General features: G+C 41.7%; 1 protein-coding gene across 1 annotated transcript; it reads left to right on the top strand.

Moving 5' to 3' along the window:
- The first annotated feature begins 29,884 nt into the window (after nucleotides 1-29,884).
- On the top strand, nucleotides 29,885-57,828 carry SNAP25 (synaptosome associated protein 25). Its single transcript, XM_046680078.1, has 7 exons — nucleotides 29,885-29,956; nucleotides 31,863-31,904; nucleotides 38,737-38,785; nucleotides 45,683-45,800; nucleotides 49,693-49,818; nucleotides 52,249-52,393; nucleotides 57,760-57,828. The coding sequence occupies exons 1-7, from the start codon at nucleotides 29,885-29,887 to the stop codon at nucleotides 57,826-57,828; spliced, it is 621 nt and encodes a 206-aa protein (XP_046536034.1).
- The last annotated feature ends 14,261 nt before the right edge of the window (nucleotides 57,829-72,089 follow it).

Genomic DNA, 72,089 nt, shown 5'->3' with positions numbered 1-72,089 from the left:
AGTCCGGGCCTCAGAACTGGTGAGGAGTCTGGCTTTTGCTGGACGAGTGCTGGGACGCCCCTGGAGTTTTAAGAAGGGGAGTGACCTGATCTGCTTTATCCTTGAACCAGATAACTCTGGATTGTGGTGAAGCACGAGCAGAAACTGGAAGCCCAGTAGGAGGCATTTGCGCCACCGGAGTGCGGCTGTGGATGAAGAAATTTAGACCCAGTGAGACGATGTGACTTACGAGGGGCTCCCAGCTAGACAGGGATGGCCAGCGGGCGAGCATCATCAGGCAGGGCCACCAGGGAACCGTAAGTGTTGTCCCCTCAGTCACCACCTGGGGCGGAATGCAAATTAATGTAAGTTGAGTTTCCTGGTTGCAGTGGAATTCATGTGCAAGTGATTTGGTGAGGAAGGATTTTCAGGTCAGCCTTTAAGAACATAAAGGAAGCAGGTTGGGGCAGGGAAAAGAGCCCAGCAAGGATGTGGTCTCCTGTACTGACTTACCTCAGCCTGGTCCAGGTTCTGGAGTGTGAATTGCATCACAGCTCATCCTGCCTTGAGATGAGGAGGTAGTACCATGTCCGTCAGTTACTGGCCAGCCTAGAATGCAGGGGCGGGTAAACTCCTAGACATCTCAGGGAAGCTGGCCCCTGTCAGCCAAGGGCAGGGCTCAGGAGAAGTCACAGGGGTAAATTGTGAGCTATGGCAAGCTCAGCATCTGGGGAACTGGTGCATCTGCCAGTAAAGAGTATCAGGGATCTAGGCAGGGCACCTCCAGCATCCATTATAGTAGCCATGACTTTCCTGAGTGAAGGAAGGGAGATGACTAGACTATGAACAGCCATACTGCAAGAAAACTTTGGGCCCAAATTTTTAAAAATAAATTAGAGGCCAGCCCAATGGCGTAGTGGTTAAGTTTGCATTCTCTGCTTTGGCGGCTCAGAGTTCACAGGTTCGGATCCTGGGCATGGACCTAGGCACCACTCATCAAGCCATGCTGAGATGGCATCCTACATACAAAATAGAGGAAGGTTGGCACAGATGTTAGCTCAGCAACAATCTTCCTCAAGCAAAAAGAGAAAGATTGGTAACAGATGTTAGCTCAGGGCCAATCTTCCTCAACAAAATAATTAATTAATTAATTAATTAAATGAGCTAAAATGGGAGGTCTGTTGCAGGAGGAACCTCTGATTGCCCACAGATTCTCTTCCAAAAACCTTTAAATAGTCAGCTCCCATTATGCACTTAAAATAGGAATTGATTTACGGGTGTTCCATTCACCAAGCTTCTGAGGAATAAATTCATTGCATGCTGAAAGGTGTCAAAACCCACATTCTGCATACGGCACAAAACAAAGCAGAAGGATGAGTTTATTGCAAGGCTTTTGACCTGAGATCCAGGAAACTCAAGGCTGGGGAACAGTGAGTTCCGAGTTGCCCACAGATTAAGGGATTTTTCTGGGACAAACACAGAAGTTATTTGGCTTTTTCAGTGGATTGGTTGCCTAGTGGTGTTCCTTTTCATTTGGATCAGGGTGACTGAGTCAGGGGAACAAGGAAGTCCAGAGATGGTGTGAATGGACTTGGAGTTTGGGGGTTGCCTGGGGTCCTCTGCTGATATCTGAGAAGAGCTGTAAATTCCTAGAAGTTTAAGTTTCTTTTAAGCACCCGTATTGACCATCTGCATCTTGTCCCTGACATAAGTGACTCCATTTTAGTTTGGTTCTACAAAGGTTACTTCTGAATATCCATTTAGCCAGCGTAAAAGGAGACGAGGGTTAGGTACACCTAGCCAGTACACTGGAGTCTCCCACCGAAGAGATCTGATTTTGATTCTGAGAGTAAATATGAGAGTAAATGTGGCCTAGTCACAAGGACTGCTGTTCTAGAAAGAACAACTGCATTGCGATCCCGGAGAAGGAACCAGTAGCTCAGGAATAGGACCATCTTAAGGCAACTGCTGTTTGGGACTTTACTTGGAAGAAACTGGCTTTACCACTCAACTGTATAGCTTTTGAGAATGTGGATCAGAGGTTTCCAAAGTTTGTCTGCACGTCAGAATATCCTGTGATCTTACAAAAATTCTAAAGCCCAGGTCATTTCCTAAACCAATCAAATCACAATTTCTGGGGACGTTTTTTAATAAACTTTTTATTTTGGAATAATTTTAGAATTGCAGAAAACTTGCAAAGATAGTATACCTCTCACCCAAAGACAGCATATCTCTCATCCAATTTCCCCCATTGTTAACACCTTACATTATCATGGTACCTTTGTCACAATTAGGAAGTCAACATCAGTTCATTTCTATTAATCAAACTCCAGATTTTATTTGGATTCCACCAGCTTTTCTGTTAATGTTCTCTTTCTGTTCCAGGATCCAGGCCAGGTACCACATCGCATTTAGTTATGTCTCCCCTGTCTCCTTTGGTCTGTGATAGTTTCTCCATCTTTCTTTGTTTTTCATGACTTTGATGGTCTTGAGGAACATTGGCCAGGCATCCTGTAGAATGTCCCCTGATCTGGGTTTGTCTGCTTTTCACTGACTGGGGTTGTTGTTATCATTAGACTGGGGTTATGGGTTTTTGGGAAGAATATCGCGGAAGTGAATTGCACTACTCGTCATCTCGTGTTGGGGTACAGCAATTCCACATGACATCACTGGTAATGTTGTACGTCACTACCTGCCCAAGGTAGTGTTTTCCAGGTCTCTCCACTGTAAAGTTACTATTTTTCCCTTTGCATACTCTAATCTTTGAAACCTGTCACTCAGTCTAGCCCACCCTCAAGATGAGTGTGTGTGTGTTTGCGTGTGTGGAAGGAGGTGGTAATCAAACCCTACCTACAGGTAAAAATCTGAGGGGCACATTTTCATGGCCACCATACTGTTCGGATCTCTTTGCCTCAGTTCCCAGTCACTACTGTGCAAACTTTCTCGAATAATCCAGGACTTGGCATACTCCTCAGATCCCCTAGGATTGAACCAGCATTCCTGGCTGTGTCACCTTGGGCAAGTTATTTAGTCCCTTCTGAGCCTTAGGTTCCTCATCTAAGAAATGGGTATCAATTTCTAAGAGTTATTGTACAGATTAAATTAGATAATGCCTACAAGGTTTTGACTACAGTGCCGGGCACAGAGCAAACATCCCGTAAAAGTAATAATGGTAGTAGTAGTGATGCCTTCCTTACTCCAACCTGTGTATCAGATACCCAGGGCCACAATAATGCACCTCGATAACTAAAACCATATGTTGGAACTTACATTTGAGAAAGACATATTTAAAAACTCCTTCCACAACATTTTTTTATGAAATGCACACTTCATTAGCACTAATTATATGCCAGGCACTGTTCTAATCGCTTTCATAAATATTAACTCATTTGGTCTTCATAAACAGCCTGTGAGGTAGGAACTATTATTATCCCCATTGTACTGATAGGGAAACTGAGGCCCAGTGAGGTTAAGCAGCTTGCCTTAAGGCACACAGCCGTCCTGAATGGCAGAACCAAGATTTGAACTGAGGCAGTCTCACTCTCAAGTCCTGGCTCATAACCACTACACTACACCAAATGGTACAAATAAGAGGTGTCAAGTGTTGTGAGGCTGTTTAGAAGGGGGGCTAGGCCTGGTCAGGGGAGAGGAGCCCCGCCAGGGAAACTATCTGGGCATTCTTAGGTAAGGATATAGCAGGTTAATGAGGGGTGCAGTAGCGGAAGGGGAGCAGCGTGTTTGGTAAGATTAAGGGACCTCCGGGTTCCCCTCAAAAACAGGCTGACATTGTTTCCTCTCCACGAGAAGACTCCTTCTCTCTCACTTTCTCAATTTCTGTGTGTGCACTTGGGAAAATTCAGCAGGTTTTTGATTTTAGAGAGATCGGAGGGGTAAGACACCTCTTTCAATAACTGGGACTGATGGTTGGCATAAAAGAATCTGGACTCTTCAAAACATATCCTCATGCTTTGTCTTCCACACTTAAGAAAATCAACCCACTCTCCTCCATTTTTATGTCAGGAGTTGGTAATCAAAGAAAGTTTCCGATTGTGAGAATTTAGCTATCAAATTATGTTTTGGGAGAATGAATGTTCATTTGAATCTGGGAGTCTAAAAATAGTTTGGTTTCCCAGAGAATGTGGGTTTCAAAGTATTGCATTTAGGTCCTCACCCTGGATGTGTCCCCAGATCCGTATTCTTGAGCCTGAACTCAGCTATAAACTTCTTGGTGACAGAATGCTAGCTTACCCATCTTTTGCACCTATGCACACTGAAAATTCCCATACAGTAGGTGTTCCATATGTGTTTTTAAATGAATCTACAATTAGGCTCATGATAAAGTGCTGTGACTTTCTCACTTATTCCACATTTGAAACTGTCTCCATATTTGAAACCTCAAGAGCACATGTGAATCATAAGCTCTGTCCTTTCCTTTGTCCCCTCTTGTCCCCACATAAAATCATCTTTCTGCTTCCAAACTTGGCAGGGAATAAAAGTATGTTAATTCACATCGTGATAGAAATTTTAAACATATCTTTGCTGACATCTGAGACTTCAAAGCTGCATGCCCTTCAAGCCCAGGTAGAGAGTGTCCTCGAGCGTGGGCGTTAATGGAGCTCATTGGAATTCATCTTATGCTTGAATACGTTGACTCCACTTCTGTTTGAAGCCTGCTGTGAAAACTCAGAATTCCAGGAGTTTCACTGGGGACATATTGATCCTGAGCTGATTCTGAGCCCTTATATTTCAAAGACAGAGTCTCATATGAACTTTCCTGGTTCAGAGCAAAAGAAAGGATGGGGGATGAATGTGGTCTGTGCATGTCTGTAGCGTATGTGGGATGAGGATAGAAGATGGAAGGAAAGATATAAAAGAGGCTGACCTATTTATTGAGGTGGAGCGCTAATTGCACTTGCAAGATTCTCCTTATCAATGACCACTGAATGATCAGCTGAGCCCAGGAAGTTCTGATGTTTGGTTGAAAGATCTTACAGAGAAGGAAGAAAAGAGGCAAGCCACCTTGACAATGGCAGGTGGGAGGGGGGTGCTTTTGCTAGCCACTGCGCCCAGAATCTCCATCCCCAGCTGTCATTCACACACAGAACCTGTGCGTGCTTGCTGGGAAAACTCACTTTCCAGACAAGTCTCCTAAACTTCCTACCAAATTGCCACATTTTAAGCTGTAAAGAGTTTCATGGTCCCTTTGAAACCAGAAAAAATAGATGTGCTAAGAGAGGCCCTTTAAGTGGAAAGATAAGGATAAGAGGAGAATAAATCAATACCCATCACTAATATTCATTCTCCAGGAGTGCTCACTAGGCCCTGGGTGCAACATCCCTCTTAGGGCTCATACAGATAGTCAGACACGGTATTTATTGGACGTCTGCTGTGTCCCCCGCACTGACTGGGCATCTGGTCATGATCTAGCATAAAGGTTAATGGCGGGTGCTCTGTCCTCAGACCTAGGGGGAAGCTATTTAATCTTCTTCAGTTTCTTCATGTGTAAACAAAGGTGATGATAATAGGGTTTTGTGAGGATTATCACACAGAAAGAGGTTAGACACTGCCTGGTGTGCAGGGAGTCAACTATGTGTCAACTATGGTGTTTCTAGGAACTCAAGATGGACTAATTCATCTAATAAAACCTGTATCACCCAAAAGTTAGAGAAGGACAGGCAATTTCTCAACAGCTAAGGCAAGGATCTTTCTTACTTCCTAAAGCTACAGAGAACACCCCAGTTCTGCCTAGAACACTCCACCTGACGTCTCACTAATTGACGGCCATCAGCAGAGCATTAAAGAGATGTCACCAATAATCTCTCGGGCAGATCGTTGGTGACATCTGGGTCCAGCCCTACATTGATTTTTTTCAGGCTCCTGAAATGAAATGGGATGACAACACTTTATTTTACCAACTGCATTCTTCTTGTCCTGGCCCACAACTTCAGTATTCCCTTTCAGACCAAGCTAGACATTAAACTGGAAATCAGTTTCAGCTTCAATAGAGGAAAAGGCTAAGAATAGAATCACTGGTTATTCCTGAAGTGCCATATGAAAATTTTATATTGTCAGGCTTCTTTTTTTTCCTCTTGGCCTATTTTCTTTTATTAAAGGATGTGAAGACAGCACCTTCCATTACTGACGTGCCTTCCAAGCATGCTTTATTTCTGCTCTACTTGCTGCTCCTGCTTACTCATACTGGTAGTTCAACTGTCTGTAAAACTCCTAACATAAAAGAGTGAAAAGAAATTTGACTGCTGGTTATAATGGGCAGAACAGGATGACGACACTAGAGCAGACTCTTGAGGTATACCCAATACAACGGTTAGTTTTGCTGGGTAATAAAGGTATCCTTGGCTTTACAGATATGGGCATGGGTACAGGGAGACCCACGAGGACCCATAAAATATTTCATAGCCAACCCTAACACCTCATCTAACCCAGTTAACATTTTCCCTCCTTCAATACGAACTATTTTTATAGTGTTTCTTCCAGTTATTAAAGCAATTCATGTTAATTGCAAGAAAAGCATGTAAAGAAGAGTATAACAAAGAAAAAAATTATCCACCATGATCTCATGGTCCACAGGCAATAATAATAAATAGTTATTATATTATGTATATGGCATAACATTGGCCTTGTTTCTATCTATATTTAAATATCCAATAATACCATTTGTTGAGCCCTACGTGTCAGGCCTTCTGCTAACTGCTTTACATGTATTAACTCATTTAATCCTTACAATAAGAATTATTTTTGAGAAGAGGAAACTAAGGCACAGAGAAGCCAAACATCTTGGCTGAGATCACACAGCAAGTAAGTGGTGGAGCCAGCATTTGAAACACTGCAGCTTTGCTCCTTAAACCATTCTTGACCTTTAGAATCTACCATCGATCCTCAGATTCAGTGTTACAAAATTTTAGCATGCATCAGAATCCCCTGGAGGCCTTGTTCAGACACAGATCGCTGAGCTCCACCCCCAGACATTGTTCTCACTTGGTCTGGGGTGGGGCCAAAGAATCTGCATTTCTAACAGACTCCCAGGTGATGCTGATCTGCTGTTCCCTGAACCACACTGAGTAGCTCTGTTCACAGCCGCATTTACATCTGTACTGTTAATTCTGCTTCACAGGTGGAAGGACAGAAGTTCAGAGAGGTCCAGTAAATAGGCCATGGACACACAGCTGGTCAACTCTATGTTATACCCTTTTCCAGCTTACTCTCATGGAAGACAACAAACAGGGGCAATTTCCACCTCATTCTATAGCCCATTCTTTTCTTCTGGTGAGGCTAGAGTCCTCAAGGAGACAGTTCAGAACTTAGACGCAGCCTCTTTGAGAGCCAGGCATTACTGTGAGATGTGGAAATTGCAATCATTCATTCTTCACTTGTTCATTCATTCAGTCAGTCAGTCATTTCCTTGGTGAGGGTCTCTAGCTGGGAAGGCCTGGGATGGGGAGTGTCAGGAGCTCTGCCCTCAGCAGCCTCCACATACTGATATTTGAATAACTGTCTTCATCAAAAAAGTTCTGAAAGAGAAGAAAACGCACAAAGGTGTTGCCTTTCGAAGCTACAGAAAGGAACCTGCTCCGAAGGCCCGTATGTTCTTTTACACAGCAAAGAGCCTGGTAATATTTCACCAGGTTTCTTACAAGGAAAAAGAATCCTCCTTGTGATGGCCAAGCCTTCATGATGTTCCGACTACAGGGAGTGTAGCCTTTGTAGCCGGGTAGGATTAGCTCAGAGCTTCCCGGGAGTCTGTCCTTGCTACTCGAAGTGTGGTCCAGGGGCCAGCAGAATCACTGTGCAGCTTGATGGAAACGCAAATTCATAAGCCCCACTCCAAACCTACTGCAGTGGAATCGCTGGTGTGGGAGCCCAGGAATCTGCGTTTTAAGAAGCTCTCCTGGGGGTTTTTATGGAGCTAAATTTTTAGAAGCCCTGCTCTGTGGAGAACCCTGGAGAACTAACTCTTCCGCTTCCCCAAAAGGGCAGCTGATGTTCTGGAAAGTTTTAAGTCTGCACATGTCAAACCAGTGGCCGTCAGGATCATGTGGAGAGCTTGTTAAAGCATAAATTCCTGAGCTGTGCCCTCAGAGACTCCGATTCACCAGATCTAGGGTGGGGTCATGAATTTGTATTTCTAACGAGTCCCCTGGGAATGCCGAAGGATGCTGCCAGTCCTGGACCAGACTCCAACTAGCACTCCTTCAGCCAACATCCTTCTTACAGAAAAAAACCTGACTTCAACTTTGAAGCCTTTTCAAGATCTCTGATTCTGTAGTTACATTTGAAAATGATATTTTTTAAATTAGGGAACTCATTTTCTTCAGAAAACGACCAACTTTTAAAACTCCCCTTCTATGATACTGAAGCTAGTAAGTAAATATGTGTGTGCATGTGTGACTTCTTAAGTGCTTTTGGGGATCTCCAATATATATTAATATGTTCAAATTAATTGAGAACGTATTGCCTTAAATGGTCAAAGGAAGATTGGTGCCAAAAAGCTGCAGGAAACAATTAAGCAACACATATGTGAGTGCCCACTCAAGTCTGAGAGTCCAGCATCATGTCAAATAAAAAAAAAGGATAAAGAAGTATGAGCTATGAGCCTCATCCTCAAAAATCTTGACACGATGTTTTCTGTGTGCCAGCCACTGGGACTAAAAGCGTGCCCTTTGCGGAGCTGTTGCAGGGTAGTGGGAGATGTAGCTGACGTAAGGAGGCCAATGTAGCCTGAGAAAAATGAAGACAGGACACCTGAGAACACCCAGGAGGCCAGAAGGAGCCTCGGCCCAGGTCACCAGCCTCCTCCAGGAGATGCCATTTGTGCTGACTTTGAAGGCTGGGTGGAAGCTGGCCGGGTAAGGAAGGCAGGGCAGGGGAGAGGGGTGAGATTATGGCAAATGAAATAACAGGGATTTGGAGGATGACAGTAAAAGTAGCTAGGCATTTCCATCAGGTTTGCTCCTGAGGGAGCCGTGATTAATAAGAATGAGCTCTGATTCCTTGGAAAATGTTAAGCAAACCAGCCACTACCTCCAGGAAGGAACACATGGATCCATTTGAAGGGAGCCCTGTTTGCACTTGTGATTAAAGCTGGCTGACCTTTGCTGGTGGCTTCCGTCTTTCCATTTTGTTAGTCATGAGATCTTTCATTTTCATCACACCCCCTCGAGGTTCTAGCTAAGTGAACTGCAGGCCCACAAAAGTCTGTTTGCCTATAACACCTGCCTCCTAGAAAGTGAATTTATGGAAATTTTAGATATTTGTGTAGCTACAGAAAAAGAAATCTCAAATCTGGAGGAATGGAAAGAACAGGAATCTGGAGAGGTGCAAATTCTCTGTACACTTGTGTTTGCCAGGTCACTCCGCCAGTATGCCAAATAAGGATGAGTGAGAATCGCAAGCTTGCTTTCTACCATGGCTGCCGTGAGCTTCTAGAACCATCTAGAGTTCTACCAAATTTAGGTGGATAAGACAATATGTGACCTGATTTTCTCTCCAGAAGAGCCTGGGGACACAGGGATATGTCAATGCATTTTTCACACACACACACACACACACACACACAAACTTGGTAGAGGCAAAGTGTAATTTCCAAAGAGTTAAAACAGAACTCTCCTAGCAACGTATAGTGAAGATTTGTCAAAGGTTCATTTACGTCATTAGTGAGAGAACCAGTAGGCTGGTAAAGCTCATTCACAGAACATTTGAGGAATAAAGATTTATACAGAGAGTCAAGAAAAGAATGTTCAAATAAATTTGTTCAGTTAAGTATGAAACTGATTAACATCCTATAGGGCAAGAAAATGATAACACTTGGGATTATCTTTTCTACCAAAGAGAAATCATTTGCATCTCTACTGGACAAAAGTCATTTGCTCAATATCTATAAAGTAACATCTAACCTGACAGTCTGGTCTCTAATTAAGAGTAAATAGTAAAACCTTTTGGAGGTGATGGATATATTTATTACCTTGATTGTGGTGATGGTTTCATGGCGACGTAATATGACAAAATGTATCAGATTGTACACTTTAACTATGTGCATTTGTTGCACGCCAATTATGCCCCAAGAAAGCTGTTAAAAGAGAGAGAAAAAAATAGTAAGCCAAACTAAGGCATATTTTCCTAGAAAATTGGATAATCCTTGGGTGAGCCTATTCGACAATGCTCCAGTATGATATAAAAGGATGCTATCATCCTTTTGCTTTATTTCCAAGTTTTGGATAATTTTTCTTGACACTAATTAAAGCAATTGATTCTAAAATCAGAGATTTAGATATTGACCACTTGCTAATTATATAACCTTGGGCAAAATACTTAAACTTCCATAAGGCTCAGGTTCTCTATCTGAAAAAAAAATGAAGATAATAATAGACTCCGATGTCACAGGCATATAACTAAGATTAAATAAAATAGCGCACCCTGCGACTGGAGAAAAGGTGTTGACACCTGCAAAGGGGCTGGCCAGGCAGATTTCAGGGTGACGTGGCCAGGCCTTCCACCCTGCTGACTGGCAGGGTTCCCTAAGCAGGATGTGCCCTCATGTTCCCACAGAGCCCACAGATGGCTTACCACCTGCTTTTGGCAAAACGGCTTCTCTCTAGTTCTGGGGTTCTGCTCAGCCCAGAGCTGCAGGAAGATTTATCCCCAGAGGGTACCTTTCACAGGCACCGTGGGTCCCCCACGATATCCCCTTGAACCCCTTTTACTAGCCCACTCCACGGTTTCTCTGCAGGTTTGGTTGCTAAAGGCAAGCTATGACTCTACCCATTCAAAGGGTTGCCTGTGTGTAACAACCCTGTTGAGGATTGCCTCGCCCGGGCCGGAAATGCCTGGGAGGTTTGTGCGCCTGCCCCAGTCAGTAGCTTTCACCAATACCTGACTGGCGCGGGAGTCTAACAGCCCAGCTGCCTGGCCTTCAGGTGGAGCATACTCTAAGCTGCATCTAACACTCCAGAGCTCCCTGCAGGATGAGGCTGAGCCTGGGGTGCCCCTTTGCTTGGCTTCTTCCCCTTTCTCAAATTACTTCCTCCACTCCCTCCCTGGTCTCCCTTGTGAGTGTTCCCCTAATAAACACATTGATTCTTGGCTCAGCCTTGGCTCCTGGGAGAGGCCTACCTAGCACCACCAGTCCTGGTTTGAAGTTCCTACAAAACCAAGGCTCAGTTTGAACAATTGGCCCCATCCTGAGCTATTTGCTTTCTAAATACTTTGGGGGCAGGAGGAGAAGCAGAATAGGAAGGTTGGGGGCTTCCACTGGATGGAGAAAGCAGCGATTCAGAATCCTCCAAGGAAAAAAATCGTGTCTGCAAGGCGAGGTACGGTTTAGTCAGGCCTGCCTTGAGTCTGGAGCCTTTTCTCCTGCACTGGGCAGTCCCAGAGCCTCAGGAACCTCTCCCAAAACACATAGAGCCTGCTCTGTGCCTCATTGACCTCTAGAAAGTTCTGCTAGCTTCTGCCTTGGGCTCAGCCATAGCAGGGGGTCTGAGGCTACCAATTCTTTCTTCCTTTGAAGTAAAAAGTTTGCTGAGACACAATGGGACTCCTCAGCCCAGCCATCTGCTAGCTAAGGGCACTTGAAACAACACTGAGGGATCCTTTCTCTAGAAGGTGTCAGGGCAGCCCATAATTTAGCCTTTGGTAAGAGAAAGACTTGAAAGTTTGCCTGTTTGAGTTTGTCAGATTACAAAGTCGAGGTAGGCTCTTGGGCAAAGTGTAATGACCATGACTGCCACCCTGCCAGGTTTCCAAAAATTGGGATGGTGTCACGCGGATTCTTTGGTGCTGAAAAGCACTTCAAAGTTTGATCGCTCAAAGGATCGTCAAGGGATGCCTGCTCCCCTGGCCACACACAACACCCTTCATTCTTGTCCACCATCTTGCATGTATCCTTCAAATGAGCAACTAATTCCTTGATCAAGACAGAGGCTGGGTGGGAGAGGGTGAATGGGTCAGGGTAAGTCCTCTTAGTTTCTGGAACAGCAGCACACACACACACACACACACACGCACGCACACATCTTCCTCTGCCTTCTCAGGTTGTCAGTGGAAATTCACTGAGGTCAGCTGTTCCTCTTTGTAACACACAAGCACTAGGGGTCTGTACAATGCCTGGCAACAGGAGATGCACAATAAAGGTTTCTCAGATTCAACAAAGCTAATAAGGACTAATAATGCTAATGAAGTACAACTCTTTAAAAAGCTTGCCAGGCAAGTCTGCCTTTCCTGAGATTTAACAGAGGAACCTTGTGGGTTAGGAGGGAGAAGATTCACATCCTGTATTCATTGAAAATGTTTCTGTTTCTTGAGCATAATTAAAAGTTCTGGCCTCCTTTTCCTTTGTGTAATGTGACTTTGATAACTTGGAGCTTCTTATTGGTTTTAAATAGGGCTATTAAGCCCAGAACAATGAGACTATAATGATTATAGAAATAATATAATAAATAACTAAATATATAAACACAAATGTATTAAAATGGATCCCACTAAATTCAGAATTTGTAATAAGTCACTCTGGGACATTATGTAGAAAAATCTTTCTTCGTGGACAATGCAAGTGTCTATCCAGTATCACAGAGAGAGAATATTTAAAGTATAGCAGATGGATTTAGGTGAGCCTGTTATTGGCAAAGCTACAAGCTGCTTGCAGACAGATTAAAGCCATCTTAGAGAGGAAAAGCTTTGAGCTGTTTTTCAACACCTGAGGGTTCCCTGAGAGTTAAAACCAGAACTAGATATCTCTAAGGAATAGTAATGGTTAAAACTGATACAAGAATACACTCAGAATAGTTCGTTAGTTTAAACCCTCTTCGTGTGCATCTGCGAGTCTATCCACTATTATGAAGTGTAGGTAACTAACAAACATATTTTATCTTAAGCTTCTTTGAATCATAAACTAGTGGAGAAAGAACAAATTATTCCACAAATGAGGTTGAGAAAAGGGGCTGTTTGGAAAAATATCAGATTAGAGCTTTAATTCTTTCCATATACACACTAAAATAAATTTTAGCTGGATTAAAAAGTTAAATTAAAAATGACCCTTAAGAAAGACTAAAATATAATGAATTTTTAACTATTCTTGGAATTTGCCAATATTTTATAAATAAAAATTGAGGAAATCATCAGTTAAAAAGCATACATTGATAAACCTTTATAGAGTGCATTTTGGTGATGTGTCTCAGATTTCTTTAAAACACTTGTTTTCTTTGACCTATAAATCCACTCCCAGAAATCTATTGTAAGGAAATAATCCAAGGCGTAGGAAAAGTTTTTATATAAATATATTCTTGGCAGTCCAACTTACAATGGCAAAAAAAGAAAAGAGATAGAAAGAGAAAAAGAAAACAGCACTAAACATCCAGGAATAGGAGATTAGCTAAATAAATCAAATCATTTACATGATGAAACACAATACAGTCTTTAAAAATGGCATTTGAGCAATGTTTAGTGATTAATGAAAAATTTCAAAATTCAATTAATAACAAAAGAAAAACAATACAAACATATATATCAGTATGATCCTAATTTAAAAATAAATTTATGTATATACATACACATATATTATTGATTCTAGATTGGTTCAAGATTGGTTCAAGATTCAAGGTTGGTTCTCAATCTTGATGCATATTAGAACCACCAGAACAGCTTTAAAATATACTGCGGCCTATGGCACCTTCTCAGAGATTCTCATTGAATTGGTCTGGCATGTTGCCTGGGCATCTGGGTTTTTTTAAAGCTTCCCAAGAGATTTTAATGTGCCCCGCCTCCCCACCAGATTTGAGAACCATGAGCATAAGACTTTTTTTTTTAACTCCTCTTCACTAAGTGCATGAAGAGAAGCATGAAGCTCCACTCAGCCCTCCAAAGCAAAAGAAGTTCACCTGGTGGCTGCTACCAAATTTCACGGCATGGTACCCTGGGAAGAACTCACCTATTTCAGTTATTAAGAAAAATTATCCAAAACTTGGCAATAAGAGAAAAGAATGAATGCATGTCGGAGGGGCGCATCTAAGGATTATCAGATTCCCTTCGTTTGACTTACTGTTAACTTCTGATCAGGCTTCAGACTCTGTGAAGTTACATGTTTGTTAACTTGGAGATCTTTGTGTGCTAAAAATTTAAATGATTTTTGTCCAGTAGAAAAGATAACTGTAAAAGTTACAGGTTTTTGGCCCTGGCAGACATTAAACAGCTTTGTATCTAATATAGCAATCTCATTCCAGCATTATTATATATGAATTTTCTTTGAACCAGCTTTACCATCTTGTTGGTTCCCTCATTAATGAGTGAAATAAAACTTTGACATGTACTCACTCTATATTTTTAAGAGAGTCATGTTTTTAACTTTTTGAAATTGTATCTTGAAACGGTCCATGATCAAACACACATTCAGTGACAGAAGTGAACATGGGAAACACACTGAGTGGAGCTTTATCCAGTGTGAACAGCCCACTGTCTGGCCGCAGAAGGCTTCCTTCCCTCTGATGTTCTCAGTACGTGCTCTCTGTGTGGTCTGTAAAAGTCCCCAGGCCCTCTGTGCACAAGGTCCAGTCCAAAGCGCTTTTTAAATCCACTCCATATTAATGACAGTGAACGCCAAATCAAGTCACAAAGAAGCCAAATTTAGACCCTGGGGTAGTTATAGTCACCCTAGTTACTTACCTAACCCATCCGGAGATTTGGGTCAATCTAATTTTACAAATCAGTCCTCTGTACCCATTGACTTACACAATCACTTCAGAGACATTTCATCAGCATTTGGAGCTCTTCTGCCATCAGCTGGGACTCCTGACACTTTGGCCAGACTTTTAAATTTTTTTGTTCCCACTCTCTCTGTCAAGTACTTAATGATCTGAAAAATGCTAGAATATAAGCTAGGAGCATTGCTATTTAAAGAAGCCTTGCAGTGAATTCATTTTTAAAGCCAGTAATTTTCCATGAGTTTCTTAGCTTAACTGCTTAGGAGGTTGGTGCATGATAAGCGTGTGTGGAGTGGGATTGTGTTTGTAGGTCCTGGTTGCTTCAAGGAGAGACAGCAGAACTGTTAGCTGAGGCAAAAAATATTATCTCCATCAAAGGTGAAAATTGTAAAGCCCAGGGCAAATGCCTGTTTTGTTTGATATGAGATTGTCAGATTAGTCTGAGAAATAAACATTAGGTTGGCATTTGTGGTTCTCTCACCTCCATGAAATGAGTCAGCTCCTTCCTGGGTGCTTGTCCACTTAGGAAATGTCTTCCTTATTCCGACCACAATGGATCCTTTAATACCGTGAAGCTGATGGTGTTGCTTCCTGCATGGCAAACCTTTTCCAAAAGGTAAAATTAGGTCAGTCAGAGTTCTCATCTCTATGACTGCCTGTGGAAGAAGTGGATACTGAGGAGTCATGTGAAAGGATTTGCTCCAGCTAGTCAGCAAATTTCAATTGCCATGGCTACAAAGAGCCCACCGTTATGCGGGGACCTGGGCTTGTGGCCTCAGCATCATAAGTACACCTTGACTTCCTTCACAGAGCCAGAGACCTCAGATTTGGAAAGGAGTTTACACATCGCCTGATCCCGTGTCTCTTCTCTTAACTGACTCTTGTCCACCATAGGCAACCAGCCTTTCCTTGAATATTTCCAAAAACAGGAACTTACTTCATTACTTCTCATTTCACCAATGAAAAATCATTCCTAACATCCAATATGTTAATTAGCAAACCTCCCAACAGATCATAGCTAAAGAGAGTTGAAACACTTGCAGTAGCTGCCTCAGGAATGTGGGCTTCTGATAAGAATGTTTCAGATGCTAACTGCCCAGCCCAGAAGTGTATATTCCTGATTCGTGCATCTACAGTATTTACCAACCGCCTCTAGCATACAGATTCCAACTAACACGAATCCATGCTAAAGAATTTCAAGTTAAATCACAAATAATTTAAAGTTCACACAGAGCAAGTCTAATATCTCTTCCTTGTGGTGACTATTGAGTCTTAATCTGCCTTCGTTTCTCCCAGCTAAACACCCTCATGCCTTTATTCATCCTTAATACAATGTGATTTCAAAGCTCTTGACCATCTTGTTCTCCTCCCAGCTCCAAGTTAACCACAAATTAATGAGTACGAACATTTGATGGAAATCACTTGTTCGTTCTGCGGTTTCCCTGATTCTAGGAAAAAGGTACTTACACTGACACAGACACAACCTCCCCCCCAACATGTGCTACTTCTGTACCCTGGGCTGCCACATCCTAGATTTTGCTCAAACTTTTTCAGCCCCTTTTTGCCAAACTTGTCTCGCCTATCTTTGTCCTCTCTCCGTGGGTCAGATGTGGAAATGTAGACAAGAATGTGGGTGGGTGACCCTACCCCATATCTGTAAGCAGTAAATACCCAAGTATAACACATACACATGCACACACCATTGATGGCTCACCCAATGAGTTTAGAGAGGATGATAGATAAAGTTTGTTTTTTAAAATTTTAATAGTTGTGTCTATTTTAATGTATATTAAGAAAACATAATTAACACATAAAACTTCTGATTTTATAGATATTATTACTTAGGATGAGGTTAAGTTTGAAGCATGAGTCCATAAAAATCAGTCTTTAAAAAAGATTAAGTAAGTTAATAATCGGGTGTGCATCTGTGCTTAAATTGTGAAGAAGGCACAAGAAACCTAGGGTTTTTGATAAACTATTCATAAGGATAACAGGTCCAGGATATGGGAGACCTGGCCGTGGGTGTGTTCACCATGAGGACCTTCCCTAGGAAAACAAAGATCATGGTGATCAGCATCATTTACCTGTCAAGCTGTTACAGAAAATGCCGAAACTCAATTAGTTTAGCAACACACACCACTGATTCCTTAATAAACCCTTATAGCTCATATGTCTCCTTTTAATTCGCAGAGAAAACATTCTATACCAAGACCAGTACTCACCAGAAAAGATCTAAGCCAGAAGAAACTAGAGTTTGGGTTTTGTGAGTGGAGGGATGACATCATGGCAGATAAAAGGAGCTATTGCCTCAAATTAACAGGAGGAAAAAAGCACAGGCCACATCAGCCTTGTCATGTTCTTTTTATACATCCTGAAAACACTCAGTGAGCAAAGACAAGCCAAGTCCGTTCCTCCCAAGTGTTCCCAATGTTTGATGTTTCCAAGATACCTTAAGATGAGCCCTCGATTGGAACTTAAAGGATTTGGGTTCCAGATGATGATATGGCCTCCAACAAACGACTCCATCTCCCTGAGCATCCCTTCCTCCTGTGAGGATGATGCTCCAGCAATCCTCAAGTTCTCTCCACTCTGTCATATTGTGGATATGGAGTCTTCAAACCCAAGTAAGCCCAGCGAGGACTTACCATATTCTTCTGCATGGCTGGGCATAGAGGGAATTTTTGGTCTCCCTCCTGCCCTTTCCTGATGCAAGGATTAGTTCATTCCTTGCAATATCTGCTTTACAGTCCTCCACACTTGATAAAATATAGCTCACAAGCCAATGGAAGTTGTCTTGGGTTGGGTTCCTAAGCAGACTTTAAGACAAGGATTTGTATGCAAATGATTTATTGAGGAAGTGCTGCCGGGAGAAACAAGGAGGGGAGAGGGAGAAAGAGGACAGAGAGATGGAGAGGAAGTGGGCAGTGGAGGATTGCAGGCGAAGTCCTAGCTTTGGCACGACCCCCAGGGAATCTTTGGAGTGTCCATTACACCTTATGATGTGTCTTACTTTAAGGGAAAAAAAAATGCTGGGCTTCTGTACTCCTATGCCAGTTGGTTGCTGGCTACAGGTCTCCCCTGCGGAGACCCAGGCACTTGCAGCTCTCAGTGGATCAAGTGAAGCAGCCCTAGGGTGGTTTTACAGAGGATCACAGGAATGAGTCAGGAGTGAAATAGGCAGAAACTGGGGGATGGCCACCCAGAACTAGTGAGGAGATCCAGGGGTCTGAGCAGAGGACCAACAACATCCACTACTGAAGGCAAGACTGTCAGTGAGCTGGAACACGCGGCAGCTTCCTTTTAACTCTTGACTTGGTCATGTGGGCACAGAAAGAGTTTGTTGTGATGAGAATGAGGGTCTTTTGGCTTGGTCTTGGCTTCTGTCTCTTCATGGTCCCCCGAGTGGAATCATTTGATGTAGAGTGTAATGAGACTTGTTTTTCATGTGGCCAAGTGTTTGTCCTACACGGATGTCACCCTGCTCCCAAGAACCAACCTAGGTACTTTAGAAAACAAACATTTCCATCAGCTCTTTCCTAGGCAGGTTGGAGGAGAAGAACTGAAAGCAAACGGCTTCTAACTAGAACTCCTAGAACCATCCCTTAGAGGCAGACCTCCCACTCCAGCTGCGAGCTAGGTATGTCTGCACTAGCAGTAGCACTCAGTAAATATTGGTTAAATGGATGAACCAGTTACTGTGATTTGCTTTGAGATCAAGGTACGTGAGATGAGGTTCGGTTCTGCCCTTCCTTCTCTCCTGGTCAGTGAGTCCTCCGTGCTTGGGCTCCCAAGTAAACAATCAGGATCTGTTGCACAACACAAACCTCAGTGCTAAATACCCATTTAGTGGCATTTGCAAAACAGACAAAGGAAAGATTGACATTTTTGAAAAGAGGAGATTTGGGCATAATCAGTGTTGGTTGCGGCTGGCTGCCCTGTTGCAATTAAGAGATGCCAAACCTGGCTGCGTTAAAATGCCAGGCCACCCCAGACCAGGACCTAAAAAACAAAAACCAAACCAAAGCTGCCTGTCAGCTATGCTGTCATTAGTCCTGGAACAGGCTAGAGAAGGAGCTCATCAGGGAAGTCAGACTTCCCCTCTCAAAAGAAACCAGATCAGGACTGTGTCTTTTTATATATCCAGATGTGCAGACATAGAGTCCCATTTAGGAATGGGGTGGGGTGCAGTGGTTTGAAAAATAAATAAGCCAAGCTTGAAAGGAATTGGGCTCTAATGGTGGTCAGTGCCTCCCCTCAGAGACACTGAGGGAGCCGGTGACACTTCTGTGAGCTGGCTGAAATATCTATCACTTGAGATGAGTCTGAAGCTGTCCTCCTATAGGGAGGAATGCATTCGTGGTGTTTAACCCAGTACATACTATGTCATTAAATATTGAGAAGAACACGGTGGGGAGAAAAGGAGGGTACCACCTCACATCAAGATGGCCTCCTGAAGGCTGGGAACCATGTGCTTGCATTTCCAGATGGTTTTTCGTAGGGTTATCAGAGTTTCCCATTTGGTACTTGCAAAGCCCTTCAGCCCTATGTGATGCTACACGCGAATCCTGCCATTCTAGGGACATAAGAAGGATCTGTGGTTGTTGCTGAAAATGGAAATTCCATCCCCACCTTCATAGATCTCTTTCCATAAGTGGTGTGACTGGGACTCTGCATTTTATTAAGCAACTAAAAAGGTTTGGATGCAAGGAGACCTTAGACCATGCTACCTACAAGCCCTATTGTGAGTACTTGTGACTTACCTGTGAATCAGATAATAGACATAAAATGGATGTAAGATGGTAAGTCAATTCATTCATGAGCCTTTTATTCTTCATATTTAAAAGATAATTTTTTGCTTCAACTAAGAAATTTATTAAAACCAGTAGTGCCCACTATGAAAAGAGAAGGAGATTGAATTTCATGCGCAAGAATATTCAAAATAGTGGCCGGCTCAGTGGCACAGCTGTTAAGTTTGCACATTCTGATTCAGTGGCCCAGGGTTCGCTGGTTCGGATCCCAGGCACAGACCTCCACACTGCTCATCAAGCCACACTGTGGTGGCATCCCACATAAAATAGAGGAAGATTGGCACAGATGTTAGTTCAGTGACAATCTTCCTCAAGCAAAAAGAGGAATATTGGCAACAGATGTTAGCTCAGGGCCAATCTTCCTCACCAAAAAAAAAAAAAAAAAGGAGGGGGGAAGAAATGGCCATTTTTAACGATAGAAGTATAAATAGAATTTTGCTACCTGTTATCTGCTAAAATTCTTCTTTGCTCTGGTCCTTAGTTTAGCGTTAACACCTGTACCTATCATCATTTTCAGAAGAAGAATAATTTATCAGAATACCCATAGAGTCTTCAATATTAAAAATCTTGAGTGTTTTCCCCCTTTTGAGCTCTAATGATTTTAAACAAGTCTCAGCCTTCACAGACAGTTATTTGGGGGAAGATGAGAAGTCTCCAGTGTGCTTCTTCTGATAAGCATCTTCCCTTTTTTTCTGAATGAAAGACTTTATCTGGTGGGAATCAGCCAGTGTGTCCACCCCTGAGTACAGGACACTATTGTGAGACATTTAGAACCCATGGCCCCATGGAGCTTTCAGTCTGCTTGGGAAGTGAATGCTGCTGTAAGTCTGTGGGTGGTGGGGAATGGGCAATGTGAAATTATGGCGTGCAGTGCAGCGGTAGAAGCACAGGCGCAGAGTCTGGTCCTCAAGGTGGCTGCTCCACCTCTTCCACTGACCAGCTCCGTGATCTTGGTTGTTATTGAGCCAACTTGTACTTCATTCTTTTCATGCTTAATATGGAGATAATGTGATTTAGGGTAGCACTTCTCAAACTTCTGATGTTTGGCAATCTTGTTCATTAGGTGATCTGAGCCAGTAGGTCTGGGCGGAGCCTAAGATTCTGCATTTCTAACAAGCTCCCAGGTGAGGCTGATGCTGCTGGTCTGGGGGCCACACTTGGAGTCGCGATGGTTTGGGGTGTTCTAGATAAACCCCTTAGTTTTATATAAAGTTCCGGGCTTGATTCCTATCACATAGCAAATTCTCAACAAATGCCTGCTATTATGCATAATATTTTGACAAGAGTTATGTGACATAGAATATTGGAATAAATGCAGCTGATTTTTCTTAATCCAGAAAGACTGCTTCAAACCTAGGATGAATAAATAATGCTCAGAATAAAAAATGCTCCTGATGTACTTGAGGAATCTTAGAGACTTGTCTCAGCCATAATCATTGTGCTTCACTATTCGCTGAGCATGAGCACGTTGGGTCTTACAGTTGCATTAACTTCAAGGAGAAATTTCATTTGGTGAAAATACTAGTGCTAGGCCCATTCTCAATCACATTTTCATGCCACTACAGCCAGGGAAAGAGATAATTAGCTTCTGCCTCCAAACATATCCAAGTACTGTCTGCTTCTAGAAGGTGAAGACAAAAACCCAGAGAAAACAGGTTACTGCCCCACTGTCGGATTCTGAATCATGAGCCAAATGAGAACTCCCACTACATGCGTAATACTGGTTTGTTCTTGTTGTTTGGGTTTGTTTTATGAAGATGAAAGGGATAGGGCTCAGATGGATATTCCCTTCCCTTGAGTTTGACCAAAGCTGTACAACATAAATAACATGCCAAATGGGGTATATGAGTGCAATATTAATCTTAAGATTGATAAAAGCTACAATCCACCATGAAAAAGTAGTAACTGTGAGCCTATATATATGACAACACTGCTGCAAAATGTAAAAAGTGAAAATGGGCTGAAATATAAGAAGAAATTGATAAAGCTGGAGTTACGATGGGACACTTGAATACACTTGAGACTTGAGATCAAGTTGACTGAGGATTTCAGAGAGTTTGAATAATAAACCTTCCTCTTCAGCTTGATTTGATGTAGGTAGGTAGCTAGAGTCAAAGATAATATAGACCTCCATTTCAAACACAAATTAAATGTAATCAGAATTGACCATTGTAGGGCACAAAGGAAATCTCACCAGATTTCAGAAATCAAAAATCATTGGGGCTGGCCCTGTGGCATAGTGGTTGAGTTCACACACTCTGCTTTGGCAGACTGGGGTTCACAGGTTCGGATCCCAGGCACAGACCTACACACCGCTCATTAAGCCATGCTGTGGCAGTATCCCACATACAAAATAGAGAAGGATTGGAACAGATGTTAGCTCAGGGGCAATCTTCCTCACCAAAAAAAAAGCAAAAATAAAAACCTATAGGCCACCTTCACTGACCACAAGGAAAATAAAATTAGAAATTACAAAAAAACTCTATTATTTAAATTTTAAAAATCATACTTTCAAATAACTCTTGAGTTACAGAGAAAATTAAAACCTAAAACCGAAATTCAAAACTATTTTTTTTAAAGATTGGCACATGCGCTAACAACTATTGCCAATGTTCTTTTTTTTTCTGCTTTTGCTCCCCAAATTCCCCCAGTATATAGTTGCATATTTTAGTTGTGGGTCCTTCTACTTGTGGCATGTGGGATGCTGCCTCAGCATGGCCCGATGAGCGGTGCCATGTCTGTGCCCAGGATCCAAACCGGCGAAACCCTGGGCTGCCGAAGTGGAATGTGCAAACTCAACCACTCGGCCATGGGGCCAGCCCCTGAAATTTAAAACTATTGAGAAATAAATAACAGAGGCCATACTGTATGCCAAAACCTATAGCCAGGGCCATAGGAACACATAGAGGACAATTCATTGCAATAAGTATACTGGTACCAAAAACAAGAAAAATGTAAAATAAATGGATCTTTTACCAATTCAAGAAGATATAAAAAGAACATAATAGCACATCTTAGGAAGAAGAAAGAAATACAATCTAAAAAATTTTTTTAAAAAAGAAATAAAATAAAGGCAGGGAAAAAAAGAACTGGAGATTAAAAACATAGATAGAAATGATACATAATATGAAAAGCTGGGATAAACTGAGATTGATTTGTCAAACCACTCCATGTTATTTTCAAATATGTAAATGAAACTAAAATTAAAATAGTTTCCAGTGCTAAATTAAAAGACAAAATAGCCACAAAATGTGCTTTGAGAATAAATATGCTTTCAGAAAACGTTTTTGAAAATGACCCAAATTCCTGACCTGAAATGTATCTGTGTGTCAGTAGAGAGTTACCTCTAGGCTTGTTTCCTAATCTACAAACTGGGAATAGTAATAGTTTCCACACCATGTATCATTTAAGGTTTATGTAAGTTATTATATGAAAAACACTTAAAACTGCCCAGCAAAGAGTAAGCCCTCAATAAGTGTTGGTGTGATTTTTTTCTTTTAAGATTTTATTTTTTTCCTTTTTCTCCCCAAAGCCCCCCAGTACATAGTTGTATATTCTTCATTGTGGGTCCTTCTAGTTGTGGCATGTGAGACGCTGCCTCAGCGTGGTTTGATGAGCAGTGCCATGTCCGCGCCCGGGATTCGAACCAACGAAACACTGGGCCACCTGCAGCGGAGAGAGCGAACTTAACTACTAGGCGACGGGGCCAGCCCCTGTTGGTGTGATTTTTATTAATAATTAAGGAGAGTTGTCTGACTTGGTTTATGAAGTCCCTTTGTTCTTCTTTTGGCTTTGTTGAATATAGTGGGTCTTAATAAATTTTTGTTGAATGTGAAAGTGTATCTCCACCAGCAAGCAAGGAGTGTCTATGAGAGGAGAGGGATCTGCCTGCAGAAGATTCATTCAAACGATTAGCAGTGTGCAGAGACACCAAGGTGTACGTTTCAGCTCTCTGTGACAATTCAATCCATAGGTGTTGAGGTATAGAGGTTTGTTGGTTTGTTTTATTAATTAAAAGGTGAAACATGGAGAGAAATAGATGTTAGCTCAAGGCTCTCTCTCCTTACACCTTCCCCAAGATGCCCCTGCCCTAGGGTCCTTTGACTAATGGCTGATGTCCCCAGCATTATAGCCATCCATGTCTCTGTCGACCTGGTATGTCAGACCATACACCCCTTATATCCACACTCACCTCTTCTTCTTGGGTCCTAACCTCATGTTTGAGTCAATGCTCGGCATTGAGCAAGCAGTCTGAGCCTATTGCATGTAAATAAGTAAGCCCCTTGAAGAGACAGAAAGGGGTGTCTCTGGAGTGCACCCACCCCGTGTCCCATGTGGGTCTCAAATAGCCTTGGATGCTGAATGAGAATGAAGAGCTTTACAAATTACATTTGACACCAAGGAATAACTGCAGCCTGCGCACTTTGTACCACATGCGTCGTCAGCGACAGACCCCTAGAAGTTTCTGTGTCTCACGCAAACAGCCCAGTGCTGCTGCCAGGCCTCAGAACCACAGTCTGCAGCTGGTTATGGAAATTAGCATCTTTATGAGGACTGTGCAGGCACCCCAGAACCTTGCAATTAATCACATGGATTAAAACTCGTTCATGGTCCTAAAACCCTATAGGAATAGTCAATCAAAGGCAAATTCATTCTTCTATTTTATTCCATGCATCATTTCTTATTTTAAAATATGGTCCAGAAAACAAATCCCATCATGGGAAGCTCCATGCAAAGAGAATTCTACAGACAAATACAGACAAAAGAAACCACTTCACACTGTGTCTGTCTACAGGAAATGTACAATGCCTTGTGGACATGAAAGACTGATAAGGAATGCTTTAAGGATTTCTGTTTAACTCTATTTAGCCCAGGGATCAGCAAATGTTTTCTATACAGGACCAGATAGCAAACATTTTCAGCTTTGCTGGTCCTGTGGTCCCTGCAACCAGTCAACTCTGCCCTTGTCACCTGAAAGGAGCCATTGACAATAGGGAAGCGAACAGGCATGGGAGTACTCCAATGAAACTTTATTTATGGACCCTGAAACTTGAATTTCATACACTTTTCATGTGTACAACATATTCTTCTTCCCTGAGTCTTTTTGTCCACTTAAAAATATAAGACTATCCTGGGGCTAGCCTGGTGGTGTAGCAGTTAAGTTCATGCACTCTGCTTCAGTAGCCTGGGGTTCACTGGTTCGGATCTCGGGTGCAGACCTACAAACTGCTTATCAAGCCGTGCTGTGGCAGGCATCCCACATATAAAATAGAGGAAGATGGGCACAGATGTTAGCTAAGGGCCAGTCTTCCTCCAAAAAAAAAAAAAGACCATCCTTTGCTCACAGGCAGTACAAAATGGGCAGTGGGCAGAATTTGGCCGTAATTCCCAGAAGCCCCTGATTGAGCCCACTGTTTCCCTCCATATAGCTAAAGAACTTCCCCTCATCCCACCTGGTGACACTAATGAACATTCCAGAGAGAGTGTTCTATGGATCAGAGCTACTCTAAATGCCGTCTGTGGAGCAACAGCATCAGCATCACTTGGGGGTTTGATAGAAATGCAGACTCTGGGACCTCGTCTCAGACCAACTGACTCGCAGTCTCAGAATGGGATCTAGCAATTTGTTCTAACAAGGTTCCCGGTGATTCTGATACCTGTTGAAGTTTTAGAAGCACTGCCCTAGACCACACCTGGAAAATTGCTGACTTGGGAACATTAAATGCCACCTGGGGCTGTCAGAACAGTTCGTTCAGCCATTCATTCAACAAGCCAATTAATATGAATTGAACACCTACGAGGGGCCAGACCCTTCAATAAACACTGGTGATTTGAGATAATTAATAGGATACTGTTGGTCCCCTAATGGACTGGGAGATTGTCTTACATCAGAGCCCCAGGGAATAGTTTTGAGAGTCTCTGCTTCTAATTTTCTCACTTACTAAGCAGACTTTGCTGGCTGGGGCCACATTACCAGCTCAGGCAACACACAGGATGGAGGTTTAATGTGGTAGCATGGGTAAAGCGTTACATGCCGCCTTGATAGTAAATGCCATTTCACTATTAGCATCCTTTCAGGGACTGAAATTAGTTATGGACATCATTACGCCTCTTCAGGTGCTGTCTCTTAGAATGCTAATATGCTTGTCTTTGGCGTTTAGTGGGGACAATTTATCAAACTCTAGGTCCCCCAACAATGAACCTGAGGGTGCGCTCCATGCCTACTCTCCCTCCATTCTTATTGGGAGAGTAGACATTGCTTCATCAGCTTTGAAGTGCTGTGCATTTGAGAACTGTCAGATTCATCAGCCCCCCTCCCAAATCACAGACATAACCCCACATCTTAGAGCAGGATATTGGAGCCTCCTGGGGGCGATCGTGAAAGTGATGAAAATAAAGGTATCCACCACATGGCTTCTCTGCCATTGTGCCAACTGTCCATCAGCCAGATTCTCATAGGGTGTTGTCAGCTTGAAGCAGGGGGCCCTACAGCTGTTCTTCAGATGCTGAGAATAGCAACTTTGGAAGGAGATTGCCAGGGAAACACATGAGACCTGAGAGTGTGTGTGTGTGTGTGTGTGTGTGTGTGTGTGTGTGTGAGAGAGAGAGAGAGAGAGAGACAGACAGAGAGACAGAGAGACAGAGAGACAGAGAGAGAGAGAAAGCATCCATCAGCAAATAGACCTGGAGGAGTGGAAAACAGCAACATTGCTCTGGGTCTGAAAGCACACAGAACCCTGCCTTCTAATAAGCTGGCCTGTTAAAAGGAAATGTCAGTTGCTTGCTTAGAATGAAGGAAGAAGTTCCCCCAAGGAACCCAGCAGCAAGATACAAAGATGGAGAACAGGGCAAGAAGGCGCTCTTGTTTGTCTCCACATGGTAATCCTGGGAGAGGTGCCGCCTGGAGACTCGAGCACTCCGCTGGTTTCCCTGGTTTCAGGCTACCACGGGCGCTCAGCACCACAGCGACATGCCTCCTGCCCAGCCGTTAGGAAAGGAAAGCTAATTAACAGATATTGGATTTGTTCCACTCTTAGCAAAAGGTACAGGCTTATCCCAAATGAGCAAGGCTTTCTGAATATGAAGCCCCCACATGCTCACAAACAAGGTTGACCGGAACTTTCTATAATATAATCCCCTCAACAAACCTATGAGACTGGTATTATTTATCCTGTTGAGAAAACTGAGGCTCAGAGACAGTGATAAACTTGCCCAGAGTCACCCAGCAAATGGGTGCAAGAGCCAACGGTCCAACTAGGTCTTTCTGACATCAAAACCTTACCCACTCCACTAAGCTATGGCCCACATCCTACTCAGCGTTTCCACTGGTCCACCCTTTTATTCTGGAGGGTAGATCACAGTCTCTCAGAGGAAACTTGGAATTTTGTTTCTGCTCATCTCAAGTTTCAGGAGTGACTTGGTATAAATTCCTTCCAATTTCTGTTTCCTAGATCTCTAATTTCTAAAATGGAGACCTGTGTTTAAGTAAAACACAGAGCATTTAAAGCTCAATATCATGAGTACATATTCTGGTGGCCAGATAGGTGTTCAAAAATTAAAAGGCTCGTGGTATGATGTCCTGTGACTTTTTTAGATAAAATAAAACTTTAGAAAGCCCAATAAATAAAGCCCAATAAAACGACCCTAACTTTTTAAAAAATGCTTATAGTAGAATGCAGCCCTGACGCATTTTTTCTTCTTTTTTACTCTGATTTCACATTTGATGCTTTGCCCAAGAATCACTGGTTAGAAAAAAACTGTGGAATCTATTGTCTCCAGAGAAGTCTCACTTTGGGCCTCTTCCTATCCAGGAACTGTGAATAGTCTGACTTACTTCACAAGAGCAATAAATGTGAAACATTCTAGTAATATGTACTAAATTAAAATCCCAGAGGAATTCAACCTTAGCTGTTGAGAAAGCAGTATGGCAGTGGGTCTAGGAGACGAGGTCAGAGAGTGCCCCCCCCAGCCTCACATCAAGGGCCTGCCTCTTTGAGCTTTGGTTCCTCTGCCTTCCAATGAGCTTGTTCTTGATTTTTTTTTTTTTTTTTTTTGGTCAGGAAGATTCACCCTGAGCTAACATCCATGCCAATCCTCCTTTTTTTTTTTTTTTTTCCCTGCTTGAGGAAGATTAGCCCTGAGCTAACATCTGTACCAATCTTCTCCCACTTTGTATGTGAGATGTCTCCACAGCATAGCTGATGAGTGGAGTAGGTCTGCACCCGGGATCTGAACCTGTGAAACCTGGGCCGCCAAAAAGGGACGTGTAGAACTTAAGGGGCCAGCCCCTGTTCCTGATTTTTTTGATAAAGAGTTTTCACTTAATTTTTGCAAAAGGTGATTCTCATACAAATAACAATAAGAATAATAATAATAATTAAACGTGGTATTTCCCCCAGGCCCTAAATCTAATTTCCTCTTCCAGCTTCAGTTTTCAATAGAAGGACACACACAAAGGTGTTTTTCAGTTGGGAAATCATGCTCCTACGTAAAGTTCGTATTCCATTTTAGTTTCTTCAGGCCTTCATTACTTAGTGTAACACTAGTGTTATAACAAAACCAAACCCTCACATTTTCAGGAGTGTCGCACAATAGAAGTGCATTGACATCTCATATGAGGGTTCAGGTCTTTCTGGTCAGTGGTCAACTTTCCTCCATGCAGGGATTCAGAGAGCCCGAGTTCCTGCTGTCTCGTGGCCAGGCCATCCTCTCGGGCCCAGTCTTCCCTGGCAGAAGAGCAAGAGAAGCATAGAAGGAATGTCTCCTTCTGAACGGCCTTAATCTAATCCAGCAGGGACACACATCATTTCCGCTATAACTCGTGAACCGTCTCTAGCCGCATGGCACCACCTCCTTGCAATGGGAACTGGAAGTGTAATTCCTGGCCAGGCAGCCATTTCCCAGAGACCATGCCCTACAATGGAAGAGGGGGGAAAGATTCTGGTATACAGTTGGCCATCTTAGCCACAAGGCAAGAGCCCATGCCTTCTACAGTTGTGCTACTTACAGAGACGTTCTCATCATGTCAAATATTTATCATCTGGAACCATTCCTCAAGCCCTTTACCCCCTTCTCTCTGATGGCCATTCCTGGGGACATGACTTCCTCAGGGAGGCCTGCTGTGACCCGTGGACACCCGTGGTACATCCTCAAATATAATTAATTTCACACTGAATAATCTAATTTCCTTATTTCACTCCTATCTTCCTAATTAGACTGTAGTTCTGTGACAGCAATGAATGGCCTGTTCTCATTCATCACTATATCCTTAGTCCTAACACTGTCCTGGCATATTAAAAGTACTCAATAAATATTTGAGAAGGAAGGAAAGATAGGAGAAAGATGGAGGAAGGACAGGGAAGGAGGAAGGGAGGGAGGGGGCCTGGCTCTGTAGGGAGCTCAGTCTGCCTCCCTGTAATTTGCACCATATGGGATTTCAAGAGCACAGCCAAGAAATGGGCTGGGCACATTTCAGGGACAAGGATCCATCCCTCTTTAGAAACATAGCTGCTCAACACCCACTCTTGGCAACCTCTGATAACAATTGAAAGAGACTAGAGATTTTCTGCCTTTTGCTTCTAAATGCCTCTAAATACGATGGAATACTACTCAACAGCAAAAAGGAAAGAACTATTAATACATGCTACAACTGGAATGAATCTCAAAATAATTGTGCTAAGTGAAAGAAGTGAGACAAAAAATAGTACCTACTGTGTCATTCCATTTATATAAAATTGTAGGAAATGCAAATGAATTTATAGCGGCAGAAAGCAGATAATCGGTTGTCTTGGCACAGGGCTGGGTGAGACGGGACGGGTGGGTGGATAGAATTACAAAAGGGCAGGAAGAAACAGAGGGGAGCTGACGTGTTCATTTTCTTAATTTTGGTCATGGTTTCCTGGGTGTGTACATATGTCAAAACGTCTCAAATTGTACACTTCAACTATGTAGGGTTTATTCTATGTCAATTATACCTCGATAAAGCTGTGTAAAAATAAAAATAAATAAATGTGAGGTTAAAAGTATGCTAACCCAGAACCATATGCTTCCATCCATCATTCCAAACTCTTGGGTGGTTTGTGTCTTACAAAGTACTTCATAGGTAGACAAGTATCTATCTCCATGTGAAGTTGGCAAGTATGCATTTGTGATGCCTTTCGTAAAAACAGTATAATTCTGTTGACCCTGTTTGAGTATGGCTTCCAGCTCAGAAGATGACTGAGTTGTCGAGACAGAATGTGGGCCATTTTGATCTTCCCCTTTTTGCACACACCTACATACACACATATATAAGCTCTCACATGTTCAAATATGCTTCTTCCCAGGTTCTGTGGCCAAACCCATCACTGACCCCCGAGCCCAGGCACCCAGCCACCCCCCACCGCTACCATGGCTGAAGACGCAGACATGCGCAATGAGCTGGAGGAGATGCAGCGGAGGGCTGACCAGCTGGCTGATGAGGTGAGGGCTGGAGACATGGGAAGGGAGCAAAAGATGGGGAGCTGGGTAGTTTGTCTTATTCAGGTTCAGGTGGGAAAAGGGCTTCTTCTGTCTCAATTAAAAAAAAACCAGAGGGAATATGACTTTGATTTCCTGTGCACCTAAGGCCTCTGCAGATAGGAATGGATTGATTGTGAAACCTACTCATAAAAAATGTCTTAGCCCAAACTCCAATTTCTAAAAATCTAGAGAAGTCAAGATCCTCTAAGAAAAGCATTGTCTTTGGGTGTCTTACAGTCAGTGGTGTGCTGGAGCTGGCTGAATTCTGACAGCAATTTGTTAAATTTACCCGAACTTTGCAAACTGGTATTAAAACTGAATTATATAAACTGACAATTAAATAGATTATATTAAAATCAAAGGTAATAATACTCAAAACTCAAAATTTAAAAAATAACCCTAATTATTTTACTCTATTTTACTACTATCCATGCTCTCAAAGTTCTTGACATGTGTGGGGATACCGTATAATGGTGGGTTACTGCAAGTCTCCCCACGTTCACCTCCAGTGACGCCATGATATATGTAGTTAGAAATCAGACAGGATGAGATAATTTACACCAAAAGAATCTGCAAACACTACACATCAGGGCTTGCCTTATGGTTTCAAAAAAGTGGGGAAAAATATTAATAATGTAGATTAAATTTAAAAGTGTGAACATCTGCAGCCATTATGCTATAAATAACACAAAAAATTGAGAAAATCTTCCAGTATTTGAAAACTAGGATTCTCTTCAGCAGTCACTTGTATCATTGACAAACTAGTCAAGTTCCAGCATATGTCTTCATTGTTTCACTTTCCTCTTACTCATGATTGTAAATGAAAATATCAACCATGTTTATGCCAGGACTACACTTGCTCTATACATGCTTAGCTATGACACAAGAGTTCAGCAAGTCACCCAAAGCTTTCCGTGAGAATCTGTTGGCTATATGGAATTTATAATCATGAGTCTTGTATATTTTATTATTATTTGTAAATGTTGTGCTATTCATCCTTTATATCGGTAAAATAATAAACTTAAATATATACATATTCACATATTTTTCGAGAGGGCTTCTTGTTAAACGTTTACCAGCATACCACTGCTTACACAATTCTATTGCAAAAAGCTGCCATGCTGACAGCTCTTCCAGGAGAGTTAACATTTTTCGCGTTCCTGAAGAATGTCGTCCAAAATAAGTCTGTCACTTAAAAGCACAGCTTTGAGAAATCACACTGGTTGTTGGATTCTAGTAGTTTTAAACGGAGAAACAAGTGACAACACTCTGCCCGAGGGAGCAGCACTGAATTCAGACTTTCCGTCTCAATATTTCTTATCTAAGGAAAAAGGCAATTATTATAGTTGTCTCCTATAAGCTAGTTATTTCAGACATGCTTGATTTATTTTTCACCCTAAGGCGATAGCTTAATTTATAATGATAAGAACTTCTGATTGTGTTTCTAGGAGTTTTAACTTGATGTTGGATTCATCTCAATTCATGAAAAATTATGTTTGTGTTTAAAATTCAAAATTCGTGGTCCAGAGAGGCCAAATTAGCCCTCTGAGTATTTGACATAATTTTTTATGCATCCTGCACACGCACAATTATCTTTTCCAGATTACTTTGTCTTTGATATCAAGATCAACTTCATATGGTTTTGATTTTATGAAGATCAGCTTTAATTTAATTGCTTTAGGGAATTTTATTATGTAGAAAGCCTGATAGCAAAGAGATTGCAAATGGGAAGAACTTTTATGTTTTAGTTACAATCTTAAAAGAATATGTGATAGCGACCCTTTGCGCTTCTCAAGTGAAGAAAGTATTTCTGATTTTCCAAGACCTCTGGATCCTGCGCTCATAATATTTATGTTTTTTATCTTAGTCACTGGAAAGCACCCGTCGTATGCTGCAACTCGTTGAAGAGGTAAGGAGTGACCCTATTTTAAGATAAAATAATGCCATTTGCTGACATATTCTTTGCCTAGACTCTACTGCTTTCCCCTAGGCCATGATCCCATTGGTTCCTGTGTTAATGTAGCCTGCCAGGAAGCCACATCAGAGGAAGATGCTATATTTCAGTTGTCAGGTAGCCATCAAAATATTCGCTCTCCCTACCAGCCCAGGCTATCTTTATAGTCTGGGAAGCAGAGAATGATATTTCCAAGTAAATACTCCCAAGAAATTACAAAAGTTGAATCCCTTTAAGCCAATCAGAGCGATTTTTAATACACAAAGAAATTATCTACATAAAAACTTCATTTGTAATTATTTTAATGTCTCTAAGTCACATCTAATCTTGACATTCTATTCTGACTTTCGCCACATATATGACTTTTAAAAATATGTATAACATTTTCAGAAATTGGTATAGGGTCAGGCACTAAAATTCATGAAATAATAGGAAAATGCTTTAATAAAGGGAAATATCAAGTCTAATAATGTCAATGTAGCATCTCTTTTATATTCCTGACTCTGGATTGAACATCCATTTGCGAGGCATGGTTAATAAATCCCAAACTATTTTTAAATGGGTAAAATAGAGCAGATAGCAATAATGGAATCAAAAGGGCATTTGCAATAAGCCTCGCTCATTCCAATTTGGGAGAGCAGCAGTCAACCAGGAATAAATGGATTAATTGAACTTGTCCCCATTGGGAGAGATGAAGTGGAAAAAGAATGGAATGGGCTATATTTATCTCAACCTAATAAAACAAGCCTAATAGTCTTTATTCGGCGAGATGCTGTTTTAGCTGTGCTTTTGCAACTGCCTCTCCATGTATAAATCCGTGCGTGGTTATCATTTTTAGAGATCTTGGGCGTTCTCAAGCAGAATGATTAAATGAGTCTACCTGCCTCCTGCTACTGTAAATTGCTTATACCGTGACACACAAGGGAAAAAAGATAAATTTGATAAGGCTAAAAGGAAAGATGGCTGCTTCTCATGCTATAGGAGCCGACATCTCCCTGTATTTCTGCAGTTTCAGCTTCTCACCTGGGAATGAAATATGGCTAAATGTGAACTGCCACAGGAGGAGTGGGGAGAAGGTGGCAACTGTGATCTCCCCAGGATGCCAGGGAAGGGTGGGGAGGTGCGCTTAACAAAATCTGTTATCCCAAAAAATGACAATTTGAGCCTGCCGTGTAGCACTAATTGGTCCCCACAGGAAGGCAGGCCAGCAAGGGGCCCTCGGCAGCACAGGGGAGCAGGCTTCACCCTGCAAAGGAAGAGAAATGTTTTCGTTGCTCTATCCTGGGAACACCGCTCATGCAGAAATACTGAAGGACCAAGAAAGAGGCAGATATTCTAAATCTAAGAGTTCTGGCGAAGCTTTCAGAATAGACCTGTTGTCCCTCAACCTGTCAGGAGAACAAATGAAAGAAACAAATCTTAGCAATGTTCCTATGTGAGCTCTGATGTTGACCTGAAGGGAGCCCAGAAATCAGCTGACATGATTATCTTGGTAGGTCTCTGTGACCTTCAATCATGGCCTCCAAGCTCATGTTTCATCTCCATTTGTGTGTATGCACATGTGAAGCAAATTTCTAAACTATCAGACCTAACACCAGTTTGCCTACTCATGCAATGTGGAAACACTGCCAGGAAGGTGGAAGGTGGTAGAGCAAATGAGTGAAAATGCACCACTGTGAACTGGCCCCCACCCATCAGAGTCTTTGGGCACTTCTTTTTGTGTTTTCTTAAACTGCAGGCAGTGTCAGCCAGTCTTGAAAATGGAGTGTCTGCTCTCATTTATTCTGGGGGAAAAAAATCTCAAAAGCTCTATTGCTTGAAGTAGGATTCTCGATTCACACATTTTTGTTTCTCAATCAAGCATGAAGTTGCATCTTAGAACAAGGAGCAAACCAGATGGAAGCTATCTCCTACCTCTAATAAATGAGAGGAGGCTATTAGACTTTCCATCCTTAGGAAATGATGAGCAAGGCATTATCAGAGTGGATTGATTTGCTCTTCCTTCCTCCTGGGTTATTTTATATTTATGGTCAAACAGCCCTTATGTCTAGGGCATTGGCTATTTAGAGGATATTCTGCTTTTCAATCAAAAAGGAAATTCTCTTTAAAGAGAATGAGCATTAAATATTCATCAAGGGCAGAAATCATTTGGAAAATCTGAGCTTTGAAATACTGGGATCTTGCCCGGAATCCCAAAGTACATCAGCACTATATCATTTGAATGGAGCTGAATTCCTACTGAAATTTAGTCTCAAAGACAGGAAAGGTTACTAAACTTGTGAAGTCTCCCTAAGGCAAACAATCCCACTTTCAGTGGAATATATGACTTTGTGCCATCCCTCATAGGCTTTAGGGTGTAAAGAGCGGCAGGCATAGAGTTTGCTTTATAACAGAAGCCATCCTCAGCATTTCAAAGATGATGTCTATTTCCACAGAGGTCGTGGGGAAAGTTCAGAAAAGCTGAATGCTACACACAGGTAAAAAGGTTAGAAATCGTATGGCATTTGGTTCCTAGCCTGGAGTTGGGAGCTGGCTCTTATGGTAGATGCATTACAACAAATATTTAGGGAATGCCTAACTCTGGGGGTGGGAGGGAAAATATAAATTGATACCATGCATGAAGACATATATGAAAATAGCTCTCTAAATTCAAGGCCACACCTGCCTAGGAGCAGAGGAGGGAATAATTCTGGTAGGAGAGTTATGAATATATCCTCAAGGAGAGAATATTCATTTCCAGGCAAAAAAGTTAACTCAGCCAGTACTAAATGCAGGAAATGAAGTCTACACATTCACACCTTGGGCTGTGACAACTCAAGCCACACTGCTTCAGGGCAGGCTGATTCAGAAGCACCACACAGAGCTCTCATGGAGCATGGTTACGGAGGGCTCCCCAACATTTCATGAATGTTTCAGCATCTTTTCTTTTCATTCCAACTTATTTTTTAAGACACTTTGGCCAGGAGAAGTGAATGAGCATTCTAAAGCTATGTCTGTGTTGTGTCAGACTTTCTGGTAAAATGGAAAATTCGAGTTAGACAGTTTTTTTTCATATAGCAGATGTGGGGTCTTTTGGAACTGTGGCAGTGAAGAGAGGGCCCGGACTGTCCTAGTGTAGCTCAGATGTGTTGGACTTTGGGGAGAGCATCTCAGAATGACAAAAGATGAAAAAATGTTCTAGAAACATGGTCTTAGTTCATCTGCAAGAGAGGAAAAATGAAAATAGAGAAAGAAAAAGAAAAAAGAAAGAAATGAACAAAAAATCCCTACGTCTCCAATTCTGTTTTTAGGTAGACAGTTTTCCCAGCAATCTCAAACAGAAACCAAGAATTGTGATAAGACAAAAATAGAACACCCTCTTCTCACTCCTAGCTGTTAAAGCCTAATAGTCATTAAGGAATAAGAGAAAGTAACATTCCACCTCTCCCAAGATGTTGTCCCCATCCCTGCCCTTCTCCCTTGCACTTCCATTTCCCCCAAAGAACAATCCAGTTATTTTGATAAAACCTGTCGGCAAAACAGTGGCGACAAATGTAAGTTCTAACATTTATTGAGAACCTACTATATGCCAGGTACTGTGCTCAGAGCCATTAGCATCAAGCATATATTATCTAATTTAATCCTTATAGTCACATTTCACAACACTTTGATCTCCATTTTACCGAGGAGGAAACTGAAGTTCACCGTGGTTAGGTAACTTGCTTGAGACACAACTACGAATGGCAGAGATGAAATTAAAACCCAAGTCTACCTGATTCCAGAGGGTAGATTCTTAGGCACAGCACTTAACTTCCCTTCCACCAGCAACACCTCCAATATTTACCTTATTCTGTGAGAATGCCACGAAAAAGCAAAAGGATGTAAGAAAACAAACACAGTAGCACATTCTGAACTGATTGAGATTTCACACAAATTAAATTTTATCTTGATATGCTTCTTTTTGAACCACAGCCTCCTGTGGAGTGGAACTTGTAGAAGCCTTTATGTCCTGTAGCTCATTTTATCCTCGTAAACACTGGAAGTAAGAGGGCTGTCTCTGCCCCCATCTGACAGCTGGGAAGGCTGAGACACAGAACAGATGACTAGAGCAATAGAACCGCAAGGATAAGTCTAGAATTTGGAACTACTGACTGCCAGATCCCAGCACTGCTCACCTGACCAAATTGTCTCTCAGTCACTCTATGAAGCACAGTTGAGGAGCCATCCCCCTACCCTTAGTGCCTGGAACAGAGTGGAGGCTCAGTAAACATGTGGTGAGTGAGTGACTGAAGAAAATAAAGAATGAATGGGTGAGTGAGTGAGCCAGTGAGTGAATGAACCAACCACCCAATCTTACTTGGCATTTCTACCCTTATCTTAAATATGGGGAAACATCCTGGGTGATCAGGTGAGTCTTCCAGGGTCTCGTGACCAGCCGTTGGCTGAGCTAAGAGCACAACCCAGCACTCCTGACTCCCCAGTCAGTGCTCACTGCTTCTGTTCTCCCAAATTGAGGTGAACTCTTGCTCCTTCACATTAGTTCTGTGAAGCATCCCAGGGCTGAAACACTCAGCATCAAATTGGACAAATGTGGAATTATATTTGCAGGCTCCATAAAAAATAAATGGGTATAACAGAGAGTATAAACAGATGAGAGAGCTGGACTGACACACTGCGATTGCTAACCTGTTTCCCACCCATTGTCCCCCACAGAATGGAACAGGGATCTCGTGCATGGCCTTGAGTTGAGTCCTCAGAGGAGAAAATGCTCTGAGATGTCATTGTGCTTACCAGAGCTTGCATCGTCACACCCATAGGCCTGAATAAGCCACCTACTCTTTACAGATTCTTCTCATAAGCAATGACTGAAATTTGCAGAAAAAGGCACAGAAATTGTTAAAATACAGGCTAGTGGAGAGGAATGTCCATTTACAACACATTTAAGAGGAAGATTTTTGAAATGTCTTCCTGGGTCTAGAATCTTGCTGCTCATTATGTGCTCCTGCACCAGCAGCATCAGCAGCATAGATGCTTCTTGGAGATGCAAAATCTCAGGCTGTACCCCAGTCCTACTGAATCAGGATCTACACTTTAACAAGATGTTTCCTATGTAGGGCATTCATATGCACATTAAAATTTAAGAAGTAGTGGTCTAGAAGCTGCTGGTGGTAGCCGGTAATGATGATATTTTTAGTTTGCCTGGATATCCTAATATAAATGCATTTTCTGAAGGTATTTATTTTATGAGCACTTATGTAATGCTAACTATAGGCCAGGCACCGTTCTAGCATGTGACACATATTATTCGTTTAATTTGCGTAACAACTCAGTGTGGTATTAACTAACATTATTGCTAGATTACAAATGAGAGAACTAAGGCACAGAGCAATTAAGACATTTGCCCAAGTTCATGCAGCTAGGAAATGAAATCAGCAGATTCCGAGGGCAGAGTCGGGCTCCAGAATCTGCTATCGATGGCTCCTGAAGTCATCCTGGGTCATCACTGTCCCAAGCACATCCTGGCTTTGCAGCTAAAGTCTATCAAAACGTGTTCCAAAGCTAGGTAGGCTTTGAATCCGGGAGCGTTCACAGCACACATTCTCTGAGATGGTGCGTTTACGAAAGCTCACAGAAATCATTGTCAGTGTTTTATTTTATTTTTTAGAAGCACAATTGGAATTGAATTCTTAAAATACTGTTTTTGAAAAACCCCTCTGTTGACCTCCACTGACATCTCTCTCTTTCTTTCTTAGTTTAAAATAAGTCAGTGAAAAATAAATAGGCTATGAGCAATGTCTTATTTTAGAATTTGTTCTAGGGGCCACCATGAGCTTTCCTTGGAAAACCAATTAATCCAAACTGTCAGCAATGCCATTTTATACTTACTAACAGTTGCCCTGTAAAATGGAAATTCTTACTTACTAGTTAGAATTCCCAGAAATGTTGATTCCTAGATATGAGCCATGCAAATATCTCTGCTCCTTCTCCCCTATCTACAAACTCTCACTGCCCTCCCCCAAATAGTTCAGGTGGTGTTTGGTTTATTTCCATCCTAAGGGCAAGATGAGGAGTGCCTCCTAGAGACTTCTGCACAAAGCATTGCAGTAAAGCTTGTGGTGAAGGATTTTCTCACACTATATTATTGTGCAGAGTTTTAGATTGAGATTTAGATTAGAATAAAGAGCGCTTATTTCTCATCTGTCAATCCTTTTCCTAAATCTCAAAGAACTTCTCTCCATAGAGAGAAAATGGGAGGGTGGATTTCCTCCTGAGCTGTATTTCTCCACCTTTGTGAAGCAATCATGTCTTTTGATAAATCTAAAAATCTCACTTCCCAAGAGTCTAACATATCTTCCCTGTGGGGTATCCGTCCCCAGTTCACTGATGGAAACTGTCTGATATATCATGCCAGAGAAGATTTAGTCTAGAAGATTTTGCGAGATTTGCTTTCTGTGGTTGGTGTTATGAAAACTACAGGCATTTTTATTTTCCAAACATAAAATCACAGTATACTACTCAGCATGTGTATTGCAATTCCACGCCAAGCCTCCTCCCCTCCCTGTCCCATGGAGACTGAACTGCATCCCCCTTTTCTACCCTGAGAATCACTGATAGAGCGAATCCACAGGTAACCCCTACTCAGAGCCCCTCCCCAGTCCCTCGTACTCTCGTCACATTTCCTCCCTCTTTTTCCTTTGGTCCTTCTTCATTTCCCATTTCTAGGGCGAATTGTCCCCTTACTGATTTCTCTTTCTCTCTTTTCTCTCTCTAACTCTTTTTCAACTTTGCTACCATTATTGGAATGTAGAGTAAAGATGCTGGTATCAGGACTTTGGTTATGTTGGATGAACAAGGAGGTAAGTTGAGATTTCTTCAGTAAGAACAATTCCTCCTCTGAATAAAGTGCATTTTTTTATTACTTGTGCACACACAGGTGATCATTTTGACATGTGTTACGCGCATACATGAATGTAAGGGTTCCAGAATTTTCATCATCTTGCTTTTTTCCTTTCTCTGTTGAAAAGATTGGTAAATGTATGGAAATGTTGAGGCCTTCATGATTGAATAAATGCTACTACTCTCCCTGTTATATATGTTGGGGTAACAGAATTTTGAAGGCAAAAGTCATTTGTTTGGTTGGGGTTTTTTAATGTTAGTATTTTGGACAGTGTGAGAATTCTCTTCTTACCTTTATCCTCAATTTTTCCTATTAATGTGTTTTTCTCCAGTAATTCCTAGATAAAATGAGACAATAGTATATCATGTTGTCCATTTCTTTGGACCGTCCTAATTCAGTATCTGGAGTTTGGATTTCCAAGTCATTATTTGGATTCCTTCAATAACCGGAAGCTATTTTTAACGGGATATAAGTAGAGAGAGGTCATTGGAAAATGCAAAATTGAACCAATTGAAATATTTGACCTGTTTTTAAAAATTATTGTGAAAATATTGGAAGCCATGAAAATCAGAGGGCCAGCATTTTAGTCTACCATCTCTAACATGGACTCTAGAAGGGTAATACCAAAATTTTCTTTATCTCAGTACATCTAGACAGATGTTGATTCTTTATTTAATTCTAACCATAAGTTAATTACCTGACTCCATGCTGAATTCTTATCATAATAAGCAGATTTTTGAGAAATTTTTTCTGTTTCTTTATATTTTATGAAAACATTAGAAAATTCTTAGTAATAATGAGATTTTTTTTTATGTCAAAGGTAAAAATGTGAAACTTATCCACAACACAGGACACCATAAACAAACTCCAAGCATAAAACTCAAACTGAGGGAAAAATTGCCATACAGATAACAGACAGAAGGCATTTTCCTAAAATACACAGAGACTTTGCATATCATCAAAGAAAAGTGAAACAACCTGAAAGAAAAATGGACGTAGGCTCTAAATCATCAGTTTACAAATAGACATATGAAACCATGCTTCAATTAACAATAATAAGATACCATTCTTTATCTGGCAGATTGGCACAAATTTTTTCAATCAATAATAACCAATGCTATGAACGTGTCAGGAAAACAAAAACTCTCATTCTACGGATGGGCACTGTAGACTGATACTAATGTTTGAAGAGCAATTTGATAATATCTTCAGATTTTGAAGTGCACCCATCTTTGACCAAGACATTCCACTCCTAGAATTCTACACTGCAGATGTACATTGACAACTATATGAAGAAAAATGTACGTGCCTTACCTTTAATAGTATAAAACTGGAAATGAATTATATGTTTGTCCGTGGGGAGACCAACCAAATGAATTATGGTATGGCCATTAAAGAAATATTCTGCAACCGTTACAGTAAATGAGATAAATCTTTATTTACTGATTTCTGAGAAGTCAGGATGGGGGCAGGGAGAGGCTGAAGGAAGGTGTATCATTGGCTCCTCTGGGAAGCAAATGCTAAGAAGCAATTAGAAGTGTATGAGATTTATTAGGGAAAGGTCTGTGATGGGTCCCGGAAAGAGGGAGCAGGAGTAAGCAAGGAGAGCTTTCATACTGTGATGTGGGCCTGATACTCATAAGAGGAGAGAGGGGAGGAAGGAGGATTGGACAGGAAGGGTTTCACACTGCAGTGCCACTCTGAGAATGTCTCAACCAGGCTGATGGGGAGCCCAGGAACAAAGTCTACCCAACAGAGTAGCCCCTGATGGGTAGGAATGCCTCAGTTCTAGAACCTCATTGTGCTCAAAGTCCTCTGGGGAGAGCATGGCCTCCATGTAAACGCTGTGCCAGATCCCATAGGTGCAGCAGCTGGAGGAGTCAGCTACTAGACTCCCAGCAGGTTCCCCCTTGAAGGGAGATCTGAGGGGCACGCCCTCATGGCTGTCATATAAGGACTTGTGTTTTTATATTATTTATTTGTATTTAACTTTTTCAATAAATACAGACTAATCAATCAAAAAAAACAAGAAAAAAATTTTAAAAACAATTGAACATCAACCATAATGCTTTCCCGTCAATTTTTAAAGTACAAATTTCAAAATTTATATGCAAATAACGGAATCCAGTGGCACTGTATTTAGAAGAAATTACAATGGCTGTGGCATTCTTCGACCTCCTCAGATGAACTTGCTATCATTGTAAGACTTGCTGGCTTGATCTGTGTAACAATGTCCCAGGCTTTGAAACTCAGGACGCAGCAAATCATTGCTTTTTTAAAAATTAAACAGCGGGCATCCATATAGAAGAGTGGCACCTCCTTTCCAGAGCAAATTTGATACATAGTCACTCAAATAATCAGCTCTTATTAACTCTTTCAGTTAATAATTTCCATGTGTTGGGGGCCAGCCCCATGGCGGAGTGGTTAAGTTAGCTCGCTCCGCTGTCGTGGCCCAGTGTTTCCCCGGTTGGGATCCTGGGTGCTGACATGACACCGCTCATCAGGCCACGTTGAGGCGGTGTCCCACCATGCCACAACTGGAAGGACCCACAACTAAAATATACAACTATGTACTGGGGGCATTTGGGGAGAAAAAGCATGAAAAAAAAAAAGAAGAAGAAGATTGGCAACAGTTCTTAGCTCAGGTGCCAATCTTTAAAAATAATAATAATAATTTCCATGTGAAAGGGGTGGAAAAAAGAGCATTGCAATTGAAGGGAAGGTTTGGGAAAGGTTCAGGATAATGTCTTTCTTTCCCCTAACTATAAAACTTTGACATAAAGACATGGAAAGTAACATATACAAATCTGGAATCAAAAAGAGAGAAAGTGAATAACTTGCTTACTTGAGTTGCAAATTTCATTGTATTTCGGTAAAGAAAATCTAGAGGTAAAATTTGCCACAATCTCCGTTCAAATAGAAAAAAATACATTATTCGTAAGCACGAATGATTCCCAGGAACATGTATATATTGATCTTGGAGAAACAAAGCAGAATAGCAGATTTCCCCCACAAGATAGTGTTCTCAGCTAAAACATTTTAATTGTGTTCACACCACAGTAAATGCTGCGTTCCTCAGTTTAACTTACTTCCCAGGATAGCGTCGGTTTTACCGGATACATGGTGAATAGATTGATACTGAGAAACAGACAATTGTAAGACCTCCAAAAGAGGGTGGCTTCTGTCTGGTCTTAAGTGGTCCACGTACCATTTATACTATAATAGATTAGGACCTTTTAAATTGACCAATGAGCACAAGTCAACAAGCATCTTCACTGCCATCGTAAGTGCATTTTAATTCTGCATATGCTATATTTAGTTGTTTAGATCAGTAACTGCTTTAACATTTCTCTTCAGTTATGCTCTGCTAATTTCGTCTATGTCTAAACACCAAAAATGTTGACAGCTTCTATCCTGCAGCTGCACAGGAGTGTCAAGAAACAGCCATCCTTCTAAAGAACCATTCCAGGTTGTCCAGCTAAATGGTTGCATTTGGAAATTCCTTATGGGATTCTTGTTTTATATCCAGGTATCAGGAGACACCAAGGAGCACTGGGCATGACAGACAGTCCTGGAAATGGACTGAGTCCTGGGACTTTTCTTGTCTCCAAGAGAAATCCCCATGAAACAATCTCAACTCTAACATGGGATGACGTACCCTTTCATTTCCATATCTCTTGTTCGTTTTTTTTTTTTTTTGGTGTTTGCTGGGTTATATGTTTATTTTGATGCCAAAGATGTAGCTTGGGAAGAATCCCATAGGATCAACTCCAAACTAAACAGTGAAATCTTTGATTACTGTCTGGTAGAGTAAAGGCAAAGTAAAGCTTCATCCAGAGAGCCTGCCGACTTTCTTAAGGGTCCATAGTACTACAAGGTAGTATTTTTGAAAACATCCCTCTTACTGAAGTCCACCCACCAATATCTGTTATGATATTGACTACTGAATGACTAAAGCTGCACGGTGCAATATGGTGGCCACTAGGCACATGGCTATTTAAATGAATTTCTACATGTTCATCAATGCTAAGGAAAATGAAAATCATGTAGGCAGCATCTTGTATCTGGATATACTCATGAAGGCTTGCACTCTGGGTCAATAGCATTGATGTCTTGCTATTCCTCTACTGGATTCTTTTTACCAGGTTGAGGATTCTAAGCATCCCATGTTGCCTTAGTCAAGATGAGTAGAAATGATATCTAAACCTAGATCCTTGAGCATCCTGCTATTGGTAGATCTATCACAAATAATCAGTCATCCAAACATGGCAAAAGAAATTTCAAGTTCTTGTCCCAACATATAGTGTGTTATCTACTGGAATACCTCTCCCCACCCAAAAAGCTATTCTCCTCCCAGTTTCCAGGAATAGACAGAAAACAGCCAGAAAGCAAGCTTAGGGAGGTAAGGAGCAGTCAACCCTGGATGGTGCCTTGCATCAGCCTGTGAGATGCTGCTGTCCACCCCAGAAGGGAATGAGGATATTGGTTACTTTCAAGCATTTCCTGAGAAATGTCTTCGCAGAAGTCACTGAAATGCTGTGAAGTCCCAATATGCCAAACATATTCACAAACATAACTCAGTACACTCTAAAAATTAATATTATTGTTAGAATATCTGTGACAAAATGGTTCCAAGATATTTTTTAAATTAAGGATTTGACTTATAACTGTGTATGATGACCGTTCAACCAATATTGGTAGCTATAAATTAGTTTTCTGAATCAACTTTTCTGAAAGAGCTTCAGAATCCCTCTCTTAGCTATTACCTTTGCCAAACAAGCTGGAAACCCCTGGCAGAACCCAGCTCTCAGAAACATGGATTTGGACCTGCCTGCTAGTTTGTATCTTTTAATTTGAATTCTCTGGTTCAGAAATACAACACTTGGGGACTGATTCACATTTTTATGTTACCTCGTAATCTCTGGAGGCACAGTAGGTGGGGTTCCTGAAATGCTGTCAGAGTTAATATTTTTGGCCAAATACCTGAAGGGCAAATACCTGAATATGTAGCCCCATGCCATAATCAGTGCCCATGTCAGCTGTCATTAGTTGGGTCCAGCACGCTTTCCCTCTGAGGCCAGGCACTCCAATCCATCTCAACCCAGCACTCCAGGAAGCCATGAGCAATTATTCCATTGGGATTTGGCATCCTTAACATCGTTCTTTAACATCGTTCTTCTTTTGACGATGTTGGGTTCCTTCCCGGCTCCAATCCCTTCATTTGATAGTTAATTTGATCTGCAGGCTTATTTATTGCATTCTTTAAAAGAAACTGGAATAAAATCTTCAGAAAAGCACAAAATCTTCTGGAACACCAAGAATTGCCATCCATTCTTTTGTTTTTTAGCCCTTTCAAGGATTTCCTTAAAGACATTACTATACTTATATTTATTCAGCATAAGTTCACCAGCACTACAGTGTTATTCTCGCTAGCTATCCAGTGTAGGATAAACACTGAAATTTTGCTTTCAGCAGTCATTTGAAAAGCATCATAGAGAGAGCAGATTCCTAATAAGCTGAACTCTGCTCTTCGGCCCCACAAAAGAGAACACAATAGGTTCTTATTTTCCAATTGGACGGTCTCCCTAGGTTGTGTCACTAATGAACCTATCTTAGTTTTTTGGAATGATAATTTCCACTGTACGTTTTAATGTGAAATTGTTTTTAAGGGATTATTTGTGCCCTTAGACTGGAAATGTATTTCTCAGTTTTATTCTAATCATGCCTTTATTCCTGGAGGCATAGGCATGTATGCATGAAAATATAAACTAAAAGAGGAATGGAAGCGTAATTAGGTTTTGTAATTAGACAGCCAAGACATCTCATTCCTGCTTTCCTTTAATGCTCTTAAAAGTCTATTTTTTAAATCCCTTCATTGAACTTGTAGCTTACTCAATTTGGTGACATAACTTTTGAAAAATTAATCAAGTTAGTGTATGTCACCCTGGCCACCTAGAAGTACAATTCATTTTTATGGCTATTAATCTCTGTCTTAGATGCACTAAGGTCAGCCTTGCTGGCAGCGACGACTCAGTGCTATTTTCTGTTCCAATCCATCGCCCCTCCTCCAGAGACCCAGGTATTCATTTTCCCTGCTCTCTGCCTGGAGTTGGGATCTAGCATGCCCCCCATTGTGGAGACGGGAAATCAGGGCACAGAGAAGTGAAATGCCTTCCAAAGCTTTCATGGCAAGTAAGTCATAGGATGGAGGAATTTAAATGATCCAGTACTTGTAACGTCGTTGTGCTGATGTTGCTTTTTTTTATGGCTTCTATAAATTAAGTATTCAAACCAACAACTGACCCTGAGCTTTGGCCAGACAGCCACTGCTGGGGGAAAAAACATCTGGCGCCCATTGCTAATTATCACTGTAGTTGTTATTTTCCCCAAAGAAGAAGATGGATTCTATTTTCTACTCTTACCTGGTTGAGGATGCTTAAAAACCAAAAGATACAGACATTTTAAAGTTGAAGCAGATACTTTCCCTAGTAGCATTGAATCTGAATGCCTAAAACATAAACTAACACCCTGTTTTTCTTTCCCTTGGATTTCACTGGTGTCTGAGAAAGTGAATATGCTGTGCTGTTTTCCTGGACACTCAGAATCAAACAGGCCTACCTACCTCATCCCATCTTGTCTGGATTACAAACTATTTCGAGCATCGTTTTTGTTCATTTCCTCCCATCCGTGCCTGTGTAGGGCAGCAGCAGCAGTCTATAGCAATGCATCCTCTTGGACAATGCATTGTAATATCTCTCTTTCTCTTTCAAATTCTGTTTCACATAATCATTTCTCATGTTCTGTTGGAAACCCAAAAAAAATTCATTCCACGCTGTCATCCCTTTGTCCTAACCAGAACAACTCGATCGTGTCGAAGAAGGCATGAACCATATCAACCAAGACATGAAGGAGGCCGAGAAAAATTTAAAAGATTTAGGGAAATGCTGTGGCCTTTTCATATGTCCTTGTAACAAGTAGGTACTGGGTACCAGCTCTAATCTGTGGCGTCCAGTTTTCTTTCTTTTTTTTTTTTTCTTTTTTAATGTCAAAGTGAATGTCTGAAGTTTTGTCTTTTTTTTCTTTGTCCTTTTCCATCTGCTTCATTCTGTGGGGATAAAATACTTGTGTTTAATCAGAACAACTGGAACGCATTGAGGAAGGGATGGACCAAATCAATAAGGACATGAAAGAAGCAGAAAAGAATTTGACGGACCTAGGAAAATTCTGCGGGCTTTGTGTGTGTCCCTGTAACAAGTAGGTGCTGCCTGCCTGCCTGAAGCTTTGGTTTCCCAAGGCCCAACTCCAAGCCTTGACAAGCTCATTCCTGCCAGGCACAAAGGCAGGATGAGCATGTGGCATGCAGAACAGATCAATACCGTCTCCAATGCATTCATCTCATAGCATAGATGATATTAGTGGGAGTTACTGTTGATGCATTAAAAATCAGGCATACTACAGTGAAAGCTTCACTGTCAGCAACTTTTATTGATGAACGTTTCAACATTTTCCAGAAAGTGTACCTTGAGACAGAGACCAGCCTCAAGAAAGAGGCACCCAACCCCAAAAGCCAAAATTGCAGATTTAAAAAAGACTGAGGGTAATAAGTTTGGAAGATGAGAAACACAAATATCAAGGTTTGATTTTTCAGAAGCAAAGAGACAGGTAATTTGGCCCAAGCAAGCACTTCATACGTTAGAGAAGATGACAGAGATTCGCCCTTTCAACTGCCTGCCAGTTGCCGGATCGGGTCAGCTATTAGACTAATAGATACCAGAGCTGCACCCAATGCAGAGGCGATGAGTCCTTCGGCAAGAAGTGCTCAAGCCTTACCCAAATTGGACCCATCCCTCTCCAATTCTTCCTCTTGGGAGATCTCCCTGTACACTGACCAAAATGTTGAAATGTGTAGAGTTTGCATGCACGACATCACAAAACATTCAACTGTTCTCAAGGTTCTGCAACGCTTTTTTGGAATGTAGCAGAAATGTGACATGTGGTTATAAAGGTTTGCAACAGAAGGAACCTGAAAATGAGGGTTCTGGAAGATAGTCTCATTTGACTAGCAGTGAAGAAAACAAATGCATGAGCGGATTGTCCAACATGCATTTAGAAAATTAAACCCGTTACCCGAACTCCCTCACCCTTCCCACTCCCCTTTGAACAGAAGCCTTTTTCCTAAAAGCTCTCCTGATCCTAGCTTTTAGAATAGAAATTGATGTCATTTCTAGCTGATTATATGACCATTCACATCCTTTAAACTTTGAGGCTGATTTAAAATATCCCACTTCCTGTTTCGGAGGGGGAGGGGCTCAATTTAAAAATAAAGAAAACTGTTTTTAAAAGAATGATCTACAGTAAAGCCTGATTAACTGGAATCTAGCTAACTGGAACCCTCAACTGTATTTATGGTTTTCTCCCTTCCACTTTTAGCAAAAAGAGACAGATGAACTAAAGAAAAAAAATGACATCGGGGTTTAAAATGGTTTTTCTTTGCAGGCAATCTGGGTAGTTTGCCTTCCCCCACTCGGTGTCCATCCTATAGCTTCCACATCTAAGAGGACCAAACAGTAAGAGTTGGTCTTCAGGGGAAAGGCCATCAGACACATCAAGAGAAACCATAACCAAGGAAAGGTTCGATCGTGTTCACCACTCTTAAGACTCTAAGGCAGGAAGGTGGCTCAAGAGTCTAACAGATATTCAACAATCACCCCGAACCAGAATTTTCCTCCATGGCCCACTGTTAAGTCATATAATTCACCAAAATGATTCATTGTTAAGCATTCCAGTTAGTCAAGATTTCACTGTATACCCATTTTAGTGGCCACTTGCCCCCAGGTGAGATTTCCACCTTTTTGGGGATGAATTCCAACAGATACATTTTCCCCTTCATCAACTGTATGTGGAGAAAGGGCGGAGACAGGCCCCCCTGGGATGGACTCTACTGTTTGGATGAAATGATAGCCCCTACGAATTCCACAAACGAGTTGGCACTAATTCCTTATTGCCAAAGAGACCCTAACTAAGCTTCAAAGCTTGACTGAAGTGTTCCCTATTGTGTGTCAATAATGCTTTCAAAACCATGTGTCACAACGCAGTGGCTGGTGGTGCCCCGGACTCTCTGAGGGCTTTGCCCTGTCTCGGCATGTTTCGAAGGACTATGGTAGATGTCCGGCAGTTATGTGAGTCTATGTGCAGCATTGTGGGTGCAGTGATCTGCCTTCTTTCAGAAACGCAAACTTCCCCACCCCCTTGACTTTGCCAAAGATGGTATACCAGACATTTTACATAGCAGAAAACATCACAAGGTCCATACAACTTCTTTCCATGAGAGGAGGGAGGGGATGGGGAGTTGGAAAAAAAGCCAGACTCTAAGCTCTAGGAAATTAGTTTTGGGATCCTGTCTCACTGAGTGGGCCCACGAGTCTCTAGTGCAGTGAATTCTGACTGCTCTAAGGGCTGTGGCATTGTACACTCGATTGTGGGAGTTGCCGAGATTCTGTCTATACAATTTTCTAATTTGTCTCCAGGGTTGTTTGGTCCCCAATCTGCAAATATTAGTATTAGATCCAGTTTTAAAGATGACGGCGGTCCTCTAGTGAAAGAAAAAAATGGGTTAAATTCTGCTGTCTTATAATGGAAAATGTGAAAATGGGACCAAAGGAAGTTCTCTTGTTTTTGGACTAAAAAGCGTGTGGTTTCTACTATGCAAAGAACGTAAAAACATCTTTGATTGCCTTAAATTACGACACACCCACCAAAGTATGCTGCACATGTTCCTATTGGGCACAACAGGTATGCCTGGATTTTAAGTCTCTCTCCAAGGCAGCTCAGTGAATTATGGCCCATGAGACCACACCAGTTCCAGACCACTCTCCTCCTGCCACATCCTAGGATAGTTTGAAGTAGGAATTCGTAATTACTCCCAGCCTGCCCCTCAGCCCAACAAAGAAGCTATTGAACCTGCGTTTCAAATCCTCATGAAGGCTATTACTGTCCTGCTAGTGCCTTTTTCGAGAATGGTCAACTTCCGGAGTAGTTTGGCTTCAATGAGAATGCTTCACTTTCTACTCATGCCTGTAGCTGGTGCATGAAGAAGACGTAGAGGGATTTCCCTTTTTGGTGCTAGATGGCTTGTTCTCTCTTCTATTTTCCTGCATTCATTTCACTACGCCTCTTTTACTTTTTGTCTCTGTGGACAAAGGTTTGTACATCAACTCTGGATGTATGATGACTGTTTGGAAGTACCGATATATTATCTAATTCAAGTCACTCTAGCGGCAACTCAAAGACCATCACCCTTGGCCAACCACCAATCCTTTATGTCCTTCATGCAGAGTTGGAATGGTTAGTTCCACACATGCGTTGGGGGAAAAAAAAATTAAACGGGGAATCTTTGCATGATGGTGTGTAAAAACGTGGAGTATGTTTTTCTTGATAATGGTGTGTTGCTGTGGTGTGATGTACACACTGTACTTGGCAGTCTTGTTTTGTGTCTGTCTGCCAGTATGTTTTTCTGTGTGTTTTGTGTCTCAAAATATAACCATGTCACTGAAGTAGAACTGAATGTCCTCCAGCTACCTTAGTCCTTGTCTTAAATCCAACTAAACCACAAAAACAAACCAAAACAAGAGCAACCTGTAAACAAAGGTTGCAGTCTTGACAATCGCAATTGGAAATGAAATGCTGAGTAGCTGAGGTATGGTGGTGGCCAACTGTTTGGGTCCGGATTATGATATATCGGTATTCTCTAATGCCCCAAATTAAAATTCATTCGCTTGATTCGGTTCTTCGCTTGAAGAGGTAATCATTGTTGTGAGCTAGGTGCTCCGCCCCCTTGCCTTGTCACTCACCCTCTTTTTTGCATAGGCTTAAATCAAGTGATGCTTACAAAAAAGCCTGGGGCAATAATCAGGATGGCGTGGTGGCCAGCCAGCCTGCTCGTGTGGTGGACGAACGGGAGCAGATGGCCATCAGTGGTGGCTTCATCCGCAGGTGAGCCTTGTGCAGCCAGCACTGTAACAGTTGTCTATTTTTGAGTAACAAACGACCCCAAAGTGAGTGGTTCTTAAAACAACAACCATTTTCCTGGTTACTTATGAATCTGTATGTTGGCTGGGCAGTTCTTCTGAGAGCCTCTCCTGGGCTCGCTCATGAGATGCAACCGGGTGTAGGATGATCCAAGAGGGCCTCACTCACTTGTCTGGTGGTTGGCTGGGCCTGTCAGCAGGCTGCCTCTGTTCTCTACCATGAGGCCTCTTCAGCAGGATAGCTCTGGTTTCTTACGTGGTGGTGAAAGCATTCTGGGGGAACAGCTCCAATGCACAAGCACTTACCAAGCCTTTGCTTGTGTCATGGTTGCCAAAATTTTATTAGACAAAGCGAGTCGTATGACCACATCCAGCATCAATGCGTCAGTAAACAGGCATCTCATTCCACGATTTTAATTGAACAAGAACTTATTAAAGAGGTTGTTTACATAGGTGTGGGCAGGTTAATAACAAGGAATGGTGAAGAGCTTATGGACTAGCAACAGCAGGAAATGTCCTAAAGGGATGAGAGAGAGCTGTTACGAGACCCTGACAATCGCAATGGCTGTGGGCAGGGGCTATAGGCAGAGCAATGCAGCTGCTGCCCAAACTAGCAGGGAATGAGAAAGGCAAATAAATGCCCCAGCCCCTCACTCCTCTTGTCTTCCAATCTCATTGGCCATTGGCCAAAGCCTCCTGGAAGCCAGAGTGAGAAAACCCAGGTATTGCAGAGAGGTCAGCCTCTCGGGGCAGGGAGCAAAGAAGCTCAGAGAATGGATCTGGGGGTACAAATTGAGAAAAATGAGCATACCTATCTTGTTATTTATCATTTCCTTTGAGATCTGGAAGCAAAAGCCAACTTAAACATCTATAAAAAAATCTCAAATTACACAGACCTGCCAATTCAGAACTCAACTTTCAGGAGACCAGAAAAACAGAATAATAATAACAAATACTTCTGTTGTTAAAAAGAAAAGAAAAAAAAAGATCTCTTTTTATAGGCAACTACACCAGGACTCAGCAGTGACTGGGGTAGCTGTTTGTACAGCCATCTGTACCCAGGCCATGGTAGCTGATGTTGCCAACCAACAAACCAGATTCAAGTGACAAGCCACTGTCACTTAGGTGTAAGGTCGAGATACCTACTTAGCGCCTCACAGATGACAGTCCTGTTCCTGTTTCTATCTGCTCCCAGGGGAACAAAACCAGGTGTTCTCAATCCTGGCTGCATGCTAGAAGGACCTGAGTAGATTTTGTTTTTTAAAATACCAGCGCCTGAGCCTAATTCACGCTAATTAAATTTGAATCTCTAAAAGTGGGACCCAGGCATCTGTGGTTTACAAATCTCCTCAGGTGATGCTAGTATGCAGTCAGGGCTGAGAACCGTGGGACCAGAAGTATGGCTTAGCTGTTGATGATCATTTAAATAAGATTCTTCCTACATAAGAAAGCTAGGAAGTTGCCCTTTGATTTTTCTCCTGCCTAAGCTGCTTTAAAACCCTTAGTGAGCCAGTCTGCATTGAGAGTTATGTGATGGGAAGGATTTTAACCTTTCTGAACAATTTTAGCCCGTCACCATCTGTAATGGGAAAATGTTAATTAGCCAGACTATTCTGGTATAAATACTTATTATTTGCAACAAAGAGTTAGCGCCTTCTTAATTTTCAAGCTGAGCTATGAAAAAAATGGCAAGATGGTAAGGCCCTTGGAGAGCCAACTCCTTCCTCCCTACTCAAACTGGAACAATAATCTTTCTTCACAGTTTTCTCCCCTGAAATCACCCACTCACAATGCCACCAAAAACCTCATAGCATTGAAATCTGAGCAAACAAAAATCGTCTTGGACAAGTAGCTCCCTTTGGGAGCAAGTAGGATTAAGGGACAGACTGTAATTATCATTATTCTTCCCATTGATGTTGGTCCCAAATGGGAAGGGAGATGAGCAGAGAAATTCTGACTTGGTGCAATAAATTTTTTCTTTCTTCTGACTTTGACTCTTGGAGACTTGGATTGTCATTTCAGAAAGGAAAATACAGTTTCTAACTAGTTCCATCTTCATTCTGTGACCTGGAATCCTCCCAACTAAAATGATTTTATCCTTAAAAAATGAAAATTGGAATTAAACATATGAAGGGAGGAAATTAGGTGTGGTGGAAGTGAAAGAAGTAGATACATTAATCTATTTAATATGCCGTCTTTAAAAATAGAAATTCAAGGGTTCAAACATGAATTTTTAAAAATTGTTTTCTAAGGTACAAAAGCTAAAATATGTTCTCATATTGAAAGGAGATTAAAGATGGGTAGGATTGATACCCAGAGGTCTACAGATTTGGGTCCTTGGTATTTGAGATTTTTCTCAATCTCTATCCACTGAAATTTTCTCTTTCACACCCAGGGTAACAAATGATGCCCGAGAAAATGAAATGGATGAAAACCTGGAGCAGGTGAGCGGCATCATCGGAAACCTCCGTCACATGGCCCTGGATATGGGCAATGAGATCGATACACAGAATCGCCAGATCGACAGGATCATGGAGAAGGTGAGCATGTGGGAGTCAGCAAGTTTCCATTGCTCATCGCTTCTGAAATAACTCCTGAGAAAGTGTGAAGGGCATAATGAGACCCTCAAACCATGACATTGGATTCAGGCACACTGGTAGATTTTCTGCTTAATTTTCCAAGACAAAAATTCAGCAACAGATAAGTAGATAAGAGGATGGAATTTAATCTATCAGGTATTCCTCAGAAGTACCTGTATTTCAGGCATTGTGCTAGGCACCACAGGACATACAAAGATGAGAGAGACACCACCCCTACAGCCAAGGAACTCACAGCCTACAGGAGGCAGTGAGCTGCCAGATGAATTTACTACCACAAAAAAATATAGTTCACCAAGAAAGCCACAAATAAAATGCTAAGTAGGTTAGAAGAGGAAAGATTTCAAGGGTCAGGGGGTAGGACAATCTCAAAAGAAACATTGAATTTGAATGGAGTCTTAAAGGATGGTTAGGAGCTTGTCAAGTGTAGATAATGTAGGAATAGAATCAGGAAATGAGGGAAAGAATAGTTATTTTAGTTTAGGCAGAAGATGAATGTTAGCTTTGATTTTATAAATGCCAAAGCTTTAATGATAGTTCAAAAAGGCCCAGATTCTATTTCCAGTCCAACAGTGCACATATCTAGATCTCAAAGTAGGGAACATTGTCTGATGAAGCTGAGTTCACATGGGGACACTGGATGTGGCTCTAAGACTGAGCCCCGTAGTTTCAACAAGAGGCATAAGGAAGAGTGAAGAGAGTAGAATGAGAAGGGGTGGTTTGGGGGCCTGAGATTAGAAGGGAACAGAAGGAAACACTGGAAAGCTTTTATAAAAAGATTTGGGGCACCAAAACCTGACATTCCATACTAAGCAAATCTGACATAGTTTCTATGTCCTTGTACTCCACCCCCTCCCCAATCAGTAGAGTCCTTAGTATTGCTTATAATCTCTTAAAATGTCCAAATGCCAAAAGGGAGAAATAGACACATTGTAGGTTTAATGGTAACTGCGCATCTATGATCTATTCTAGTTGGCTAATGTCATGCTGTGTGAGTTTAGTCTTTGGGAGATATTGAAGTTTTGAGCCTGAAACCCTTGAATTTATTTTTAACAATGCATTCCACTTTGGTGAGCAGAGAAGGATGCTTTTGAGATCTCTTGAATCATAAGGCTAAGTACTCAGCTTCTGGATACCCAAGCAGTCTCCACTGACTTGAAAAAGGAATGATTAGACAGAAAGGAAACACTTTGCCCTATTGTGTTCTGTGTGCTCCATATCAAAAATATCTGATTGCACAATATTTTGCCTGATCAATATTGAGCTACACAAGTGTCAGTGCTGGTCGACACTTGTGCTTTGCTTGTGCTTTGCTTACTTTTGCAAGGCATAGCATACTTCTCATTGTTAAGAAGCCTTTGATATGTGAAAGCTTTTAAAGCTGTGCAAATCAATAAATTTTAGAACAATAATGAGCTTTCAAAAAGCACTGGCGCCAACATAAACTGACCTAATCCATTATGGCCCAGAAAAATGAACTAAGAAATCATTGCTGACCTACCTTCCAACAGGAAAATGATTTGAAAAAAATGAGAAGTATTCAGTTTCTATCAATGGACCCAATTTACTCACAAATGTAGGTAGATAATGTATCAAAGCCAATTAGATTTCCAGGAGACGTTTTACTAAGACAGGGGTCAAACCTTTATTGATTGAGTTGGACTTTCAGCAAGAAAAAGTGTTCCTAGAAAGGCAAGTGGCATCTTAATTCTACCATTTTGTACGTCTAGTTTCTTTAGGGAAATCCTTTCATTCTGGGCCCAATTTACTGCAAGGGCAAAGACATATGCAGCTGTAAGATTTAATCAAAGGTCAGCAAAGTGGATGAGAAATAGCCATTATGGTTTGTACCAGTCCTTGAATGCTGAATTGTTTAAGAAGTGAAGGAGTGGAGGAGGGGTCTAGTTGCCTTTGAATAATTAGTCTTTTTTTTTTTTCCAAAATCACAATCTGAACATGATTTAGATAGAGCCTATTTCAACCCAGCATTGCCTCAATGATACTTGTTATATGAGCTGCACAATTATTAATAGTCTTCCACTTTCTCATGTAAGTTCTCACTTCTGATAATAGGAAATGGTGTGCAGAAGTCTCCTGCATATCTAAGATCAAATTAAAATCACAGAGTAGGAGTAAAGAGAATCTTCTAATGTTTCTCCCATGTTCTCTCATGATCCCAACAACAACCTTCACCCAATTCCATTGCTCACGATCCTTTCTCGGATTAAGAGTAAAGTTTTGGGAGTCCAAAACAATGTGATTTTCAATCTGTCCCCATGGACTGTCAAGAGATTACTTTATCTGTTTAAAAACCTTGCTTTCTGCTTTGGGGTATTTACGTATATATACAACCTTCTAAGGTTAAAAAGGCACAATTCTTTCAGCAAACTACTAAAATGGGTGAAGTTGATATCAGATACTTTATGGGAACTGTTGCTGAGAAAATAACTTAGTAATATTCAAACTTTGATTTAAAGTTGTCAGTCACTGATACCACGCACATGTTTACATATGAGACTGAAGCTTAACATTCCCTGAATTCTAGCAAGGAGGAAACACAGCATTTGAAAACTAAGACCTTGGATTTCAACAGAGTTTTCCTGCTCAGCGTCTTCATGACATAGTGTCCTAAACTGAAATATAATAAGGAAACAGTTCAAACCTGGGATCAGAATGGGCTGCCATGTGGGGTAGAGAGCATCCACTTATAGAAGTCTGAGCTGCAGTCTCAAATCTACCTGCCATGGTCTGAAGTTGAGGAGATTTCCAGAGTGTTCAAATGAGTGGGCTAAACAGCTCCTTCTAACTCTCTGACTGGCTCTCCAGTGGTCATCCTGGCTTTCTCACAAAGTTCAAATCATGTAGTATATCTTGGGTATGCCAGCAAATTTAAGATTCTCTAAATAGAAATATGGGGCCGGCCCGGTGGCATAGTGGTTAAGTTTGCACGGTTTGCATTGGCAGCCCAGGGTTCGTGGGTTTGGATCACAGGTACGGACCTACATACTACTCGTCAAGCCATGCTGTAGGCATCCCACATACAAAATAGAGGAGTATTGGCACAGATGTTAGATCAGGGACAATCTTCCTCAATCAAAAAGGGAAGAATGGCAGCGGATGTTAGCTCACAGCCAATCTTCCTCACCAAAAAAAAAAAAGAAAAGAAAAAAGAGAAATATGAAAAGTGGGATGAGGTATATTCCATAAATAAAGTCCTAAAGTATATAAATAGAATGAACACAGAGGCATTCTCTGAATACCAGGAAGACGTCTAAAAGGATATTATCTCAGAATTTTTTTCTAAAGGCACTATTTCTGTTATATAATAAAGATAGGGTGCCTTTTTTAATCAGATGTTGTATGGGGTGGAAATTGATGTGTTTCAGAAAGTATTTAGGTGGAAATCACAGGTGCTTATTGAACATAGGTCTGTTTCAGCTCCTTTCAGATCCTTTGAGGGTATTTAAAGAGGAACCTCATGCTCTACTTCAAAATATCCTCTTGCACGACCATGTGAAGTCTCCCCAGTGCATTCTCAAAGCAAGAGATTCTAGAACATTTGCCTCCAGAAATGCCGTCCATTTTTAAATGGAAGATTTTTCTCATTTGAGCTTTTCTCAAAGTTCAGTCTGGAAAAATAGCCAGCATAATTCAAGCTCAGGAACATTTCATATTGGTCTGAGCCTGTAATTTTCCTTTGCACCGAAGTGTCATTACTTCTGATAGGATTCATAGCTGAAGAGGGAAGATTTAAGAGCCAAGTAAAATTGGAGAGGATACCCATTTTCTGAATTAGGAACCTAAGGTCAAAAATATGAGTCTAGAAATCAAAACAATCAAGGGAAATTAATCCTCTATCTTACTTATTCTGAAAGTCAAATCTTGATTATCCAAACAGATGGTAGGGAACTATTGCCAGATAATTCAGTTATGAATAATCTAGAAATATTTCTATTTTAATTTAGCAAATTTCTATTTGAATATGCATAACTCTAGTGTTCTGAGAATTCAAAATTAAACTGAATAAAGAAGACCCAACTTGGTAGAGATTGGAAATGACCCAGCACAGGAGGAGATGCAAAATCAGTAATCATTGAATAAATTCTGGTTGATAGAAAAACAGTTTGGTTTCCTTCCACTGCCTCTCAGCTTCCTCCTCCTCTTTCCAGGCTGGAGAGGGACACACGACATTACCAGTGAGGATAGGACAAAACAGCAGCCTAAGCAGAATCTTTGTCTTCGTCTCTACTTGCTGACTCATATCTTTCTCAGTGGTGTTGAGAATAATTCATTTTCTTGAGCTTAAAAGTCCATCCTAGCAGCAGCCTTGGATTTCATGCTGCTCATACAGCAAAAAGGAACTTAAGCAGCGGGGAGATCAACCAAGGCCAAGATTCTGGAAAAGGTGCCCCTGTTAAAACAAGCCAATTATCAAACTCATAGGAGTGAGTCTTCAGCAATGGGGCTTAAAAATTATTAAATATCCCAAAAGCAAGCCAAGTTTTTACTCAGTAACAATAATCACAGGATAAGATATATTGAGCACTCAATTTTTGCAAAACATTATTCTAAGCACACTCTGTGTATAAACTCATTTCATCCCCACAGCAAACCTAAGTGGTAGAATGATTAACATAGTGGTTACCAGTGTGAACTCTGACTCCAGGCTGCTTGCCTTCTGACTCTGGTTTCCCCATTTATTAGTACTATGAGACTAGAAAAATTTCCTAAATCCTCTCTGCCTGGTTTCCTCACTTGGAAAAAGGAGCTAATAATGGGATACACCTCATAGTTGATGTCAATCTTGATGTTGTCACAGTTGAATGAGTGGAACGTAGTAGACACTCCTGCTCATTAACAGTATTCTTTACTGTCTCCAGCTTATATGTGAGAAAGCTGAGGCCCCAAGATTAACACATTTGCCCAAAGTGACACTGCTAATAAGTTAGCCATGATTTGAACCCGACTGTGCAAGTGGTGGTAATTCAATTTAATCCAACAGATGTGAATGTTTCCATAGAAGTCATTGGGGGTTATTTCAGGATAGACAGATAAATGAAATAACTCTGTCCTCAAAAGGACACTCTTTGGTGAGGAAAAAATCATGAGAACTAACATCAAGCTTCTGTGATCATGTCCAAGTACAGCCATAAACAAGGCTCTAGGAAAACAAAAGAAGGGATGGTCAATTCTGATTGGGGATGTTTCAAGATGCCTTCATCCAAGAGGGGGCATTTGAACTGGACCCAGAATGATGAATGGAATGTCGATGGGTAACCTGAGTTCTATTTTCTTTCCCCTTTTTCTAGGCTGATTCCAACAAAACTAGAATTGATGAGGCCAACCAACGTGCAACAAAGATGCTGGGGAGTGGTTAAATGTGTCCCTCTATGTTCTCTTCCAAATGCTGTCGGGCAACATAGCACCTTCATGCTTTTCTCATGATATTACCCAGTAGGTCTGCACACATACACACATCAGTCCACCCTCGTTGTGAATGTTGTCTTGTGTTGTCCATCAGCTTCCCAACAATATTATGTGTCTTTTGTTCTTTCTGAGTCTCTTTCTTTCCAAAGGTTGTATATAGTGGTCATTTGGTGGCTCTAACTCCCTACATAAGATGTCTTGGGTTTCATTTTTCCTTTTCTCTCCTCAGTGGTGTTTGCTGAATGACAACAATTTAGGAATGCTCAATATGCTGTTGATTTTTTCAATACACAATATTGTTCTTGTAAAACTGTGACATTCCACAGAGCTACTGCCACGGTCCTTTCTTTGGGTGTCAGGCTCTGAAACTCTCCAAATTTTCTGTCTTTGGTTCCTCATGGCCGTCATCAGTCTTTATGATTTCATGATTCAACAATGTGGAATTACATAACAGGCATTGCACTAAAAGTGATGTGATTTATGCATTTATGCATGAGAACTAAATAGATTTTTAGATTCCTACTTAAACAGAATCTTTCCATGACAGTAGCATACTGATGAGAAAACACACACACACACCCATACAACAGCAACAACAACAAAACAACAACAAAGCATGCTCAGTATTGAGACTGTCAAGATTAAGTTCTACCAGCAAAACTGCAGTAGTGTCACTTTCTTTCTGTCAATATATAGATTTATGAATCATAATCATCCTTTTTTTAAAAAAAAGAATTTTAAAAAAAGATGGAGTTGACACACTCACCATTTTATCATTTCCAGCAAAATATGCGTTTGGCTTAAACTATGTCAAATGGATGTAATATAGTGTTTGTTTGCTGCTTTTGAAGGCTATGTTTTGGAGAAAGCAACCTGGCTGTGAAACAGTGTGGAGATGTAAATTTTCTAAGGCTGACTCTTCTTAATCACCATTTCCCCTGTGGTTTGTTCTCAGTACAATTCTCTGTTGCTTCACTCTAGAGCTATGCACACCAAACTGCGAGATGTTTAGTAGCTGATAAAGAAACCTTTAAAAAATAATATAAATGAATGAAATATAGATAAACTGTGAGATAAATATCCTTACAGCATGTAATATTAAATTCCTCCTGTCTCCTGGGTCAGTTTGTGAAGTGATTGACATTTTGTAGCTAGTTTAAAATTATTAAAAATTATAGACCCCAGATGTCTGCTTTAATTTCTTCATGGAGCCCGTCTGAACTTGCACTCACACAAGAAGGGGAAGCCTGTCCACCCCATCCCATTGCTCCTAAGAAGCCAGTTCTCTGTGCTGAGACACGGTGTAGAAAAGACAAAGGTGGCCCTTTTAGGCATGATTCCAATGGCAGCTGAACCTTGGCTTGATTTGCAGAATCTGTTTCAGAAATATTTGTGTGTGGATTAAGTGTTGGCTGTGGGAGGAAACAGAATTTTCCAGAAGACATAGATAAAAAATCCATAGAAAAAAACCTGTGGTACTCAGACTTGGCCCTACATATATCTGGGTATATCAAGTGTCAATCAACTCTTATCCTCCTTCCTCTCCCCAATGTCCCCCTACCAAAATTGAGCCCTCCACAGCCACCACCACTGCTGCCCCCACTTTTTAAAATAGCTTTGTTGACATACCATAGACTTCACCCACTTAAAATATATAATTCAATGGTTTTTGGTATGTTCACAGAGTTGTGTAATCTAATTTTACAATATTTTTATCACCCCAAAAAGAAATCCCATACCGGGTCAGCCCGGTGGCACAGCGGATAAGTTTGCATGTTCTGCTTCGACGGCCCAGGGTTCACCGGTTCAGATCCCAGTGTGGACATGGCACCGCTCGGCAAGCCATGCTGTGGCAGGCGTCCCACATATAAAGTAGAGGAAGATGAGCATGGATGTTAGCTCAGGGCCAGTCTTCCTCAGCAAAAAGAGGAGGATTGGCAGCAGATGTTAGCTCAGGGCTAATCTTCCTCAAAATAAAAGAAATCCCATACCTATTAGCAGTCACTCCCATTCCACTTCCCCTAGCCACAGGCAACTACTAATTTATGTTCTCTGTAGATATGCCTATTCTGAATAATTCGTATAAATGGAATTATACAATATGTGGGCCTTGGTGACTGGCTTCTTTATTAGCATAATGTTTTCAAGGTTCATTCATGTTGTAGCATAAAAGAGCTTCAATCCTTTCTATGGCCATATAATATCCAATGGAAAACACATTTCATTTATCTATTCATCCATTGATGGACATTTGGATTGTTTTCACTTTTTGGCTATTATGAGTTATGCTGCTATGAACATTCATGTATAAGTTTTTGTGCAGACATATGTTTTCAATTTTCTTGAGATCACCACAAGCATTGCCTTTGCCACCAACACTTCTATCACCATCACTGCCACCATCACCTGTGCCACTCCTACCTCCACCACCACCACTGCCTCGACTACCACCACCTTCACTTTTCCACTGCCTCTGCCCCCTCGACACCATCTTAACTAGCCTTGACTAGCCACTTCCACCTTTATCACTTCTACCTTCCTAATCACCACCAGCACTTCCATCACAACTGCCACCACCTCCATCTCCTCCACCACCTTTAACCACACCACCATCACCATCATCACCTCCCGCCCCCCCACCTCCTCTACCTCTCTCTCCTACCCCATAATAGCAATGCAGAGGAACGTATCCTGGTTGCCTTGGTTGGCTGCCAGATATTTCACCAGCAGTTCTGGAGGTTCAGTGAGAGCAGTTAAGAAGTGATATAGTAATGACAAACTTGTCATTCTCAGTGTTTGCTGTTCTTTACTCTCTTCTCAAGCCTCAGAACAAGTTCTAGAGATACCCGGATGCTCAGCAGAGTTATTCTAAGGATCAACTGTAACAACACATTTATTCCTTAAAATTAACATAGGAGAGGCGATGCTAGCAGACAGAGAAAGTGAATAAATATGCTGCATATGTCAAAGCTCCTAAGGGATCAATGCATGGGCCATGTTAGGAAATTCTGTCCCAAACTCCGTCTGTTCTCAGTCAGGTGAGTGAGTGTGTTTCCACAGTGAGTAATTAAAACCCCACCCTGGGGGCCGGCCCGGTGGCGCAGCGGTTAAGTTTGCACGTTCTGCGTCTAGGCGGCCCAGGGTTCACTAGTTCGGATCCCGGGTGTGGACATGGCACCGCTTGGCAGGCCATGCTGTGGTAGGCATCCCATGTATGAAGCAGAGGAAGATGGGCACTGGTGTTAGCTCAGGGCCAGGCTTCCTCAGCAAAAAAGAGGAGGACTGGCAGTAGTTAGCTCAGGGCTAATCTTCCTCAAAAAAAAAATAAAAAAATAAAAATAAAATAAAACCCCACCCTGGATACATGAAAAGTAAGATATGGGCATTTTGCTTTAAGGTCCATCACATAATTCCTTCTGAAGCACATTTCCTTTGATAACTGTTGTTTGTCCAGCCTCCGCTCAAATGCATTCAGCTTCTTTTGGCTAAAGGAGGACTGATTCCCCAGGGTGAGTCAGCTCTGGGTAATGTGTCAACTCGGGAGTACATTAGAAGTATCATTATTGGGGCAAGTCGGTACACTGTGAAGGCTAAATCTTCTTTCTCCTTCATATGTGGCTCTGGCAAAAGGACCCTCCTACAGAAGACCAGAAGGTGGCAGGTGGTTGCAGGTCCTAGGAACAGAGTCTTTTCCTCTTGTCCACGTCTCCATTTCTAGTTTCCGTTGTTCTTCTTCCACATCCTCCCCCAATATCTGCTTTGACCAACTTTCCCCAATCTTTCTGTCACTGATTTGTCAGCAAATTGATGATTGCACAGCAAATTAAGAGAAAGGGAAGAAAATTCCTACTTTGTGACCATCTAGTACATGCCAGGTGCCACGTTAAGTGCCTTATTTATGTTGACTCATTAAACCCTCTTAAAAACTCTGAAAAATTGGCATTATTAGCCCCATTTTGCAGAAAAAATTAATAGTTTATTTGAACAAGATCTCCCAGCTAATAAGTGATGTAGGCATGATCCAAACCAGATGTGTATGACTCCAAAGCTACGGAGAGGCCTGGAAGATCAAGCCAGGATTGTGCCTCTCTCAATTCAACCAGCCAGGAAACTCCAGGAGACATTTGGCTTCACAAAGAACAGCACAGACAAATGTACTGGACCTCTTAGCAGAAGGTCTTGGTGAACTCACCTTTCATTCATTCGTTCATTTATTCATTTATTCATTTGTAAAATATTTATTAGGCTTCTATGCCAGCCCCTGTTCTGAGTATTGGGAGAACAGCTGTGTGGGGATTAAAACAGAAAATTCTTTGAACTTACACTCAAGCTGGGGGCAGATAGATAAACCAACATGTAAAATATAGAGTAGATCAGATGGCAAGTGTCGCAGAGTAAAGCAGTGCAGAGGGTAAAGAGCGGACGAGGTGGGAGGGAGGCTGCTATTTTAAAGCAGAGTGATAGAGGAGGACGTCACAGACAAGGAGAAGCTTAAGCAGAGAATTCTTCAAGGTTGGGAGTAACTAAAATGATATGTCCAAAGTGAAGCCATTCAGGAAGCAGGAAGTGGGAGTGATGAAACAGATGTACAAAACTACCTGCATGTTTTCATTGAATAATACTGGAGTGCTGGAGTACCTCCTTTGAACTCAACCCATACTGGTTTTAAGTATTTCCTACATTGTCCAGAAGAAACTTGCAAAATCCTTGGCTCAATGTGCAAGAAGGCAAGTTCAGAGGATGAAACAGTGTGTAAGAGATGAATATTAAGTCAAGTTTTCTTAGAAGAGTAGAAAGTATTGACTTCATGGTCCAAGATTTAGGAATTCTTGCCCTGCCCGCATCCTCTGGGGCTTATCTCTGCTCACAAAAGGCTGTTTGCAGCGAAGAACCCTGCAGTTCTCCGCCCTAGGGCACAGAACACCAGAAGCGCTGAAGTCTTAACGCCCCTAGAAGCAGTCCTCCACCAAGGGTGGATGGGGAAGGGCCAGTGGCTTCCCCAGCTTCTTTGGCCCCAGGTTGGAATAGCTCTGAGGTGTATGTTCTTCATTGTCTCCCAGAGTTGCCCAGCAGAATCAATCTCCACTTCCTCACATGATAACTTGCCTGGTAGTTATCGCTTTCTTTATTCGCTGTCCTCTTCTCCAGCTCTTTCCCACCTTTCTACTTGTGTTTCCTGGGAATCTCTTCTCAAATAAATGACTTGCCCCAATATCTTTGACTCAGGATCTGCTTTTGGGGAAGCCCTACCTAAGACAACAGCTTCTTAGGAGATTCATACCAGCTTCTGAGCATCTCCCGTAAAACACGGCCGGAGAGAAATGTGCTGCCTTCCAGCTACTTCCCAGCATTCTTTGGATCCATCCTTCTTCAATGAAATGCCCTGTAATTCTACTGCCTGCATTTACAAACTGGCATTCGTCAGTGGTGAGCAAGGAGCTGCAGGCAAAGCAAAACCAATTATTCCCTGGGCCCATTGCTCTTCATCTGTGAAAGTGAGCTTCTGCCCCTCGTGTACCACTCTCCCCAAAGAAGGATTAGGGGAATGAAAATTTATAGTAAAAGGCAATGTGCTGCCTCCCACAAAGTTAGAAACTAAAGGGTAGCTCAGAGGTGCTATCGAAAGAGAACTCAACCAAGAGCCTTAAGACTTCCCTGAACCTTAGTCTATGTATGTCTAAGCAGAATGGATATAATGATGCTTGCCTTACCTGCTTCACAGGATGGTTGGGACTGTCAACTGGGATAATGTTCATGAAAAGGCCTTGTAAATCTTATATGCCACCAAGATGGGAATTAAAGTGAAAGGAAACATGATCAGCACCATCAGGGATAGAAACAGCCCTCTCCTGCCACTTGTAATTAGAGAATTGATTCATTGCATATATGCACATGTGATGTACTCAGTGGATTTCATCTTAAATTTAAGTAAATTAATTTTCACATCAAAGATGTCCCACACCTTTGTTAAATCTACCAATAAACTATCCAAGTATCTCCATGATCCTAACGGTAGCAGTTGGTGTGCTAAATTTTTCCCCTTTGAAATTCAGTTATTCTCTCTGACCTTTATGCAAAGCTGGTAAAAGTCAAGAGCATTAACACTTTTTGCCATTGTTCACCATTGTCCATTGTCCAAAATCAAAATCATCTCCTAGATGTTTTGTGAGAACCAAATGAGTTGTACATTCTACAGTTCTGTGCTAATATTACCTATTATTATCACTGTTGCCCATACTATTAATGATAATAAGGGAAACCAGGCAAAGGATCCAAGAAATATTGTGAGGCTACGAACCTCTGTAACAGTTAGCTATTGCTACATAATAAACTACGCCAAGACATAGTGACTTTAAACAATAAACATGTATTTAGCCTGCAATTCTGCAGTTTGGCACTAGGCTTGGCTGGCAGTTCTTCTGGTCGTGGCTAGGCTCCTCACGTGACTCCAGTCAAGTGCAGGTCGGCTAGGCAGCTCAGCTCTTGGGAATTGGCCAGCTGTTGGCTGAGGCTCCTCACCTCTTCTCTATGTTGTCTCTCATTCTCCAGCAGGCCAACCAGGGTTTGTTTTCATGGCATAGTCAAGAAAAATCCAAGAAATCGAGTGGAAGCACGTAAGACCTCTTGAGGCCTATAGGCTCATCACTTCTGCCACATTCTACTGGCCAAAGGAAGTAATAAGACCAGTTCCGGTTCAACAGACAGGGAGATACACTCCATCGCTCATTGGGAAAATCTTCAGTCACATTGCAAAGGGTGTGGGTACAGAGAGGGGTGAATAATACGGCTACCTTTGCACTCAATCTACCACAACCTCAAAGAGGCCCGCAGAATTCCCCTTCTCTCCTCTGTGTCCTTAGAGTCTTTATGGAAACAAAAGGTTAGGTGTCACACACCCTGTGTGTGTCTTAGAGTAGACACATGCTAATGTTTTTCCCGTTTAGAAAAATTGTAGGGCTCAGCGGGCCAGCAGCCCAAAGGGAGGATTTGAGAACCATGAGCAGAGTGATTGTAGGACCAGGGGCTGTTGGCAGGATGTGGCAGCCTGTCGATAAGACTGACCTTAATCCTGAAATAACAAAACTAATCCCTCCTATTCAAAGCAATAGGGTTTCGGCACCATCATTAACCCCTCAACAACAGAACTGGAAAGAAAACACTTTCAAACGTTCAAAATAGAACTAGATCCTCAACCAACACTTGACAAATAACCTTATTCCAGAAACTTCTGTGGATTTCCCCTGCCTGTCTTTTATTTGTTGCTATTTTGTAGGAATTTACACTGAAATTGGGAAGCAGGGGATTTCTTTTATTTTCCTTTCCTCCCAATCTTTTTTGTACAAAAATATACTGTTCTCTTTGCTGAGAGGATAAAAAAGACTGATTACTCAGGGATGAAAAAGAAATTATGTGTGTCAAAGACAGCTTAAGTATACACAAGATGTATCCTGAGTGTCTGGGGGAGTGGGGGTGTGGGAGGTGACTGCTGTCTTCCCAAGCTCTGTCTTACTTCTTTAAAGGAACCGTGACAACCGCCCGTTTAGGAAAGATGAGGCAAGTGCTAATGGTGTGTGTTTTTAAGCTTTCAGAGGCTGTGAAGTTAGAAAGCCCTAGAGACCTAAATCCGTACTCTCATTTGTTATTAAAGGCAAAACTCCAAACTAGGCCAAATAGATTCTCTAAGGGGCTAGAGCTTTATTCCTTTCTGCTAAAAATCCGCTTTGTTTCTCACACTTTGATTTGACCATGACAATGGCCCATTGGAATGTCTGCCCTCTGAACTTTCACTTATGCTCCTCAAATACAAACAACCTGCTTAGCTCTGAGAAGCCAGAGCAGTTCTTCAGTGAAGATATCCCTGCCAACTGTCTCAACATAATTTTATTCCAGAGCAATGATTTGAAACCAAGAAGAACTTTGGGATGCCTCGGAAGTGCTTTTTCCACCCCCCAGGGGCTGGCTTAGAGGAAGCTATAGCCTGGTTACTCAGAAAACAGAGCCTGAGATAGAGGCATAAATCTGAGTGGTTTATTTGGGAATGTGATTCCAGGGAGCAGGGATGAGGGATGGAAGAGTGAAACGGTGAAGGAGGGAGAGCCGATGCAGGAACACATTATGGAGTTAGCCAAAGTGACAGGCACCTGAGCGTTTGATACCCAGGGACAGCTGAGAAGACTTATGAAATGCATATCAGGACTATCTTTCTGGGCAAGAAAAGGAGAGCTACCCATCCACTGCCACCTCCCTGTGGTCAAGGATCCCACAGGGGAGGGCCTTAACTCCCCTGTACTTCTGGGTGGTGAGCATGAATGTCAAGGGGTTCTTTTCAAGAATGTCCTAAACTAGAGGATCAAAGAAGCTCCAGGGCAGAAGTGAGAGGTGGGGCTGAGGTGGATACTGTCAGTTCTTACTTGTGTGAGGCTAGTTGAAGTCTGTATGAAACTGATTGTCACTGCTATGGCTGGAAGAAGCAACAAGAACAGAAGAATTTGAAGGTATGTTTAAGAAGTATCTGATCTACACAGCGTACAGTTGTTCAGGTTGCATACTGCTGAACCCTAGGGGGCACCATTCACACCATAAGAGCAGCTCCACATATAGGGTCTTAACTGAGATTTTGTTTGAAAGAGCTTCCATTGCCAAAAAAGAAAATGCAAAAATAATAAAAAATGAAACCTTTAAAAGTCACTGTTCTAGAATAATTTGGAGGGCAAATAGAAAAGACAAATGGAAGAATAGATGGGAAAAATGAAGTTCTAAATATTACTGGCAGATCAAAGGTTTTGGATGACAGCAGAAAAGTAATAAGGAAGGTTGTTTTTGTTTTTGAGTCCTAAAAGCCCAAAGGCAAAGGGCCAAATGTTAAGCATGAGGAGAAAGATAAGGAAAAGGAACACCAAAGAAGATAGGGTTGAGTAATTCTGGCAAAATGATAAGTGAAAGAGAATGGGGGTGTGGTGACATAACTAGCCTAGAGAGAACAAGAAAGAAGGATAAAAAGGAATTTCTAAATAAAAATAGTACCTGAAGGGGGGCCAGCCCAGTGGTGCAGCGGTTAAGTCCGCATGTTCCGCTTCGGCGGCCCGGGGTTTGCCAGATCCTGGGTGCGGACTTGTCAAGCCATGCTGTGGCAGGCGTCCCACATATAAAATAGAGGAAGATGGGCACAGATGATAGCTCAGGGCCAGTCTTCCTTGGCAAAAAGAGGAGGATTGGCAGCAGCTGTTACCTCAGGGCTAATCTTTCTTAAAAAAAAAATAATACCTGAAGGCTTGGAGGACAAGGGCTGGTTATAGACTCAGTTTCCTGACACTACTTCCAGGCTATCTCTGTTTCATCTTCCTGAAATAACCCCACCTGTGTTCCTTTATCCCTCTCTCTACCTTTATTCTCACGACCATCATCAAGGTGACCCTGATTACCAGCTTCTACACCACAAAGCGGCTCTCATCCTCAGACTCAACCCATCCAACATTGCTGCAAAGTTTAGACAATTTAAATTCGTTCTCTGACCAAAATGTTTCACATCTCCATTCTCTCATGTTCTTATATTTCTGCACACGCCCTTCAAACTCATCTAGACTTCTACTTCCTTTTCCTAAGTTTTCTCTCAATAGGTCCAACATCCCAATGTCACCAAGAGCCCTGGTGCACACGCCCTCCACTCTTGTGTCAACATCTTCAATTTTCTGCCATTCAACCCTAGACTATAAATGCATGCATACACTATGATTTAGCAATTCCATTCCTAGATGTTGTAGGGGAGGAAGAGAATTCCTTTAACTCTCTAGGTCCTTCTGGCTGGTCTACGAATTAAGTTGACATCAGACAGAATAACAGGAGAAAATCAAACAGAGCTCTGCAACCTGTATACATAGGAGACACCCAGGAAAGCTGAGTAACTTGCCAAAATGGATGAGCTGTCAGCTTAAATATCATCTTCAGCTAAAGACAAAAGTGTATGTTGGAGGTAGTGGTTTGGGGCTTCAAAGGGGAGGAAGGCAGTTCACGTGGAGATAGAAAAGTAAATGTTTGGTAGACAGACCTTTGATACAAATGGGCTTAGCAAGGACCCTCACAGTCTACCGATACCCAGAGTTATCTATGGTGATGGCCTGTCTCCCTCTTTTATCTTAAATTCTTTTAGGCAGCTAGGGAGAAGTTCAAAGTTTCTTTTAGAGTTTTCGGTTCTTAAAAATAATCAAGGCAAAGAGAGATATTTTGAGGTGGCCAATTCTGATCCTCCGCAATGTCTACCCAACAGAAATATGTACTGTTGTTCACCAAAAGACATGTACTAGAATGTTCATAGCAGAAGTATTCGTAATAGCCCCAAACTGGAATTTACCCAAATGCCCATCAACAATAGAATGGAGAACTCTATTACGATTAAGCACGGAATACTTACAGCAATGAGAAGGAGCAAACTACAATGACATGCTGAAGTAATATGCATCAACCTTACTAATTCACTGTAGGATGAAAGAAGCCAAATATGAAGGAGAACATATTATTTGATTCCATGCATATAAAGTTCAAAAACAGGATAAATTAATCCATAGTGTTAGAAGTTAGGATTTTGATTACCCTTGGGGTGAAGCGTTAGTGACTTAACCGGGATGCAAGGGAAGTTTCTGGGGCATTGGCAATATCCTGTTTCTTGATATAGGTGCTGGTTACATGGGTGTGTTCAGTTTGTGAAAACTCACTGAGTTGTATAATATGGTATCTGTGCACTTCTTTCCAGCTGTATATTATTAAAAAGAAGTTTTTGAAACAGTTATAAAAATGACAACAAACTACAGTCCCCAGCTTCAAGGGGCTCGCCCTTCCGTTCTGGGGGCCTTTCAAATACAGTGCAGCACCTCCTGCCCCTCCCTTTTCCTTCTCTCACTCTTAGCATGACTTTACCTTACATTTTAGGGGAAAAACTGAAGCTGTCAGCAGGAGTGTAGTTCACACAATTTCATCCCAGTGTGAAAAATGCCTCCTGGGGTAGTGCAACACTTGCCAGTCTGCAATTATCAGGCGCGAACTACTTGCCTTCCTTGTCCCTCTAGCTTCAAAATTGTCTCTTTCCTCCTGTGTCATACTGCCTTCCTACATCAGTCAGTCTAAAGGGACTGGGTAATGTGAGGAAACTTTAATACCAAGGACTATTTGTGAAGGTGTGGGCAGGTTTAGAGAAATCAAGAGGGAGAGTGCAGTCCCCTGGGGCTAGCAACAGTGGGGGGCCCTTCCGTCCTTAGTCCCAGGGAGGCAAAGGAAGAGGCAAGTTCCCTGAGCCTAGAAAAAGTGGATTCAAGTACTTTATTTAGGTGATCCCAGAGAGCAGGAGTGAAGGACCCAGTAAGGAAGAAATGCCAATACAGTCACACGTTATCAAGATCACCAATCTACGCAATGGGGCTCCATTCCATGGGGCCTCTGAGAAGTTTACAGAATGCCTCTCAAAATTCTTCACCCAAAAGATGGCAGGCAGGAGCATTTTCTTTCCTTTTTTTCCCCCAGCTTTATTGAGATATAATTGACATATAGTATAAGTTTAAGACATACAACATCATGATTTAGTACATGTAAATATTGCAAAATGATAACGACAATAAGGTTAGTTACAACCATCACCTCACTGTAATTACAATTTTGTGTGTGTGTGGTGAGAACATCTAAGATCTGCTTTCTTAGCAACTTTCAAGAATATAATATAATATTGTTATCTATAGTCACCATGCTGAATATTAGATCCTCAGAACTTATTCGTCTTATGACTGGAAGTTCGTACCCTTTGACCAACATCTAGCGCCCCCCTCCCCCCAGCCCTTGGCAGCCACTATTCTCGTCTCTGTTTCTATGAATTTGGCTGGTTTTTTAGATTCCACATGTAACTAAGGTCACACAGTACTTGTCTCTCTCTGTCTAACTTTTTTCACTTCGCATAATACCCTCAAGGTCTATCCGTGTTGTCTCAAATGACAAGATTTCCTTCTTTTTTAAGGCTGAATATTCCATCTTGTATATATATCTGTGTGTGTATGTATACACACACACACACATATATTTTTTCTTTATTTATCTGTTGATGGACACAGTTTGTTTCCATGTCTTGGCTATTGTGAATAATGTGAGACAGAAGCATTTATCCATCAGCTCTCATTCCCATGGGTGGAGGGTTGTTAATCACCTTGCAGAGGTGTTAATTCCCCCATACTTCCAAGCTTGCATGTACAGAGCTGAACAAGCTTCACCGGTACCGATGGCATTAGGGGAACTCTGGGACAGAAGAGAAAACTCAAGATACACGCTATAGGTAAGACACTGCCTGGTTGAAGTGAGTCAAAGCCTGTACAGAACTATCTACCCATCCATGGCTGAAGTCAGAGCTGAGACCAAGAGACCATGGATGGTTCTTCTACCGAGAAGTAGTTAATAACCCCTGTTGTCTCTATTTTCTTGTCCACTCTGCAATATGTCTCTCACCCTTCTTGACCTTTGATTCAACACTTGCTCAGGTCACCATGGAACCATCATAGTTTCTGCGTACAAAACAAACAAATAACACATTTTTCAATCCTCCATACTCTGGCCTCTGTGGGATATTTAATACTGTTAACCTCCAAATTCAAAACCCCTCCCTTGTTTTACGAGACACCGCTTTTCTCCGGGGCTTCTCTTACTCTCTGGCTTCTCTTTCTCAGCCTCCTTCAGTTTCTCTTCATCTTCCCATCTTTTAGGTGGCAGTGTTTCCCTAAGGTACTAAATTTGGGTTGCTTCTCACTCTACATAAACCCTGCCTTGCCTATAATAGCTTCAGCTGCTGCCTCCATGAGGGGGACGCCCAAAACTAGATGCCTGCTGCAAGCTCCTCTTCTGAAGCCCCAAACCACATTTCTGCCTGCCCACTAAACACCTCCTTCCAGCTCACCCACAGGCTCTTCAAACTCATCATGACCTGCATTTAAATGCTTACCACCACCTCCCTCCAAACTTTTCTACCTTGGGACTGAAGCCAGGTACCATCCCCTCATTAAATCAGTTCCAAGGCTTGTCTGCACCAACTCTTAATATCTCCCTCCTCTGCCCTCTTCCTTCCAGTGGCCATATCTGGAGAAGCACAGATTCAAGACCAGCCTCCCAGTTCCTGCCTGGGACCACACCACTCCAAGCGTGAGCTTAATAAACCATCAATCTGATCATGTTATGCCTCTTCAATCCTTCAGTGGTTACCTTTAAGATAAAGAGCAAACTCTTTAGCTATGTGTGATCCAGCAGCTGCCAAAAATTAGGATCCATCCCTTGCTATTGCTCCTTAGCTTACTAAGATACTCGCAGTTATCTGAAAAGGATGTACTTCCCCCACCTCCAACCTCAGCCTCCCACCCCACTCTGGCACACAGCTGCTCATCCTAGGACTTCATTTTGGCATCAGCTGAAGTCTTCAACTTCCCTGATCACCCTGAGGTAGATTTAGATACTCCCTTCTCACTCTTCTCAGAGCACCTCATTCAGTCTTCAAGTATGATATGTATTATATTGCTTTGCAAAATTTGCTTTATGTTTGTCTCTTTCATGACACTATGAACTTATATCAGTTACTACTACTGTATAACAATGACACAAGCTCCGTGGCATACAACAATAAATATTAATGACTCACACTTCTGCAGGGTTCAGCAGGTATGAGCTGGGTGGTTCTGCTGGTCTCTGCTGGGCTCACTTACGCATCTGTGGGTCAGATGGGGTTCTGTCTAGGCTGGGCTTGCCTGGGAGAGCCAGCTGGGATAGCTCTGCTCCATCTGCCTCTCATCCTTGAAGGCAGAGATTTTGTCTCCTTCATCATGGCAGCTGGTGTTGAATTGTTGAGTTGAAGAACACAATGAGATAGCTTGTTAATATTGTATTTATCAAACAGAAAGCACTAAACTGAAGCCAGTGGTATCCCCTACTCTTCCCAAATCCTTTCCCCATCCACTCCTAAGAGAGTAGCATACTCTCTCACCCATACCCATAAGTATTATTTTTCTACTATTATATGTTATTATTTTTTCACTATTCCAATGATTGTGATGTAAGACTGCCATTCTTCTTGCAACCTCCCAGCAGAACATTCAAATACCAGGTGGTATTTTCTCCAGAGGGTAACAATGATTTGCTTGCCTTCTCTGGAGCTATTTGAAGGAAAGCAGCTCTGGTGGTTTAAAATAGGCCTGCAAAT

This window comes from Equus quagga, chromosome 12, assembly GCF_021613505.1.
Source record: "Equus quagga isolate Etosha38 chromosome 12, UCLA_HA_Equagga_1.0, whole genome shotgun sequence".
NCBI lineage: Eukaryota > Metazoa > Chordata > Mammalia > Perissodactyla > Equidae > Equus > Equus quagga.
This window is presented reverse-complemented; position numbering and strand designations above follow the sequence as displayed.

Excerpts from the sequence above, each read along its gene's own strand:
- SNAP25 (XM_046680078.1), top strand. The coding sequence starts at position 29,885 with ATGGCTGAAGACGCAGACATGCGCAATGAGCTGGAGGAGATGCAGCGG. Across the intron at positions 31,905-38,736 it reads TGCTGCAACTCGTTGAAGAG|AGTAAAGATGCTGGTATCAG; the intron begins GTAAGGAGTGAC and ends ATTGGAATGTAG. Across the intron at positions 45,801-49,692 it reads TTCATATGTCCTTGTAACAA|GCTTAAATCAAGTGATGCTT; the intron begins GTAGGTACTGGG and ends TTTTTTGCATAG.